General features: G+C 38.2%; 2 protein-coding genes and 1 pseudogene across 2 annotated transcripts; 2 read left to right on the top strand and 1 right to left on the bottom strand.

The window, feature by feature from the left end:
* Positions 1-3619: 3619 nt before the first annotated feature.
* On the top strand, positions 3620-33515 carry LOC110802397 (cullin-associated NEDD8-dissociated protein 1). Its single transcript, XM_022007842.2, has 28 exons — positions 3620-3729; positions 4021-4076; positions 4353-4522; positions 6556-6766; positions 8744-8909; positions 9054-9183; positions 12417-12531; positions 15663-15820; positions 15909-16032; positions 16146-16196; positions 16281-16363; positions 17386-17470; positions 17573-17674; positions 17757-17855; positions 19977-20087; positions 20188-20412; positions 22324-22416; positions 22554-22675; positions 22763-22925; positions 23003-23242; positions 24040-24288; positions 24360-24536; positions 24647-24793; positions 26465-26581; positions 31070-31238; positions 31431-31508; positions 31791-31929; positions 32967-33515. The coding sequence occupies exons 2-28, from the start codon at positions 4041-4043 to the stop codon at positions 33061-33063; spliced, it is 3657 nt and encodes a 1218-aa protein (XP_021863534.1). The 5' UTR covers positions 3620-3729; positions 4021-4040; the 3' UTR covers positions 33064-33515.
* Positions 33516-67866: 34351 nt separating this feature from the next.
* LOC130469700 (uncharacterized) lies at positions 67867-68373 on the bottom strand. The gene has a single exon (XM_056839131.1). It carries the CDS (start codon positions 68371-68373, stop codon positions 67867-67869), a length of 507 nt encoding a protein of 168 aa, XP_056695109.1.
* A 1700-nt stretch (positions 68374-70073) lies between these two features.
* Positions 70074-70174, top strand: LOC130471114 (uncharacterized; annotated as a pseudogene).
* Positions 70175-72089: the final 1915 nt, after the last annotated feature.

Raw genomic sequence — 72089 nt, forward strand, 5'->3', positions numbered from 1 at the left:
AAATTTAACAACGATCAATATCAACAAAAATTTGAATTGGTTTGATAATCCAATCCAAAACATTAAATCGTTCTAAACATTTAAATTTCAGATTTTTATCAAATTTGGTTTAGGTGATCGATTAAAATTGACGAATCTAATCAAAATTTTAATCTATGAATTTTTAAATTTTCCATTTAAACATGAAATCATACTCCCTTTCCACCTAAATAAATTTCCAGATCTAAATAATAAACAAAATTAATTTACGATCTTAAGTCATTAAATTAGGGAAAAAATTAGGGTTCATACTTAACATTTATGGCCGAAAATTTTACCATAATTTTAAAATATACCCAAGAACAGTAGGGAAAAATTTCAATTAATTCCGAGTATTATATGTCGAGTAATTAATTGAATTTTTTCCAAATTTTTAATTTAATTCATTAATTAACAAAAACGCCCAAACACTCGAACTTCGAGGCCTGTTTTTGATTCTGTTCTCATGAATTGATTTTAAAACGCCGTTTCAATCAGATTAGGGTCAGAAAAATCGAATTTGCGACATTTTACGAATTCAGAACATTTTCTACGATCTATCCAATAATCCAGAAAAATTCAAAAAATTTAGAAAAATTCGACAATTTCACAAACATAATAACATGCCAAAGGGTACTTAAAATACATGTTTCTCATGATACCACTGTAGGGGAATACAGTTTAAATATATTAACGCAGTGGAATAATCCCCAAAGCCAGAAACCATGTATAAAGTACAAATCAAGCAGACTTACGTTTGTAGCGTGTTTTCCCTAGATTCAACGTATCACGAACACGAAAAAGAACTCCAGATGTCTTTCCTCTACTTGGTTCACTGACACATTCAGATCCGTCTTGAGATCGATGGCTTAGAAGTCACTCAAGATACTTTTGCTTTTAGGGAAGAACAGTTTGAACAGAGGCTCAAAAGAGATTAGGGTTTCTCTTTTGATTTAGATTATCTAAATTTTCTTGTTTAATTATTGTCGTAGTTTTAGTATCCAAATCAACCAAACTCTTGTTCGCAATAGTCTAGATTTTATTCTTAGTAGTAGAAAGAACGTTGGTTCCCTGTGGATTCGATCCTGACTTTCCTTGCTACCTAGCTAGTGATTTTAGGTTTATCTTTGATTAGGTGATACGACTTAAGCCTGTCAGTGGGCACTCCCTTTATAGAGCTTTGAACCTTTCCTAGACTTCAAACAAACTTTCATTTGCTGGCTGCGTAGTGGAGATATTTTGACTCTTTTAGCGGGCAGTCTTCTCAGGTTGGAAATATTTCACATAGAATGCAAGATCTAGAGATTCCCAATTGGTAATTTTCATAACCGCTTGATTGAGCCTATTAATACATAGATTTGATTTCTACTCAGAGAAAATGGGAAGAGCATCTCCATAGTCTGCTCCGCAATCACATTTTTCTGCTTGATGGTGGAGCAGTATTATATGAAAGACTGAATATGAAGATTGGGGTCTTCACCCTTTTCTCCACCAAACTGATGTCTCTCAATCATATTAATCAAAGCATGCTCAATTTTGAAACTATCAACTGCAATAGTAGGCATGATTGCCTTAGGTAGCATAGAAAGACTTGGCTTGGAGTAGTCCGTGAGCCTCGGCTCTGGTTGGTCACCCATCTCTGAATCTATAAAAGATTACCGAAAAAAGGATCAGATTCCGAGTTATTATAGTCCTCCAACTGTTTGATAAAATTGCGTTGTCTACGAAAAGTTCTTTCAGGTTTGGGATCAAATGGAGTAAAATCACTAGTACCTATGGTCATGGGCATAGACAACCAAAACTAACAAACAGTCGTGAGATCCTATCTCAAGGAACAGGAGTCCCTTGAGATGTAGAAAATAATCTAGAACAAAAATTAACAGTAGAAATGAAATCGTGTTCCCGGCAACGGTGCCAAAATTTGATAGCCTTAAGTCGTATCACCTAATAAAAAATAAACCTAAATTCAGTAACTGAATAGTAAGGGAAGTCAGGATCGAATCCACAGGGAAAAATTGTTCTTTCTACTATACTAAAATGGAAATCTAGATTATAAGTAACATGTAAAAAGGTTGGGGTTTTAGGATTAAGCTACGGCAATAATGTAATAACAAAAATATCAATATAAACGGAATCCAGGGCAACGGTTTACCACAAATGCAGACCAGGATTTGAGAACGGACAATAACTATCAATGAACAATCATAACTAGGAAAACATGCATCTCTCGTATCTTATGAATTCCTTAGGAAAAACAACTAGCAGACTCTCACAATTTTCTAGAAATAGACCTATCTAATAGCCACAGATCATAAACATCAGATTTATACATCTCGCTGCATAATCTAAGTTTAATCACAATCAATCAAAATAATCCGGCCTAAAAGAATTGACGAACAATTAAAACAAGCTATAGAAACTAAAGTCAATAATCAAATATTAAATCCAATTCAATCCCAATATATCATACATTTATGGATCCCGTAAACCCTAAAAAATAAACTACTCAGTCATATTGAGATTAAACAAAGCAATCATAATTAAAGAATACATAAACAAGATAAAATAATGAAAAAGGAAATAAATTAACACCGAATTGAAGAACGAAAGATGAACTGAAAGATTGAAACTTGAATTGAATAATTTAAAAGTGTTTGACAAAAGTTTGAGAGAAAAATAAACTAAGTAATAAACTAAAGTGCTAAAAATTAGATGATTATAAAATCCTTAAGCTTGAGTATTTATACTATTCCCAAAATTATAGCTAAAACCAGATCATTAAAGGGAAAACGCACGTCTGGGTTGTCGTCGCCCGATCGGGCAATGGGCCGCCCGATCGGGTGAACAACTCGACGAATATCGACTAGAGTACTGCGCAAGCACCCAATGGGCACCGGGCGACGGGCGCCCGAACGGGCGCGCGGATGAAAATTCTTCGCCCAACTGGCGATTTTCACCCTTGATAGGGTTGACGAGTCCACCGACCGATGGGCACCGGGCGAATGGCGCCTGATCGAGCGCGTGTAGAATGCAGTATTCCTCCTTTAAATCGCCTAGTTGTTCTCCATTCGCCCGTAGGTCGCCGGGTGACCTTCAATATAATTCTTGGGACGCCTTCCTCTCTTTTAATCACCGAGTCTAACTCTTAGGGCTCGATCATGCGCATCATAGGCTCCTTAGAGTTGACAAAGATCATCCCGAACTAGCTCGGGATAGTGTAGTGGCCCGTAAAACCATAAAACGAACCTAAAAATGCCAATTTCTTATCGAACAACCTGAAAATTCAAGGCACACTACACAACACATATTAGTACTAAAAATGGCTAGGAATAGCTCATTTGAGATAGAAAAATATTAAGGGGCGGAGGTAAAAAACACTATAGAATATGCATATATCACCCACATAACATTTTCATCTTATTTTCATTTTTCAGATGGTAAAATACAAATTTTAAGTTATTTTAGGTGTAAAATACTAGTTTTAGTTTTTTAAGGTGGTAAAAAATAATTTTTCGATTTTTTTAGGTGGTTAAAAATAATTTTTTTTTTTTGTTTTTTTGTTCTTTTTTACAATTTCCCTTTCCTTGTAGAAGCTTAACTCTATTTTACATTTACGGTATTTTCTGCATCTAAAAGCCATAATTCCCATAAAGGGCTCCCTCCTCCCCAACTTTTGCTGAAAATTGAATTCCAGAGTCACTCGCTGTCAAGGTATATCAATGGTTTCTTTCGAAAATTTCAGATTGAATGTTCATTTGTACTCATTTTTTCCCCAGATTTAGGGTTCAGTTAAACCCAATTAACCCCCTTCTATACGCCACTGGTTATTTGTGCGTGTATATTCCGAAAACCCTTATAACCGCAATGTAGTTAGGGTTTTTACTTTAATTTTTGATTTTGCATTTTAGGGTTTAATCTTTTTCCCCCTTACAGAGATTCTACTGAATTTCGGGTTGAGACTTTTGTTGAAGTATTTTAGTGTTTAATCGGGTTTTTCTGCAGAACCTCCCATCGTTGAAGACATGGCGAACATTGCTTTAACTGCGATACTGGAAAAGGTATGTTTTTTTTGCTTTTTTTTTTAATGGAAAAGCGCAAGTTATTACTGGGATCTCTTCAAGTAATACATAATTTTATTGGGTAATTTTTAGATCGAATTAACCTGTTTTCGTGCTCGATGTTGGATACATACCCTTGACTACCTTCACTGCTTATGTTGTTACGACATGGTTATGAATTACAGTTAATCCTATTCATATTGTTTGACATTACTTAGGAAACGTGTCTTTTACTTTGTCTTTTTACTTGTGTTTTCTTATTTTTCTTCGGCTCAGATGACTGGCAAAGATAAGGATTACCGCTATATGGCGACTTCTGATTTGTTGAATGAATTGAGCAAGGAGGGATTTAAGGTTGATTCTGATTTGGAGATAAAGTTGGCAAATACCATTCTACAGCAACTTGATGATTCAGCTGGGGATGTTTCTGGATTAGCTGTGAAGTGGTTTGTTCTTTTTATTGACATAATTTTTTACTTTTTTTCAGATGTTTTTCTGTGCATTTTGTCGCTTGATTCCAGACACATGCTATGGTCATGTAACTTTTCATTTTTTGCATGTTGGTGTGTGGCGACTCACTTCGATGTTTTAGTTGTGTTTTAATCATTTTTCAGTGTTTCTTTTATTTGTGTTAATAGGACATCATACTTCATTTGGTTTGTGGGTCACTTTACTACTTTGGGGAATATGGTTCATTTTAAAGTAAATTGAAGGGACCTAGAATCCCTGTTATGATATTTTGTCTAGATGGGGTAGGGCAGTGGATGGTCTTTGATTTTGAAAACGTGTATTTTACATCCAGTCAAAAGAGATTTTTCCATAGGCATCAAGTTGGGCAGTTTTAGAAACCGAATGCTTTAGTAGTACACATATGCCATACGTTGACAATGTATCTCCCCTTAAGACTGAAGTTGGATGAGGACAGTTAAGATTAAGGCTTTTCAGTCTATCACATATTCACATGACACATGTGTAACATATGTAAGGTAAAAGAAGAAATTTTAGAGAAGAGAATGTGATAGTGCTTGACAATGTTACTGCCTTAGATTTGGAACCAAAACTGGTTAGCGGTGACTGAACGATCTTTAGATTGATAAACATATTCTGTCTATTGGCTAGGATGCAAACAAGAGATATTCAATTTACAGAATCCCCCTCTTTTCTTGAAATCTAATGAATAGAGTTCCCCTTAAAAGCCCCCTCCCTCAAACAAAAGCCCAAAAAGATACCAGATGAAGTGTGGGAACTGGGAAGTGACTTTGAAAAATCTTTTAGTATTATGACAATTATGTTCAATAAAATATCACTTGGAAACCATAGTGCCAAAGGATCTTCCTCTCCTCATCCGTGCCAATCTGGTGGTCATAATCTGTCAAGCCTTAGCATTATCACCAATTAGTTCAGTAAAATATCACTTGAAAAGCATAGCCAAAGGATTTTACTCTCCTCATCCGCGCCAAACTGGTGGGCATGTTTGGATGGTGTCTGCTCTAGTCTCTTAAGTAGTGGAAGTCTTTGATTTGGAAGGCCAGAGCTCTTAAATGACAGGTGTTTGCAAGTAGAGTCAGAAGCTATACTATTTGTGCCAGAGATAGGAGATGTGCTTGTATGGCAAGATTACTGGGAGTTTGGAATACTTCTAAGCCATATTATTTGATAGCATGACCTGTTTATTTTTCTCCCTTTTGTTTGGATCTTGTTCATGATTTTCTTTAGTTGATAATTGTTATGAATGCTTGAAACAATTAAAGCGTTTGGCCAATTTTGGCAGCTTGTGAGAGTTAAAAAGTTGTAGCTTCTTTTATAGAAGATTTGTAGACCATATCAAGTATTTAGTGAAAATAATGCTTCTTGCTGGTTACCCTGGTTGCAAAGTTTATTCCTTTTCTTTTCTTTTTTAAAAAAACTTTTATTACGGGCAGGGTAGGAGTTCTGATGGTTCTGAATCAGCTGGCGCATGGGTGGTTTGTCTTTTCTTGGCAAAAGGTTGATGAGTACTCTTTTCTCATGTAGAGAATAGTCAGTTAGTTTAAATATTTCATTTTAATTTCACCTTCGGCATAGTGGGAAAGAACTTAAAAAGTTAAATTCTGCTTGGCCAACTTTCTTCCAAGTTGGTGTTGCAACTTGGATGTAAGGGTCTTCTATTTAGTAGAGATGAAAGCAACGTCATTTGAGCAGTCAAAAGTGTCAGACTTGAATCATTTCTCAAAAGTGTAATTTTATGAACAGTTATATGGTTCATACTTACTAGTAATATACTAATATTTCACCGATGTCTTGTCAGTGTCATTCTTTTGCATTATTAACTTAGTGTTGTGGCAAATGTAAGTATGATGCATGAGTTATGATTCTACGCTGAAGAATTCAGGGTTTCACCAAATAAAAGATGCTTGATTTGATTGGTGCCATGTCAGCTGGAAAAGCTTTACATTGTTTTGTAAAATGTGTTTTGACTCATTTCCATTCTCTCTTACAGTCTTTCTCCATTAGTGAAGAAGGTCAATGAGACAAGGGTACTGGATATGACAAACAAACTTTGTGAAAAGCTCCTGAATGTGAAAGAACAACACAGAGATGTTGCAAGCATTGCTTTGAAGACAATTGTTTCTGAAGTCAACAATTCATCAGCTGTACAAGCTCTACTTGATTCTCTTGTACCTCAATTGATAAGAGGAATAACCAGCAGCGTAAGTTTTAAACTCTTACCTTTTAGTTAGTTAAGAAGTTCTGTTTTCTAATCAGGAAGACTATGTATCACTATGTTATAGTTTCTTTTAATTTATCCTTGCATTTGGAAACCTGTTTGAGAAATAGGGGTTTCATTAATGTATAGCCTACTCCAAAAAAAATGTATTTTCCCCTCATAAAAAACCCTTATAAAAGAAACAGGTGTGCTCCAGAATTTTTGCCCAAAAAGTGGGGAGGGGTTCCCTGGATGAGTGGATTCTGTGTATAGCCGTTGAAAGGCAATTATACTGTGGCTGTTTTCTCTAGGTTGTGTTCAGAGTTGTTAGAGTTATATGCAATGGCCACTGGACTTTCTAGGCCTGCTATAGTTGACCAGAAGACTCTATATTATCAACTTCATTGATAATCACAGATCCAATAAACTTGACATAATAAATTCCCTTGGTGCGGCTGGTTTCCTCCCACGGTCCCACCTCATTATTGACCGGTCTTAAGTTTGAATCTTCTCATCCAATATTTTTTTTTGATGCAAATAAAAAATGACATGATTAGCTTTGTTGATAACCATAGGGTGATCAAAGCCATGCATCTCAACGGTCAACACAATCATCTTATAAATTATCTCCTTGATAACAGGGTTTTTTAGCATCAGCACGATATATAACCTTTTTAAGTAAAGACCTTGTGGCTCACACCAAGTTTTGTCCTTGACAATTTTGAACTTTAGATATGTCCCAATTTGATGGTGGATCGTAAAGAAAGAACTTATCCCCGATTGGAGAGTTCTATCATAGATTTTTTTTCTCCTTAACTAAGTGTTTTGAGTTATTCGATGCCATATACGCATGAAAAGTGTCTCGGAAATACACCTTAATTCTAACTACTTGTTGATTAACCACATTCCGGTGAATGTACTAGCAATCAAAATCAATTGACGAGCTGCTTTGTTTCTGTAACAATCTACCTTAATTCGAGACTCCATTTTAGAAGATAACGCAATTCTCATATCCTTCCCGTTTTTTGCATCACTAGAGAGAATTACCTCAAATTTCTTTGTTTTCAAAAACTATATTCATTATATTATCAATGATATCTAATTCTGTCAACACGTTCAGTTTTTCTGCTCAATTTTTTCGAGCCTTGAAATATCATTCATAGCAATGTTGTCTAGCTCCTTGAAAGTGAAGCCTTCCTATGAAAGGCTTTGACATTCTTTGGCCGAACTCCAGCACCAGAAAACAAAGGCTTTTAAACATGGACATTATTATGGAAGTTCATAGCAGTATAGTCTTATAGCACATTCAGCTAAATTCACAACCAAAGAAAGGGCTAATTACAAAATAAGTACTCCTCTTGTAATTGGCACAATTTAATGGCCTTAATGCCTTGTCATACTTCGTAAAAGCAACCAATTTGACTCATCTTAAAGAGGAAGTTTCCTTCACTCCCCGGATCTTTATTAAGCGAAAACACTTATCGGGTTCTCAATATTGGCTTTAAAATATCTATCTTCAAATCCTATGAATGCTGGAGATTTACAATAGGAAGTTGGAATCCGTGCTCAAAACACAGCTCATTAAGACCAATCTAATCTGGAAAACCCCAATTCAGATGAGAGGGGAAATGTACCTATTACTTTCAAGCCAATGGATTGTTGAAATTTAACTGTAGTAAGGCTCTGTGTGGTCCAGTCACTGGTGAGTCTTACTTGATTGATACATGAAGATGTCTGCGGCAGTAAACCAAAAGCTTACACATAGACAGTGTAAGCTAAGCTTAATTTTAACGCTGCCCTAATCCTCAAATTTGCTACTTTGATTTACTAAAATTGTAACTGTGTTTATAATTTCTCTTTTTGTCTGCCTTGTAGTTTTTCTATTAGTTCATTATAATTGATTATTACATTTGAAATACATTTGTTCCCTCTAATATTTGAATCTGGATAGTGTATCTTAATAACTTCTGCATGTGATCAGGGATCAAGTACGGAGGTCAAATGTGAGTGTCTTGATATCTTGTGCGATGTTCTTCATAGATATGGGAATCTTGTGGTTGCTTACCATGAGGAGCTGTTGCGTGCACTGCTATCTCAGTTGAATTTCACGCAAGCCACTATTAGAAAGAAGACAATTTCTTGCATAGGTAATATAGTATGAACAGTGTTCTATTGGTATGTAGTTTTGCCCCATCATTCTAGATCTCATGGTGTAGAGTCTTGCTATAGTACGAGGCTTCAAGAAACGGTGTTAAGATTTCTAAATAATTTTTCTCATTTGTTTGCTTCAGCATCACTTGCTTCTAGCTTGTCTGATGATTTTTTGACAAAGGCTACAGTTGAAGTTGTTGGACTTCTGAAACGCAAGGCTGCAAAGCCTGAAATGACAAGGACAAATATTCAAATGATTGGAGCTCTGAGGTCAGTAGATGTCATATTGTAACTGGCTGGATAATGTAATGAGTTACACAATGTTTGATGTGGTTTTATATTCCATGCTCCTGATTTTGCCTATACATCCTGTAGACCCCTAACAATTAAAAGAGTCCAACAAATTGCTTGTTCGTTTTCTCAATTGAAGAATACAGAGTACATGTTTTCCAGGAGAAAGATAATTATTTGGAATGAGGAGAAGAGTTAGTTAGTTCTTTAAGGAAGTGTATGGATGTTTTTTTTGGACCAAAAGTATATTGATGTTGACGCCTATATTACACTGACTTTTCATTTTTATCTCAAGTACCCCAGATTGGGAACTGTGACAACTTTACATGGACAATTTCAGTTTTACATGTCCTTTTTAGTCTGTAATCAACATATTCTTGTTTTGAACCATGTATTGGTAGATTTTTAAAAAAAAGTTAGTGAACAAAGGTTCTGGAATATAGGCTCATAGATGGGCTTTAGAAATTGAAGTATAAATTTTAACAAGAATTAGTTAACACTTCAACGGTTCAACCGGAAATATGTGTGTTGAAACATACGTCCTCTGTTTTATTATTGCACCATTTGCAATTTTACACTATTCACACTCTTCTATCATTATTTCGTGATATATACACAAGGAATTATAGTTATGTGAGATGTTAGATTCGTCTCGATATATATTTTCAAAATATCAACTTTTTATAATTTTAGCTAATGCACAATAAGAGATATTAATGGCTAAAGTTTGGCATTGACAAGCGTGAAACATCAAATGGTGCAATAATAAAAAAACGGAGGAAGTATAACATTAAAGACACATGTGAAATGCCTTTAAATATTTTATTTTATGTTACATGACAGTCGTGCCCCTACACTTGCGCCCAATTTTTTAAGAAAGTCTAGTTCAAATTCGAACCATAATGAATCATTTGGATGTGTACATGTACTGCTAACCCCGGCACTAATGCTTATGGTTGGTTAACATAGGTTATCTCTCAATGCAACTTTGCTGATGGATGAAACTCTTGTTGCATGATTTTTCTTATTTTTACCCATCGTTATGTGTCATAGGAAACTTAAATAGATTACCTATGGGCTAACAATGATTCTGATAAGGGTTTTCATTGGGTTAAGTGGGATGATGTGTTGCCCCAGGTATGCTGGAGGTCTTTGCATTAGGCCCATTTGTAAGAAGAAGTTGCCTTGATGGGTTGCAAATATAGATGGCGGGTAGTGAATTATATCATTAAGCTCAATGTGGTGTAAAGGCTAGGGTTTAGGATGATGAAGCAAGGTCTTTTTCTGGAGTTGGCATATGGGAATATATTATGAGAAGGCTGCATGTTTTGAAGGGTTTTGTTTTGGCATGCCATATGATGCGTGAATCAACTCCTAAAATCTTTTCCACTTTTTGTTTGTTTTTCGAAAAACCTTAGGTGACTACCACAGTACCACTAAATAAGGGTAGTGGGGAATGGTAATTGCATGCATTTTATTTTCTAAGACATGGTTATGACAAGGAAGAAGATCTGGTCCTAAGGATTTTTGAATGTCTTTCTGTTGAGGATTGTAGATATTAAGGGGAATGCCGGAATGGTGTGGCTCATTGGTTTTTGCAGTTTATTGGAAGCTTTACTCTCTATTCTTATCTCCTTACTAGATCTGGAAGACAAGAGCCTGAAAACCTGTTTTTTCTTTGGCATGTTACTAATAGATGGACTTTTTTCCTTGCAAACCTATGTAGTGTGTGTCTTAAGGGCAAATGCAGGAAGAGTCTTTCAATCATCTTTTAATATAATGTTCTTAGTTTCCGTGCATTAGCCAGTGACTCACCATTTTGTACTGTTAGTTCTCTCTCTCACTGGCCCCATTTTGATGCATACTTTATGTAACAATTAAAAAAAGTGACTCCCTACTTGTACCCCTCAAAAAGAAAATGGCCCGCAACTCACTAACTAGAATAACATACTACCACACTACCAACTTGTCCAACTATCACATACTACGTAGTAAACTAAGAAGTCAATTGATAACCCTTTGCCGGTCAAATTGTGTCAAGTAAATTGTGGCGGAGGTAGTAGAAGATGCGAGTATGACTAAGCAATTAAACTAACTGGAATTTGTAACCCAAATATCCAAGTAAGATGCATAAAATGTTAGAAATTTAAAGATGAAACTAGAGCAAAGACTGACCGTGTTTTTGTTCTACTCACTCGGTGCAGATACCTAGTTTGAGAAAATTGTGGAAACGGTGAGTGGGTGATATAAGATAAAGTAGGAGAGAGTGTAAAAATGTGGGATATGTAAGAAATAGGGTGTGGGTATAATTAAAAAGTACAAGAGTAATATTGAGGGGTAAGATGGTGCAGGCGTATGCCAAAAATGGAATAGAAAAACAAACAACCACAAACAGAAAGTGAGTAGGAAAAAAACAGAGGAAGTATTGAAATTAATATAGCAAATATACCTAGGAAGTATCCGGCTAGCCGTACCGTATGCGTATCTGGTACGAGTACTTCCACCCAATTGAAGTACCCATCCTTCACAGTACTTCACTGCTGCCTGCTCACACCAAGCTTTCAAGTTCCTTTATTTAGTATATTTTTTGGCTTTGTACTTTGTAGATAAATTGCCTTATGAGTTATGATAGCTTAAGGGCAGACCGGCTGAGCCTCCCCCTATTTTGCCTGACCTTATGATAAATTTGAAATAGCAGAATGGGGCGTTTTAGAGTCTGAGCACTGGATAGTTATTGCAACTTTGCAAATGGTAGGTTGAATCTTTATTGGTAAAATTCATCTTCAATCTAACTTGCCCATAAACATTCTCACTTTTTGGTTAAATATATCAAAGGATGTACCAGGGTCGGAAACTGATGTTTAGGGACAAAAATCACCATCCCATCAGGCAGGCAAGTGATGTAACAATTTATCATAGTGAATTCACAAGACTCACAACGAAACACTCAAACACTTGATTCCAATTGTAATGTCATGTATGATAAAGCTGTTGGAGATGGATTATAGATTTTTTATTATAGAATTCATGAGAAGTAAACCATACCATTCACTTGGTCGTTCTGTCAGTTTCTTGATACAAACTAACTCATTATGATTTCCATGTCCTCTTTTGTGTTGGTGAAGTCATTTTATTAATTTTCCTGCTTCTGTTTCTGATACCTTATGGTAGCACTTCTCTATTTAATGAATTTAAAACTTATTGTATTGTAGTCGTGCTGTTGGATATCGTTTTGGGCTTCATCTCCAAGACACTGTACCTCTGCTAATCAGTTACTGCAAAAATGCATCCGAGAATGATGAAGAACTCCGGGAGTATAGTTTGCAGGTATATAGTTATTGTTTATTTCTAAGTTGTTACATATTTGCTCAATTCATTTTTTCTTGATCTGTATTTGTTTTTGGGAAGTTTTTTTTTATTTGACCTGTTTCCTTATTTAGCAAATTTTACATCACACATTTCCATTTTCTCGTACTTCTACGACCTAATAATAGTATAATACCCTCACCTTCCCTTTTCATTTCCTGCCTCTGTCTTCCTCTTTCTCTCACCCTCACCCTCACCCTCAACTCCCTCTTCCTCTTCATCAGTTCATCGCCATTTCCACCCTCCCTCTTCCCCTTCCTCTTGACTTCCACCTTGACCTCCACTTCCAACTCCCCGTCTTCCACTTCCATCCATCACTCAACACCACCAGCTCCAACCCTCACCCTCACCCACCAACACCACCGCCACCAATGAGAGAGAATCAAATAGTAGGGCTTAGTGGTTGGAATTCTCCATGAAGGTTATAGATCTGATATCTGTGGTCAATTCCAACCACCAAGTCCTCAAATTTGGCTCATTATTTCACTCCGGAAACAGTAATGAAGAAGCTTAATGTGGTTGATCCGCCGGAGCCAAGGCGAAAGGTGTAGCCATTTCCATTCTCTCCTCTTGCCGCTTCCAAGAGCAATGACAATGTCATTGCTCTTCTGATGCTTTCTGAAATAGAGTACTATGATTTCATTTACTTTTTCGTTTTCAGTTTTACCTAGCAGACTTGCAAGAGTTGCAACCTTAGTTTTGCGCGAAGCGCACAAGGGCCCTGGAGCTTAAGCGCAAAGCGAAAGCGCACGCTTTTCGTAGGCGAAGCGCACCTTAAGTGCCAAAAACCTTTAAACTCATTTCTACAATATATTTGGTTCTTAAAACAACATGATATTTATATTATAAATGCATAAATGAACAAAGGGAAGCATAATTCATTACTAGACACCAAACCGGAATACGTCTTAGAGGCTAAAGCTACTGTCTAGTGCCTAACTGACTACTGATTAATTTTTTTTTTTTAAAAAAAGCAGAGAGAGAAAGTATAAAAATATGAATTCAAAAAATAATTAAAAAACAGAATTAAAAAATGAATGAAAAAGGTGAGAAAAAAGTGTAAAAACCGAATAAAAATAATAAAAAACAGAATTAAAAAAGACAAAAAAAAGAAGAAGAAACCCATAACCCCTCAAACGCATAACCATAAACGCACAACTCTTATTTTCTTCTTCTTCCAGAAACGCACAACCCTGCACAGCCAGAAAGTAATAAAAATAAAAACAAACGCACAAAAACAGAGTAAAGAGAAGAAGATCAGAGATGAGAAATCGAAAAAAAAAGATGAGAAATCGAAAAAACAGAGAAGAAGAATGAAAAATCGAAAAAGAGGGGAAAAAAATCAAAAGAACAATTTAACTAAGGCCCTGTTCTTTAGAGCTGAGATGAGCTGAACTGAACTGAACTAAATACTCCTGAACTGAACTGAACTGAATGCTCCTGAACTGAACTGAATATATTACCAAAATAAATAATAAATAATAAATAATAAATAATAATTAATAAATAATAATTAATAATTAATAAATAATAAATAATAATAAAAATGTTAACTAATAATTAAAGAATAATTATTAATTAATAACTAAATAGCTATATAATAAATAATAATAATCTGTAATTGATTACTAAATAATTACAATAAATGATAAATATTAATAATAATAATAATTCATAGTTAATAACTAATAACTAAATAATTAATAACTAATAATCCGTAACTAATTAATAATAATAATAAATTATATTAATTATTAATAAATAATTAGTTATAAATAATGATAATAAGTAATATAATAATATAAATGTAATAAGTAATATAATAATATAATAATGTAAATAAAAATAATAAGTAATACAATAATATAAATAATAATATAAGTAATATTAATAATAATAATAATACTATTATTATTGTAATTATTATTATTATTATTATATTATTTTTATTATTATTATTATTATTATTATTATTAAGTTAATTTGAATTGAATTGAATTAAACTGAATTAAACTGAATGAACTTTATGCTCCTGAACTGAACTGAATGCTCCTGAACTGAACTGAACTGCCAAATAAGTCCTGAAACTGAAATTAAGCCAAAAAGAACATGGCCTAACCTGAAGATGCGGGAAGTTCCGGCGAGACGATGACTGGTGGCTGGAGGAAATCCGGCAGCAGCAAGGTAGGTGGATAGCTCCAAAATCGCAGCTAGGGTTTTGGAAAAAACCCCCCAAATTGCAGCAAACTGACTTTCTCTCTCCTAAACTTAGTTTCTGCCCGTTATTCCCAGCAAAAAACCCATTTAAAATGGGTCACGTGAGTCTCATGTGATCATTTATTTATGTTAAAACAACAACTTTTCTTTCCCTGCGCTAAGTATACAAGGAGCGTGCGCTTCTGAAAGAGCGCGCTTCTAAAGAAAGCGCCAAAGGCGGCGCACCCTGTAGATTGCTACGCCCTTCTTACCTGGCGCGATCCTGGCTGCGCTTCTGGTCGCCCCGCGCTTTAAGAGCGCTTAAGCGCGCTTTTTAAAACTAAGGTTGCAACGTCCCATTTAAAAAGAAAATGAAAGACTGGAAGCACCGATTTACTACTCATCAAAAACATACGGAGTATAATGGTTCAAGGGAGAACAACCTTAATTTCTTAATGTAGATCTACTTATAATTTTAAGGTTTTTGAGGAGAGAGAAAATGGTGTATGTTGAATTTTGGTATCCTTGAAAATAGGGTATTGTTGTCGGTGGTGGTGTACAGTGTACTTGCGTGGTTCTCTGTTTGTGAAGGAGGATGATAGGTAGTTAGTGGGTAGGGGTATTATAGTCTTTTACCTTCTTTTGCCACACCTCCTTAATATGTGTGACAAAATAGGTTCAAGTAAAAAATCCTGGAGGAAGTAGGAACTTGATTCTTTTTTTATTGTTTATTTTGTAAATATTTCGTTTTAATTCTTAATTGTGGATTTTAACATTACCAAGTTATTTTCTTGTGTCTATTTCTGCTGATTGTTACTTCGTATAATTTAATTGTTAGTTGCTTTTGCTGTTACTGTCTTCAATTTTGTTTGAATGCCACGTTCTACATTTTACAGGCTCTTGAGAGTTTTCTACTCAGATGTCCAAGAGATATTTCTGCCTATTGTGACGAAATTCTTCACCTCACTTTAGAATTTCTTAGTTATGATCCTAATTTCACTGATAACATGGAGGAAGATACTGATGACGAAAATAATGAGGAAGATGAAGATGGGTATGCCACTTATAGCTAATGAGCACTTAAAATTTCATTCCTGATTGGGTTATCTGTGTTTTATAATCTTGATGTAACCCCTTTGCAGTGAAAGTGCCAATGAATATACAGACGACGAAGATGCTAGCTGGAAAGTGAGAAGAGCTGCAGCAAAATGTCTAGCTGGACTTATTGTATCCCGGCCTGAGATGCTCACAAATCTGTATGAAGAGGTAATATGTTATATAGAATACAAGTTATCAGATTTTTCAGAATAAGCTTGTTACTTTTTATTTTTTTAAGTAGGGCTTATAATTGATGAGTCGGTTGATTTTTCATTTTACAGGCTTGTCCAAAGCTTATTGATAGGTTTAAAGAAAGAGAAGAAAATGTTAAGGTGAAGAAAACTTGCTCCATTTCTTGCCTTCCAGCTTTTTTAAGCCTTCCTTGTTCTAATCATTAGTTTTTTTTGTGGCTTCAGATGGATGTATTTAACACATTCATTGAGCTCTTGAGGCAGACTGGAAATGTTACCGGAGGGCAGATGGATACAGACGAGATGAGGTAGGCTGTTTTATGCTGTTCTTTTGGCTCCTTAGTTATCTGTAAGTTGTCCACCAGCTAAATTGAACTGTCTACCTTTGGCTGGAAATTTGATGTATATGGACGTTTCTTTTTGCTGTTCTCTGATTGTTGCTGTTATGTTGCTGAAAAATTTGGATTTTGAGTTTAGTGCTTTTACGTGAACTATTCTTTCACATAACACTGTTGTGTGTAACGTACAACCAAAAGGCTGACAATATGACCCAGTGTTACCTAATCCTCCAATCAGCCCACGAACAGCGAACCGAAAAAGCGAATTATAACATCAAAATGGTATAATTTTGGTCTAATTTAGCAAATTAGGTAGCGAATTGCGTAACCGTACCCAATCTCATACTAGCGAACCAGGTAACAGTGAGATTTTTACCTGTCTGTTTCTTCCCTATGATTTTTCGGGTACAACCTGAAGCAAAGGTCTGATGTATTATTAGACAGAAGAAGTCTTTTATTTGGAGCATATGTGTGTTCCAGTTTGAGTTTAACATGTAAACTTTAAATCCTCCGTTCAGCTTTTAGGTTCCTCTGAAATAACTCTTTAGGAACGCCTTTATACTTATAGAAATTGTTGTTTACTTGTGTTGGTGTTGAAATAATGTTTACTCTTGAATGTTGGCTATGAGTTGTAGAAAAGATTAAAGGGTTGATCTCTGATTCATCGATGCCTATGTATAATGATGTTTTAATTTTCATAATGTTAGGAAGGATATAATTGCTGCTAAATCGTGACAAGCTCTTAGCCGTGGCCTCTCCTAGAGTGTACCTTTAGCTTAACCTTAGCAGGTCCCTTATCAACTTGAACATATTTGATGACCCTTTTTTTGTTTCCTTATGTATGCAATTAGATGGGCATTGTTATGTATCAGAACTAATAAAGGACCAACTCTGCGTTTCTCTATCTTCTATTAGAAATCATGATAACTGTAGAAGTGATACAAGTATTTTGCATGTTCGAAACTGATGGTAAATTCTCATCCTTTGTACAGTCCAAGGTGGTTACTAAAGCAAGAAGTACCAAAAATAGTGAAATCTATAAATAGGCTGCTGCGTGACAAGTCTATCAAAACTAAGGTTGGAATTCTATTTTGTACTTGTGAAGATTAATGCACCTCTGACTATATTTAATATTTTTTCTGTATTAAGGTTTCTTGATCTTGTTCCTGATCTTGGCAGGTTGGTGCCTTTTCTGTGTTAAAAGAACTCGTCGTTGTTCTGCCAGACAGCTTAGCTGACCAAATTGGATCTCTAATTCCAGGAATAGAGAAGGCATTACTTGTAAGTGCCTTATCCATTTCATTCTAAGCTGGTCTTTTTGTTCGTTCCAGGATTCTCATCTCTTCTGCACTAATGCTGGCAGGACAACTCATCTACATCAAATTTGAAAATTGAAGCTCTTGTTTTTACAAGATTAGTTTTGGCTTCACATTCACCTGTTGTCTTCCATCCGCATATTAAGGTAATGATTACTTTCTATGTTCATCTTACCAATATTTTCATGATGAATGCTAATTCAGCTTTTAGGAGAGCTTTGCTGATTGTTAAAATTGTGGAATTCTACCTTTGATGACTGTTCATTGAATTTTTCTCACCTTTCCTCCTTTCTTTGGTTGTTTTCAACAATTTGTCACCTGAATGTGGCTAATAACATGTAAGATTACCAAATTATATGTTGATTTTGGAGCCATCAACTGTCTTGGCATACATGAGCTTATCTTTTGAACTTTTATGTGACTTTCAACTTTTAAGGATACTGTGGGATCATTCATGTGTTTCTCTACTTCTTTCTAAATCGATATGTCTTTGCAATGTGTTCATCTATGTAGATTCTAGTAATAATGAATTAATGGCATTTCTCAGCTGTGTACCTGTGTACCCTGTCCTTTGTAATGTTTGTCCTCATTTCTGATTTGGATGTTCCAAGTTCACTGTCTTGGAGAGTATTTAAGGGGCTTCTGTTGATCCAGTAAAATACTGTTTCAAAAAATGTTTTTAGAAAAATAAAATTGAAAAGGTAGTTACTGACAATAATGACCATTAGAAGATTCCTTATATTATATGTGACTCTGTATGTGGGCAGTAGTTACTAAATTGTAAAATGTATCTTGGACAATGATTAAAAGGAGGGAGCATTGGTAGGAAATATAAAATTGAGAATTATAATGATATTATCTGTGGAAGGAGAATTTACGACTTGAAATGCTTGTATGTGTTGAAATTAGAATAGAAGAGACGAGAGAGGGGAAAGAGTAACATACTTGTGTTCGATCCAAACTTATGTAGGCCAAATGCATTACTGACTAACTAAAACTTAGGAACCTACATGATCGATATTCCACTAACAGCCCACTAACCCAACTAAACAAATAAACTGACTTCCTCATAACTTGCCACTAACTACTTTACTTGACAACAAACATATATCCCTAAACTTTAGAAACATTTTGAAGGACCAATTCCAACACACCCCTTCCTTCAAAGTTGGTGTCTTCAACAACGTCAACTTTCATATTGCCATGAACTATACTGCTGTTACAAACTATTGACTATGAACTTTTGGTTTTTGACCGAAGCATCAATTCTCGAACACAATGAAGAGCTTGCTCACTTCTTCTAAATTTGAAGCAAAAGTTGTTTTGTTTGCTACAACATAACATGTCATGTCCACGGAAATTTCTCCTTCCATGACCACAATTTCCTCCATAATAAGTATTTGACGTATTTCTCTTTCAATATCACAGCATCTTGCCAACACTTCAAATTGTGATGCATATCCATCACCAAAACAATTTTCTTGATGCATATTATCTTCAACGCAATATTTTCTGAGCATGTCTCCCCTCTCGACCTTGCGAACACTTTTCTTTCACCACGATGCACATAACCGTCAACAATTTTTTTTTTTGGAACCACTCTTTCCATGGTGGTTTGCCCTTCATTTTTTTCACTCATCAAACGGAAGATGGCCTGCAATGACTTACTTCCTATACTCTCTCTCTCCCCCTCCCAACTAAAAAAATAAACTGACATCTTAACAAGGAGCCACTAACTATTTACTTGACAATAATTTATGTCCCTGAACTTTAGGAACACCTTGATGGACCAATTCCAACAGGATGTCGACATGTTTTGTATGTTTGTGTTGTGGAATTTGATTTCGAACTGGTGAAAAGGCTTATGTGTAAATATAAATTACACTCCAAAAGGCGAATCTAGAAGCATTTGGAAAATAAGGCCATTGTTCATGAGTGTTGGTTAAAGCGAACCTAGAAGCATTAGGAAACTGGCCTTGGCCACTATCTCATATTCATTGTATCTTGCATTCTGACTGCGATATAGGTGAGGATTATAATCTCTTGGTACATCGCGATTATTGGGTAATTGTGAATTTACTTTTGAGAAGGTTAGAACTCTATCTAGATGAACAAAAAATCTTTAACAAAGGCACTGGTATACTGGTAGTGGTTGGGAAAAAAAGAACCTTTTCAGTCTTGAAAAGGTTGGCTGGTGTTATGCTCATCAAGGGATATAAATTTGTGATATATTTTTTTTTTAATAATCTGTATTTTCCGTTGAACAGGCTCTTTCTGGTCCTGTAATATCCGCTGTTGGTGAGCGGTACTACAAGGTCACTGCTGAGGCATTGAGAGTTTGCGGAGAACTTGTTCGAGTTCTGCGTCCATGTATTGAGGTATGATGATTGGTTTGATTATGTTAATCACAGTCAGTGTTATCATGACTACATACTGGTGGATCAAGACGACTTCATTCAAATGCCTGTGTTTGTGTAGGTTTCTGGATTTCACTTTAAGCCATTTGTTCGTCCTATATATAATGCTATCATGACACGCTTAACGAATCAAGATCAAGATCAGGAGGTTAAGGAGTGTGCTATCACCTGCACGGGACTTGTTATTTCAACATTTGGTGACTATCTTACTGGAGAAGTACCAGCTTGTCTTCCTGTGCTTGTTGATCGAATGGGAAATGAGATTACAAGGCTTACTGCAGTTAAGGTTGGTTTCTGCTTGTAACTTAAATATATCAGTTGTTCTATATATTTTCTGTTGTTTAGTTAATACTGAAAGAATGAATGGCTGTAGGAGATTAATTAGCACAAATGGAATGCATTAAGGGAAGTTGGGGCTGGAGGTTGGAAATATGAGAAGTGACTATAGGTGTTCCAAACTTTTAATGCTCTTTTAACTGAAAAAGTTGAAATAAAATGGGGAACTGAGTCTCTGTTTTCATGTTGTATTTTTGTATGGTGCAAGCCTTTCACGTTTGATATCAGCCTTTATTCTGGCTATTGCAAAATTCTTTTGTATTTCATCTTTCTTTCCTTCTGTTAATAAGTTTTGGGGACGGGACTGTTAAATTTCTTATATGAAGTATGGATCTAGTTTCTTGTCCTAAAATGTCTATACTGTCATGTGACAATTTTGGTAGAGGCAGTCTCTCTTCAGAGAGGTTTCATTTTTCTGTATTTACCATGACATTACACGTCCTTGTACTACGTTATGGTTTTGAACTTTTAGGGCCTGCCTGGAATGTCAACAATCATTAAGGGGGTAATTTTAATGGGTTAGATTCTTCTAGAATATTATTTAGGGTGTAAACTTTCATTTTCTAAGGTTTGTCAATACTCTAGGGGTAAAAAACAAACTCCTTTTTCTCGTCTTCAACCTCTGTAGCAAGACTACAACTTTCCTGCCATCGACGACATCCACCATGACGAGGATAAAATTGATACCACCATGAGCATCACCTCACTAGAAGAATCAAAAGCCCTGATTTTGCATTCAAGTGTCTTCTCAATTAATGTCTCCAATTCGAGATCTAGGGTTTTCAAAGGTAATTCACTTGCTGACAAACAACTGCTGTTATTGGCATGAATCAGTGGGGATTCTCAACTCTGTCGATTGGAAAGGGCTGCTTTGCGGGCGGCTTTGACGGTGGCTTATTGCTATGCTTATTTTAGGCAGATATCTATCGAGGTAAGGAAAAAGAGAATCAGAGGAGAGTGAATAGAGAGTTTGGCAGAGGAGAGTGTTACTTTTATGGGGGTAATTATTACTCTAGGGGGGGGAGGGGGAGGGGGAGGCGGGTTACAATTAACCCCCATTTTAGGGAAATAAATTACCCCACTAACTAATTTCCCAAATCCAAACTTAAAAGAAACACAGAATTTTTATTGCCTTATCTTTTCCCCCGCCATTACTCCCATACCAGGCGTGCCCTTAGGGAGTTTACCAGAAATGGGGACTACTCTTTCAAATAGAGGCTGAATGACTGATAGTTCAGAAGCTATGTTGGACATACTGATGAGTATAACGGCAAATTGGCAAAAGGCTAATCCTGGCATTCATCTGTATGTTTTGACTTGAGAGTTATGCAATGTGGAAATAAGGTTATTAGCAAGCTATTTATGGACCAGATTGATAATAGATGTGTTTTTTATGGGATTTGGTTGGTTCTTTAATGGAACATGCTCCTTCAAAGTTTTGTATTTATTTTTTGGCATGGACAAGATGTTACTTCAATGTTCATATTTGGCCATATTTCTTGCCTGTGGCTAGAGAAGATTGTTAGAATCTTCAATGACTTGATGTGATAAGTTGGATTTTATGACTTTCACGTGGGAAGGCAGCTGTTACTTTAGTATTCTCTCCTTAGTGAATGTCTTATGTGCCACTTCTTCTCCAGAGAGAGATTATTTTTGTCTATGTTAAAATAAAAAAAATCCTGTGTGTCAATAATTGTGCATAAATTAAATGGAGATTTCCAACTATGCACCTGCTATCATGTTTCTTAGATGCAATGGTTACCATGAGGTCCTTATAGGTAGAGTTCAACTGCGTTAGACTAGGTAATATTTGTGTCGTAAAGTAGTACTTATTAATGATGTTTTGATATGTTCCACCCAGGCATTTGCGGTCATTGCTGCTTCTCCACTTCGTATCAATGTGTCATGTGTCTTGGAGAACGTTATTGCCGAGTTAACAGCATTTTTACGGAAGGTATGCTGATCCCTTTAATTCTGCTTATCTTAAAGATCTATACTTTTGGTTTTGCAACAATCTTATTAGCCAAGTTCTAAATCTAAAGATGGGCACAAATTGTTTACTGATACGCTGTTGCCGTGATTTGGATATAGGCTAATAGAGCGCTCAGACAGGCAACTCTGGGGACACTGAATTCTTTAATAGTTGCATATGGCGACAATATAACTTCATCAGCTTACGAAGTCATTATTGTAGAATTATCAACTCTCATCAGGTGCTTGTTTAACTTGTTTCAACGTATGTGTATACATACATTTCTTGTGGAGTTTACTTAATTTTCACATAAATGCTCGTTTACCAGTGACTCCGACTTGCATATGACTGCCCTTGCTCTGGAGCTGTGCTGCACCTTAATGACCGATAGAAGGTCAAGCCCAAATGTTGGCTTGACTGTGAGAGACAAAGTTCTTCCTCAGGCATTAACATTAGTCAGGAGCTCTTTGCTCCAGGGGCAAGCGCTTACGGTAATATTTTGGTCAATGGATGCTACTTTTTCTTACCTATCTTCCTGATAACTGAAGATAATTTCTGGATACTGCAGGCATTGCAGAACTTTTTTGCTGGGTTGGTCTATTCTGCAAATACAAGTTTTGAAACTTTGCTGGACTCTCTGCTTTCAAGTGCTAAACCATCTCCTCAGTCTGGTGGTGTTGCTAAACAAGCAATGTTTTCAATTGCTCAGTGTGTGGCTGTTCTTTGCCTTGCTGCGGGTGATGACAAATGCTCATCCACAGTAGACATGCTGACAGATATTCTCAAGGGCGACAGCACAATCAATTCGGTAAGCTCAAATCCTTGATTGATGTGAGAGATATATTTCATGCCCTTGTTCCTGGAGTGATTCTTTTGCTAACGCGTTATCTTTTGATGTCATGTTTTTGTTAAGTTTAATTTGTGATGTGCATCTAAATTAGTATTGGTGTAAGGGGTTGCTTATAAACAAGTTATATTGTTAATCCTCCTCAAACTTTATTTTTATAATGTCTTGTTTTCACTGTTTGAACATGTACGAGGAGGAACCTCTCTATTTTGGCTAATGGTAGATCTTCTATCTCATTCCACTTTCTGAAGCTCCCTTTCCCCAATTTGTTCATCCTTCGGAAATCTTATTTCACTTCACTGCATACAATCGATCATCTTTCAAATTTTCTTTTCCCTTTTTCGTTCTTAGTACAGTTGCACAATGCAATTTGGATATTGTAAAAATATAGATTGTTGGTCGTTAAGATAAAGCATGATGATAACAGTGACTTGACTTTATTGCTTTCAAGTTAACAGAACTAAGTAGTTGTCTTCACCATTTAGGTGGGAATACATTTTTGGTCTTTAAATACATGACAGTTGCCAAATGAAAAAGATCGGGGAATATTTTTGTTTTTCTGCCACATAATTTGTTTGATGACTGTGATGCACGGACTTGCTGTCTCTTGATTTTTATGGGAATAGGTTGCTTTGTTAGGTCCAAAATCTCCGTTCTTTTTCTGACACGGCATAGTAACGTTTCTCATCTCTTTCTGCGTTGATTTCTCCACTCGGTTTATTGAACCTCTTCCAACAATTTCTGTTTACAAATTCCAGGCAAAGCAACACTTAGCCCTGCTCAGTTTAGGAGAGATAGGAAGAAGAAAAGACCTGAGCTCACATGCTCATATTGAGAATATTGTTATCGAGTCTTTCCAATCTCCTTTTGAAGAGATAAAATCTGCTGCCTCCTATGCCCTTGGAAACATTGCTGTTGGGAATCTGTCAAAGTATTTGCCTTTTATTCTGGACCAGATTGATCATCAGCAAAAGAAACAGTATCTGTTGCTTCATTCCTTGAAAGAGGTATATTCTTGAACTCTTGTCTTCCTAACATTCTTTTGAGTGCTTTAATTTATGTCTCCGTGTTTGTGCAGGTTATTGTTAGACAATCAACGGACAAAGCTGAGTTCCAGGCCTCTAGTGTTGACAAGATTCTGAACCTATTGTTTAATCACTGTGAAAGTGAGGAGGAAGGAGTACGGAACGTAGTTGCTGAATGTCTTGGTAAAGTTGCTCTCATCGAGCCCACAAAACTTGTCCCTGCACTAAAGGTATCCATGAGATAATTCCCTTTCATATTTTCTTTGCAATGATGGGTAATATACTTTCTTATTTTTTGCGGTTGTACTAAAATTTTGTTCCTATGTTTGGGATTGTATAGATGAGAATTACGAGTCCTGCTGGATTCACTAGGGCTACTGCCATCATTGCCATTAAATATTCTCTGGTGGAGAGGCCTGAAAAAATAGATGAGATACTGCATCCTGAGATCCCATCATTTCTGATGCTGATTCAAGATCAGGATCGGGTAATTCTTTGCTATCTTTTGTTCCGCAATGATGTTTCGATGACGATGGATACAAAGTGTTTCATGTTGAGCATTATCATATTGTTCTTTTCTATTTATCTTTGATTTTATGGGTTTAATTTGTATTAAGAGTCTTAAAACCACTGGAATTTTGAATTTCTGGTTCTTGTGCTTAATGGAACTAGATCACTTGCTATTTTGTACCGTGTGGCTAAAATTAGATGTTTGGTTGGATGGAGAGTTGTCATCCACGGTTCACCTACGTTATTACGGAATTCCAGTTTTTGATCCCATATCACAGGTTCAGTGACTCGGTCAGGCTATGATGATAAGCAGAACAATAATAAAAAACAGAAGCAGAAGATGCAAAGAATTGAAATGTTAGTAGTTTAGTACATAAGATGAGGCTTCAAATGAAGCATCCAAGAGGAGAAAGTAAATAATTCGTCTACTGAGATATCAGAATATGGAAATCAAAATAGATGGTCAATGAAAATTTTAGTTTGTGTTGGCAATTTTTCTTCCCTTGTATCACATTTTACCTTATTTGACTTACTATTAATGAAAATTTGTGTAGTTTAGAAGGCATTGATCCTATAATCAGATAGTATATAACACACCATTTTATCAAAGAGGTTGTTGAGTGTTGATATTTTGTCATAATGACTATTTTTGTCGAGTTGGGGTATAAGTATAACAGAACACATTACACCGAGTCTTCAGCTAAGGGAAGGCACCATGAGGCGATGTTTTGTACTACCTCCGTTTCAAAATGATCTTTACACTTCTGTTTTAGTCCGTTTAATAATGTACTTTACACTTTGTGTTATTCTATTTTTGGATATGAAAATTTACTTCCTTAGCTTTCTTACTTACCTCCACAATATTTACAATTTCCACTCACTTTCTCTTACTTCATTCATTTTTTTTCTTACACTCACCCACTTTTTTACACATTTATCTTACTTTATCCATATTTTATTGTATTCAACCAACTTTCCCATTTTTGTCATAATATTTGTGCAAATAATAACCATAAAGATCTTTATAAACGGAGGTAGTAGAAGATAATGCCTTTCATGATAGAAATATATGAAGAATTACTACTGCTTTCGTGTCTCATTATCAAGGACATTGCAACAGTAAAATATTTGAAATTGATTAACTACTACTCCCTCCATTCCTTATTACTTTTCTTGTTTGGAGAAAAACACGGGTATTAAGAAAATGCATTTGTGTAATCATTGTTATTGGGAATGGCAGAAGATAAATGATTGTTTAATGTAGAAGTACAAAAAAGATGATGTGTGGGGATGGTTGGGTGGGGCAAAACAAATTTGTGTAAGAAAAAACAATGATGATATAGGGAAAAGTGTATGGCTAAAAATAGAAATAGTAAAAGTATTATAGGAAAACAGGAAAAGTAATAAGGAACGGAGGGAGTACCATTCTTAGACTCGAATTTAGGGGTTTTCTCAAGATTTTGATTGGTTTATGCAACGGTATATGATAGCAAGTGCAAGTACTAGGATTTAGTTGGTTGCTTCTCTGCAGTCTGCAATGATGACATTGCCTCTCAACTCATTGTCAGATTTACTGTTTCTAAGCATCTGTACATCCTTTTGCTGTTCTGCATTTAGATTGCTTGTCTGAGCTCTGATTGTTCTGCAGCATGTTAGACGTGCAGCTGTCTTGGCTCTGAGTACTGCTGCACATAATAAGCCAAATCTCATCAAGGGGCTTTTGCCGGAATTGCTGCCTCTTCTGTATGATCAGACTGTGGTTAAGGTAATACAAGTTCATGAATATTATGTCCTAGTCCCATTTCTTAAACAATATGGCAATTCTTGGAGAAGAAAATCTCTCACCAGAAAGTATTTTTTTTGGTGTGTGTGTCGGTTTTTAGTGTTAACTTTTCTACTACAGAATGGAAAACTGTGTTGCTCAGACCACGTATTTAAGTGTCATGGCAGACAACGGTGTCGGATCCGACACTGTGATCCAAAATTTTGCAGACACGGCTACACGGTCAAAGGAGTGGCTTGACTAGTTCTTTAGACACGGCTATCATATTGGAAAATTTCTCACCTTATGTTATTTTAATATACTAAGTATAAAAATAAATAAGAAGCAGAAGAGGGCACTAGTTTAACATAAATTTTCAATTTTTCTTATTTTACTTTATTTCTCCTCTACCTTTGCCATTTCACTCTCCCTGTCTTCACCCTCCTATCTCCGGTGGTTCCATCAAACAAGTATCAATATCCAGCTTTTTGATCCGTGTAAGACTAATTTATTTTCATCTTCATCTTGGATACCAAAAATTGAACTTTTTTATTCTCTTTTTCTCTTCTCCTCCGATCCTAACCCTTGATTTCGGATCCTTTTTCAACACGGGTGTCGACACTTCCTCGGACACGCGTAGAGTGTCATGTGTCGTGTCGACACCTGACACCCCCGGTCAAACAAGGTATCGAAGTAACATACATGGAAAATGTATATTTAAGTCCCCTTGTCCTAGCTATATTCGGGGAATGAGATGGGGTTTGTAGACACGCTTCAAGTTGATGATCTAATTGTATCAAAATTGCAATCAATTATCCATTTCCCCCCAAAGTCCCTTCTTCCTCATTTTACAATTTTCATTTTATCCAGCTCATCACACCTTTTCTTGTTTCGATCATTCAAACAGTACTTGATCCCACATGATCTGAAGGGCTGTTGTTTTGAAGCAAAATTATTGTGTTCAGCCAGATTTCACGTGACCAAACTTTGATGTTCAGATCACCAGGAGCCCAGGGTGCAATTTCTTTCCCACTAGTGATGGAGTTGCAAAGGATAGGATTCTTTCGGTAAGGTAAACCTTACTTTGTAGCAAAAAGTTATTCCAGTGAGGGAGTGAGTTTCCTGGGAGAAACAGGTGTAAGCAATGAGACAGTCAACGCTACCCGTGTATCAATTTGAAATTCACACCTATGCATAAAGGTTAGTAATAGAAGTTGAGATAGAGACTCACACCGGAGCCAAACTTAATAGACAAGGAGACATTTGTTCTCCCTGTCCAAAGCTTCTTTGAACAGGCATATGTGACCCAATGCATTACGCCCAATTTGAGCCCGGAATGCTGGGCAGTGAAACATTGTCACGTGCACAAGATGAATGTGGCGGAGATGCGCATGTTACGTTGGATGTGTGGGCATACAAGAAAGGATCGTTTGAGGAATGAGATTATTAGGAAGAAAGTAGGGGTTGCACCGATTGAGTTTAAGATGATGGAAAATCGTTTAAGATGGTTTGGACATGTAACCAGAAGATCAAGTGATGCCCTGGAATAGAAGGGTCGCAAAGTGATACAATTGCAAGGGGTAGGGGAAGACCTAAGAAAACTTGGAGGAAGGTGATTGAGCACGATATGAGCTTTCTTGGGATTGAGGAAAATATGGCGTTGGATAGGACTGAGTGGAGGGAGAGAATGTACATTGATGACTTCATTTGACTTATATAGCTTCCATGTTTCTGTTTCTTTCCATATTTTTTTTTTTTTAAAATTTCATTTTTAATTTTTTTTTTAATTTTACATGTTATTTTGAAATGTACTTATTTTACTTACATTTATTTTAAACTTTACTTATTTTTTATTATCTCTTACAATATTTCTTCTATAATGTATATATACATTTTTCTGTTATCTTACTTTCATTAATTCCACTTTCTCTTCCTTGTTTTTTCTTTTTTACTTCCTGCTCCTTTCTGGTTTGATTGGTGACAATGACGATCTCATACGACGATTTATGTTAGCTGACCCCAAATCATTTTGGGACTAAGGCTTTGTTGTTGTAAAGTAGAAAGTTTCAACCATATGCCCCTTTAGTAATTACAGAAAAAAGGTCAAAGGTGTAGTGTCACCCACAACCTACAGTGTCTAAAGAAACCTGGAAAGGCCTAACTACAACGAGTCTTATTTTCTAAAAACCCATCATTCCGTTTGTAGCTATATTTTTTAACAAAATTGCAAATAAGCTTTTTCTTATACCTCTTACTCCCTCTGTTTTTTTTTTTGTGTTACACTTGCCAAAAGCGGCAGTATTTTTAAAGGTGTTACGCTTCTACATTTCAATAATATACTTTGTATCTCTCCTCTCATAGTCCCCACTTTCAATTATATTAATCCCCCCCCCCCCCTTCGGGGTCCTCACACTTAATCACACCATTTTTTTCTCCCTGTAAAATAATTGACTCACTATTAATTTCTTACAATAAATAATTAACCCACTACCCCATTTGCATATTAGTTTATTAAATTCAACTCAAACTCCTAAATGCGGTGAAGTGATATCCATTCATTCATTCATTCATTATCATAACCCCATTGCCTCAAAGAGGCTCCTGCGGGGTAAGGGGGGTCGGACGTACGCAACCTTACCCCTGCAATTGCAGAGAGGTTGTTTCCAATTGACCCAAAAGCAATAACGGGACGACCATCTTCTACTTCATGGAAAGGAAGTGAAGAAGTTTTAAGAGCCATTTTGATTTAGTCCATTACATCCCACAACCAAAAGAACAAAAGAACCTTTGGCTCAATTAGAAATGGATATACTTACAGAAAAATGGAGGGAGTAGGTGACTGCTCCAGCGAACATTAACAAACTCAAACCACCCATTCCACATAAATTTAGTCTCTTGACAATGCAGACATAGATGATATGCCATTTGTCGACTCCACATTGGGGTATCCAAATCTGCGTCATGTCATTGGGGTTCTGAGCATTTCCAGAGAGACTGTCCAACTTTATTTGGAGTCTTAGTTTTCTACATATAGGTGGTCTATGGAAAAGAATATGCACCTGGGAACTTTTGCAAATGGTTATAGATGAGTTACTAGCAAGGATCTGAAGAGCCCCCCTTACCTTACCCCGAGGAAATAGGAATAGAACAAACACAAGACTCCTTACATTACCCAGCTAGGAACTCGATGATTGAGAACCATGTAAAGTGGAAAGGTCTGCTGGATTTAGTATACAATCTAGTCTGTTCCTGATTGCTCGAAAAGTCGAAAGAACAAAGGTAGTTAGGAGATCAATTAGCAGAAAATGAAAGTAGGAAGTCTAAATCTCTAGAAGTTTCTCAATCCCGCCTTTATAACAGTGCGTGGACCCTCGGAGAGATACTTTTATTGTACCTATACTTACTCATTAGTAGAAGTTTCTCAATCCCGCCTTTATAACACTGCGTGGACCCTCGGGGAGATACTTTTATTGTACCTCTTCACTTACTCGTTAGTAATATATAATTGTCCATTTATCCCTTTTGTTTCTTAATAATTTAATAAATTCACATTGAGGTTTCCTCCACACCGATAGCAGCCCCTTACAGCCTAGCAGTCTAAATATTGGCAACAATCAGTTAATTACATGCACGGAAAGGTTAGTTACCTTGTCCTGGGTTACCTCTTCTAATGCTCTCATATCTGAACAAATTTGAGGATTACAAATTTAAAGTTTAAAAGTCTCCATTATATAGGAGTATTGACTAATTTGAAGATTACAAATAAAATAAAACACTGAAAGATAGTACTACTGCTAAATAAATTGAAACAAAATTGTGGAAGATACTAAAATCTGGCTACACATCAGTTTATTAAAAAAATATCCTGAAGGATAAACTTAACAGCTACTGTAACAAAATCCTAACCAATGAATAACATGGCCGATAAAACACGTAAAGATGTGTCATTACCGCTTCGCTGTTTTGCTCGTCCAACTCCAACTCTTTCAGATTGCTGATGCACACTTTCTGCTCACTACAGGGAAAACATCTCCTTCTTGACCAATTATTAACTCAATTCTAAGAGATCTTGCGGTAGCATCATTTTTTTTTTAATACGAGGTAGCTTCAGGTTTAACCCAAACAACTCATTCGGCTAATTAAATAACTAATCAAACAATACTAAAATGCCAGTTACTGTAATCTATAAAATTAACCAAACCCAGCAATTATGAAGACTAAAATAATTGATCTGTGTTAGTCGCTGTTCTCCCTCCGTCCCTTAAAGATTGCCCCAATTTTTTTTTTTCACTCAAGTATATAGAAACAAAAGCATGTGGCGTGGCAAACTCGAAGGGAGAAATCAGTAAGGAAATTGCGGCAACCTTCTTTTTGTTTCTGATGGATTTCTTTGTTCTTGAATATATTCAATATATCAGTTTGCATTTCAGTTAAACTGCTGTTTCTATTTTCACTCTTATTTATAGCATTTTTTCTTATCTTGTGATGCAGCAAGAGTTGATACGGACAGTTGATCTGGGTCCTTTTAAGCATGTCATAGATGATGGTCTTGAACTCAGAAAAGCAGCTTTCGAATGTGTTGACACTTTGTTGGACCATTGCCTTGATCAAGTCAATCCGGCATCCTTCGTTATCCCCTATCTAAAGTCTGGTCTGGATGGTATGTTGCTACAAGTCATAGAACTTTATTCTGAAGTTATTTAGTACTTGCACATTTCTCCTCGAGGCTCAAAAAGACAATCCGCACGACACTAAATGTGGTTTTAATCCCCTCTATATCTATCCTGAGAAGTTAAGAAGCTGCATTTGAATTTCTTAACCTCCGTTGAATAGTTTCGTTTGCTTTTGACAGATCATTATGATGTTAAAATGCCGTGCCACCTTATCCTTTCTAAACTGGCAGACAAGTGCCCGTCTCCTGTTTTGGCAGGTTAGAATCCGCAAATCTTGAATGGATATTTTCTTTTTACTCCCTCCATCTGATAGTGTTTGCAAGGTGCCCCATTATGGATTTCCAAAATGTTCCATCCTTAATTTTAAAGATTTTCAAATATTTATGACTTTTCACAATTTTATTATAGTGTGAACAATGCTAGATTCATACAAGCATTTTCAAACTATTGCATTTGGCTATAGGGAGTTGTGTTTTTCTAGTTTTTGTGGTGCTACAATGCTTATGATGTATGCTTCTTTCCATTTTTTGAATTTCCAGTCTTGGATTCCCTGGTGGACCCTCTTCAGAAGACAATTAATTTCAAGCCAAAACAAGACGCTGTCAAGCAAGAAGTTGATCGTAATGAGGACATGATAAGAAGTGCTCTTAGAGCGATTGCATCTTTGAATCGAATTAGGTATGTGTCTAACTGCTAAATACTTTTTAACTTCAAGTTAGATTTTAAGGGTGCACAGCTGCTTTTTTTTGGTTCTTTGGTTTGTTCAGTGGAAGAATATGTTATTGCATAGTGATGTACAAAATCAGGACATAGTTGCCACTATTTGTGGCTAGCTCACATCACATGGTGCTGTAGGTTTCCTAATACTTCATGCAATCTCTTTATCAAATTGTCCCACTTTATCGCTACTCCGGAAATGCAACTGCATAATTGTCTGACATTTCTGGTTTTGATGGTGGTGTATCTCCGGAAATGCAACTGCATAATCTTCTGACATTTTTGGTGGTGTATCTGGTTAAGTATTCCATTTTCCCCTGGGTGACACTTGTGTGATCTTGTGATGCATCTTGTACTTTTAATACTCATGCCCCATGATGGCAGTCTTGTGATTACAGTTTTGCATTGTCAGCTATACTCTGGTGTTATATAAAACATGGAGTTCTCTAATATGATGATGGATCCTAGAAATTGGGTGTAAGACGAGAGAGGTGCTCCTCCATTAGAGTGACGCACTCATTTTTAATTCAAATAGTCATTTGGATCAAATAAACATTTGAATAATATTTCTTAAATAAAGAGCATAATATACCACATTATGCCTAACAACTCTAGTGTTTGTGATTCTTTTATTATTTTAACTTAACAATAAGTTACCTGGGCTCCTGAGGTGCCCTGCTTCTTTCTCTCTCCATTACATTCTTCTCACCAAGGCACTAATGTTGATGTGTCCCTCCAAGCATCTCAAAGGGTATCTAGACTCTAGAGTATATTATTGCCTTAGTTCTTGAGGTAATTAATTTTTGGTGAACTGGTACTAAAAATAACCATTGCCCTTTTGTCACTAGATTGAAACTAAACTTTATGGCAGTATCTTTGCATACAATTATTTTGCACATGAATCATTTGCTGTTTATGTTGTGAGGCTGCTCAAGAAAATACAGAGTGCCCAACGAGTCAAGTGAAAATTAACGATTGTAATTGGTCTTTTGTTGCAGTGGTGGAGATTGTAGCATCAGGTTCAAGAACCTCATGAATGAAATAGCGAAATCTCCTGCACTATGCGAAAAATATCATTCCATCCGCAATGAGTGACGGACTGTGTAGTATTTTGGCCACATACAATCGAGATGCATGTTAAAACACTCAACATGATGGTGCTGCACTAAACTTGCTGTTAAAGAGGGCAAGAGGTGTGATGCAACTGAGAACACATGATATTTTGGTGACAATATGCGAATTAATTTTGAAGAATCACAAAGCTAACTGCCATATTTTGTACAGACAGGCATAGTCCTTGGAGACTTTGTTGATAGTTTGTTGATGTAGGGTTATTGTTTTTATGAATTGCATTGGACGCCATATACATTTTCTGTCCGTTTGCATATATAGAGCATTATTCAATCTAGTGCTATTAGTTTTCCTATTTGTATTCTGCGTACCTTGTTCATGAGATAAATTATATATCTTTGATTATGTTGTAACAGCGGTTGAAATCTTTTGTCTTCTTCTGAAGTCACATCTTAAGTAGGGCTTTTGTTTTTTGAGGGAAATCTTAATTCTGGCTTCTATACAGGTTGTAGACTCATTATTTGACGTTGAATTTTGTCGATAAACTAAACTTACCAATATTGGCTGTATCATTCCCGGTCGGGGTAATTTGTCCCGTTGCACTTTTTTTTTTTTTTTGAGAGATTTGTCCCGTTGCACTTGATCTTTAACAGTAAGCAACACTGGCGGTTCAATTTAACATCCAGTGTTGCTTACTGTTATAAACCAACCTGGTCCACGTTAACAAGACAGAGGAGTAATAACCTATGGTGGGAGTGTCACGTGCTTTTATTCAAGTATATAGAAACCATTAAAAAAAATCTTTAGTTTTTGTGGTTTCATTTTCTGCAATTTCTCTTTCAACTTCTCTCTCCTTTTTCAACTGCTCTCTCAACTTTTCTCTCCTCTGCTCTCTCAACTGCTCTCTTAATTACACTCTTCGTTTCAGTTTCAACAATAATTTTTAGGTTTTGCATTGAAATCAAGTCAACAAATTACTCGAAATTGACTGTGTAGTTCGAATTCATGTTACAATGGTGAAAAATGGTAATTATCGGTCCTAAAAAACGACGATGTTGTCGGTGCGACGATAGATCCGACGACAATCAGTCCTCCACCCGGCTTTGAAGGTATTTTAAGATCTCATTTACATTGTCTGGTCTATTGTTTTACAACAATTTAGTTGTTGTGCCTACTTCTTGTATGTTTTAGAACTTATTTTATTATTTATTTGTTGAGTGATTTGAAATGTTTGTTGTTTTGTTGAAGTTAGGGTTAGTGTTTCACATAGTTAGTATATAAATGATATAATTACCTTTAATTTATGTTGCGAAATAGTGTTTTTAATAGTCACTGGAATGTTCGTTGTGTTTATGTTAGTAGTAGATTTAGAGTAACTATATTTTTTAAAAAGTTACTATAACTTTAAAACAGTAACTATGTGTTTAAAATAGTTACTATATTATTTAGAAAGTTATTATAAGTTCAAAACAGTAACTATGTGTTTAAGATAGTTATTATGTTATGAACAGTTTATAATAACTTTTTGATAAATAATAGTTACTATACAATTACATTATGTACTATGTTATTTAGAGTATGTTTTGTCCGCTTCTTAGATAGTGACTATATGATTATAATGGTTACTATATGTGAATAATAGTTACTATATTATAATAATAGTCACTATATGTTTTATATAGTTACTATATATTTGAAATAGGTACTATGTTTATTTTATCATGATTTGTTACTATATGTTTATTTTCTTCAATAGTTAATATATTATTTATATAGTTATTATATGCTTGAAATAAGTACTATGTTAGTTTATTATGTTATGTGCATGTTTTTTATGTTTATTCTATATTTTTAGTGATATAGTTACTATTATGGATTGAGATACTATATTATTATCACACCAACTATGTCTGCAACTCTGTGACTAAATAACCATCAATAATATTTATAGGTAATATGTCTTGTATTATAGTAACTATATGTTTGGTATAGTTTTATGTATATTATAATGTTATTTTTATGTTCTTTGTTGTACTATATGTTATTAGTAATAAGAGTTACTATATTATGATCACAATAACTATATCTGCAACCTTGCTCGTATAGGACTATCATTAATATTAAGAGATAATATATCATGTATAATAATAACTATATGTTTTTAATAGTTATTATGTTATCATTATGTTCTTTTATATGTTCTTTCTTTGTACTATATGTTATTAGTAATAAAAGTGACTATATTATTATGACATTAACTATATGACTAACAATAACTATATCTGCAATTCTGCGAGTATCTTACCATCGTTAATTCTAAGAGTTACTATATGATGAATAATAGAACTATATGTTTTACATAGTTACTATGTTATTTTTTCATATTTAAATGTCAAATTATTAACTTAGTTTAAATATTATTGATTTAGAAATACAAAGATGACGCACCCAGAATTGAAGTCGTGCAAAGAATAAATTCTGCAAGGAAAATAAAAGCAGGAAAAGAAGAAAATCATGACAACAACGGAAACCAAGGACGTGGTAGACGAAAGCGAGGACGTGCTGGTGGAAAAAAGAGACGTGGACGTGTCGATTAGTATTTTTTAGTTCAAAAATTAGTTGAGTTTAACATGGTTTATTAAATAGATGCAAATTATTAGAATGTCGTAGCTAAAGCAACTAACCAAGTAGTCAATGTTATCTTTGTTACTGTTCAAGAGTTATAATTACTATTACTTTTGATATAGTTACTCTTTTTTATTTAAGTAATTATGTGATATACAATAGTAACAATATAATAGAAAAAGTTACTATATGACCTCTAAAGCATCTATATCATACTGTTTATTTTATAATATAGTAATTGTTCTACAACTAAAGTTACTTTTCTATACGATATAGTTACTCTTTGGATAGAATAATTTATCTTATCGAAATGACAATATTATTATTATTATTTTCATAGTTACTATTTTGAAGATATAGTTACTTTGCAGAACCTATAGTTTCTATAGTTTCTATAATTTACTCTTTTTGTCTTTAGGAATGAATATATAATTATTCTTATTTTTATAGTAATTGTTTTACAGTTAAAATTACTTTTCTATATGATATAGTTACTCTTTGGATAGAATAATTATTCTTATTATCCAAATGACTATATTATTATTACTATTTTTTCATAGTTACTATTCTGAAGATATAGTTACTTTACAGAAACTATAGTTTCTATAATATACTCTTTTTGTCTGCAAAAATGAATATATAATTATTCTTATTTTTATAGTAATTGTTTTACAGTTAAAATTACTTTTCTATATGATATAGTTACTCTTTGAATAGAATAATTGTTCTTATCGAAATGACTATATTATTATTATTTTTTCATAGTTACTATTATGAAGATGTAGTTACTTTACATAACCTATAGTTTCTATAATATAAGACGTCGATTACCCAATTCACGTTAATTTACAAAAACACCCTGGTCCACGCTAATTATAGCGTGGACCGGGTCCATGCAAGTGGAATTGTTTTACCTAAATACTTCGCTTGACATAATATTTTATGATGTTTATCGATGTAATATTTTAATAACTAATATTTTTAATTATTAATGGTCAATTACAAAAGGTAGCAAATAGTTGTTAAAAGGGTATTTTATAAAGGTGTCATAAGAACACCGAACACATTGTTTTTTGTTTTTTGTTTTTTTTTGTGTGACCGGAACACATAGGTTAAAGGTACTCCAAAAGACCTTATGGTAGTACAAAAAGCTCTGGATAACCCAACGGAAAAGGAAAATAATCGATTTTGCTACCATAGTCATCCTAAAAATGACCACCACTATGAAATATTGTGGCCACAAAAATGATTTATATTATCTATAAATTTAAATTAAATAATATATTTTAATGATTTTAGTTGTTTTTATCTTTAAATGTATATGCCTATTTTTTTTATAAAAATAAGTTTTGTATTTTCTGAAAATTTCCAAAATTAATTATTTGTATTTTCTAAAAATGTAAAAATTAATAATTAGGATAATTAAGATATTTTGTAGTCTCCCCTAGTGTCCAATGACGGTACCGCCAATAGATTTGGGCAAGTGATTTCTAAATGCAAGCGACCGGTTGCAAATGACATAATTCAATTCAATTCAATTTCGAACTTTCGTTCAAAACTCAAGTACAAATTCCTAAGCAAACACAATTCCAATACTTCACTTCAGTTCCCAAGTTCGATTTCCAATCCAAACTCCAAATTTAAAGATACAATCCTCGAGTCTAAATCCTAATATCGGACCTCGATTCAAGTTCAAACACATTTCCAAAATACAATTTCAAAATCCAAGTACAATCTTGCGAAACGGATGCCACGATCAGTCTCCGAGACACGTTTTCACTCAAAGTCATATAAACTAAAGTCAGCAAAACCCGAGGAGCGCCTAAAAAATGTCGCTTCCGGAGTCGCAAACCCATTCCTTAACCTCCAAGCCAAAAGGATGGAACAATACAAATCATCTTTAGAAGCCGCCAAAACGCACATGGACGATCGCAATTTTCTTGTTGCATGCAGGATGGGCGCCTGGCGCAGGGCTAAGATTGGCGCTTGGGGAAGCTCCTCTTGGCGCCAGACGCAGATCCAGCTTACCCCCAACAATTTATCCTATAAATACCCCCCTATTTTCCATGCATCAAAGGAGGCAGCAACATACAATTTCGAGCAGCGAAGCTCTGCCTATTTCGAAATACAAAATCTCTTCAATATTCAATCTTCAAACTCCTTCAACATCAAACCTTCAAATCTCTTCAAAATCCAATCATACAAACACTTCAAAATACAAGTTCAATGTTCTAAACAATTTGGGAGTCCAAGCTTGGAAATTAATCAACACCCAAGTCTAGGTAAATTTATGAGGACTCTTCCAAATCTAAATCTTCTACCTTTCTTCGCATTTACAATCATAAATATTGCAAAGAATCTAAGGATGTTCATATGAGTTATGAACTCATATGAACTATGAAAATGCCATAAAAGAGTAATCTTTGAAGGGATTTCACTCTTAAAATTCCCTTCAAATGATCTTCCCTACTCTTATTTAAAGTTCAAGTTTCAATATTTACAAGTTATTTTAAAAAATATGATTAGTAAATGAGATTTCACTCTTGAAAATACTCTTTACAACAATCATCATACAATTTAACAAAGCCATAACTTTTGCAAATGTTCAAGTATGTTTGAAGAAGTGCAACCACTTCTTCAAACTAGAACTCATGAAATTCAAGTTTCATGTTCAAGTATTCAATTTTCAAGGATGTTTAAATGAGAGTAACTCTCTTTAAACTAGAACCTTTTCAAGATTTGGAGCACATCAAAGTTGGGATTTTTCTAGCTTGAATCATACTTCCTTTTGAATATTTAGCCTCCTACTTTCAAGTTCAATATTCAAGTTCAATATTCAAATCGAATATTCAAGTTCAATCTTTTATTTCAAGTCCAAAATCGATGATACTTTTTAATGAACAACCTCATTTCAATGTTAGGCTCAAGCAAATCGGGTTCAGGGTAAAATATGTCACACTTGAACAAAGTTTTCCTCTTTGAATTCCAAGACATAACCTTTCAATTCTTTATTGCAATTTTTATTATTTATGCTCTAGCTTGCTTATTTAATCGCTTATTTCAATTTCCGCACCTTTACAATTCATTCATGTTTTGCACCTAGTCCATTCTAGGTGGTGTATAATTTTACTTTATGCACCCTTTACGATGTAATTGTAATAATTTTCTTTACTTGTTTATTTCTTTCATCAACGAACATGCTAAATACAACAATTTACAAAGTTCGATCATGCTTAAACAATATAGTTTTTGGATAAACCGGCCAAGGCTCCTTAAATTTGACTAAAGCGAAGCGATCACCAATTTCTAGCAATTCGATGTTCTAAAATGCATGCCCACCCGCCTAAATAGTACCATGCTAGGATTTTCTATACGAAAATGATCCTTGTATTGAATCAACCAAGCTTGAAAATTTTCTAAATGAGTGTCTTGTTCCCGAATCCAGATCTTTATTCGGTTTCGATTCCAATTCCTTATCCGAGAGTCATGGTATTTCCAAAGCGACCCTTAAAAGGTTTGGTGGCGACTCCATCGAAATTCAATGTTCAAAGCCGTAGGGGCCATACACTTTTGGATTTAAATTTTCAATCTTCAAAAACCAATTAACGTCACTAGCATGATTCTTGAAGTTGGCTCCCCTTGGGAGTTGGAATGTCAGAAATCAAGTCAACTCTCGTAATCATGCTTTTAGGTAAATTGGTCAAATTTTGGTGTGTTTGGAAATTTTCAATCGATTTTTTTTAAGACTCCAAACTCGCATTCAAAAATAGCAAATATACAAAAATTAGCCCCCTACAACGAGCCTATACATTTATGAACTACTCGCGAAGAAGCTCAGTAAAAGATTGGCTAAACTCGTCTTTGAAGTTAATAAACAAGCTTGAATAAAAAAACTTAAGCTCGTTAAGTAAACGAGCCAAGTTCGATCAACTTCATGCTCGACTCGTTCACATTCGTGAACAATTCGTTTAAATTCGTTTGTAAGCGTTCCGTCTTTATGTCTTTAAATTGAAACTAAAGTTCGTGTTACTATTAAAATTTAGCCATAGTTTTTATGTTGAAATATTGAAAAACCTTAAATTAAATTAAATGAATATATCAATTTTGGTATAAAGGTAATTTAAGGATCGTTTATTTTAACAAGGTCGATTAAAACTAAGTAATTGTTTTAAACTTGTTCTAAAGCCTTGAAAACCCATATTTACAATATTTTAAGAATATGATATGAAATGTGCATTGATAAACATGAATTAGATATTGAAACATCATTATTGAACGGAGAAAGTATGTCATAAGTCAAAACAAGCTTAAAATCGGTTAAATTTGGCTAAAACTCCTTTCTTTTATCCTTTAAATTCATATGAAATGTACAATGGCAAACGTGAAATATATATTAAAACATCATAATGGAACAGAGAAACTATGTCACAAGTCAAAACAAGTCTGGAAAATCGAGCTCACTTGGCTGAAAAACCATATTATTTATCCTTTAAATTCATTTGGTATAAATTATAATACATTTTCTATATATGTCAACACATAGATCTAAAAATTGTATAAGACAGTTACCAACAATATAGATGGACATTACCATCACAAAACCCAATAATAATGTCCATTTGTTTTGTATTTTGGTAATATCCATCAACAATGTGGGTAGCTATCTCAAGCAATATATATTTAAATCTAAGTATTTTTATTCTTTTTATTTTTATATGCTTAGCTAACTATAGTTTGGGTTGAAATTCGAATATGTGATTTGGATTCCGAACACATACTTTACAAAAAGGTAAATCCGATGAGAGAATTGAGAAAATTGAAAACAAAATAATAAAACACGAGTTAATCAAAGGAAGTTAAATTAAGAAAAATAAAACAATTCACCTACGAGGATATAATAAAGGTCATTATTCAAAACAAAAATTCCCAGCACGTACTTTACAAAAGATAAACACGTTGGGAGAATCGCGAAATTGTAAACAAAATAATATAACACGAGTTAATCATAGGAAATTAAATTTTATTAAATTAAGATAAATAAAATAATTCAACTATTGTAATAAAGGCCAAAGTTAAAAAATAAAATAAAAATAAAGGCCAAAATTCAAAAAAATAAATAAATTATTTCATTAGGGCTCAAAACTTGTACCTCAATGTCATAGAGGAGACTTATGGCATGTTGGCTAACCACCAGGGCATAATGTATTTCATGTACTTTGTTTCAGGTTTATTTTAAATACATACTTTTTAATGTAAGACTTTTTAAAAAATCTTTTTGGGCCAAGAATTGCCCGATCCGTTCCTGCGAATGGCCATAACTCCTCCGACCAAGCACCGACTCGTTCCTGCAACGACCACCAAGCTCCTGCGAACGACTGTTCCGACCAAGCATCCATCGCGAATATCTGCTCCGATTGAGCATCCACCGCCTGGGGAAGACCATGCTTCCACCGCCGGGGGACGAACAAGCCTCCATCCCCTCTCTTTACGCGAACAACCGCGACGAACAAGCACTGCAAATCACTGCTCCAACCAAGCTTCAACGACCGCGTGCGTTTGGGGAGAGGAGAGAGGAAGAAGGTTGGTGTGGAGGAGATAAAAAATTAATAAAAACTAAATCTTAAATTAACATATTTTTGGAAATTAGTTTTTGATTTTCAGAAAAATAAAAAAATGATTTTTCATATTTTATAAAATGGTTTAATTAATTTTAGGATAATAAAAATAAAGATAAAATAAAAAGAAAAATTAAAATAATTTATGTGGCTAGAATTAATTGTGCTATGGTGGTCATGTTTAGAATGACTATCTTAGAATTTTCACGAAAATCATAACCAAAACGCAGTTTTCTAAATAAGAGCTATTCAAATGAAGTGGAGCGAGTATTCGTATTCCTGATGGTAGTACTCTTTTAGATTCTTATGGTTAACTTGCATCGCGGTAGTACTGTTATCAAGTAGTTTCCAAACATCTTGGAATTCAATGTACATCGGTTTAGTGTAAGACTGTGGGATACGTGATTTAACAGTGCACATTTGAAACAAATTTAATTTAATTTAATTTGAAAAATAGACATTGAGACTAATCCAACCATTTTTGTATATGATAACATTTAAATTTTTATATATGAATAAAAAAAGAGTTAAAGTTAATATATGAGTAGCGCATAATGTGAAAGTGGTGCAATTATTTCTTAACGGAGGAAGTATTTGCTACTTGCTACTTACTACTTACTACTTACTACTTGTTTTTTTGAGAAATACTACTTACTACTTATTGTTAATTGTTTATTATTTATACTTATTATTTACGAAGTATTACTTATTACTTATTATTTATCTAGGTAAATTATTTGGGTGAGAGAGGGAAAAAGAATAGGGAAATCAAACACCATTTTTTAACAAAGAGTTTTCTTCCCTTTCCCCTATTTCCCTTTCTTTTTCCCTTTCCCTTTCCCCCTCAAAAAATAAACGACCCTTAAATTAATGGATAGTTTATGGACCAAGGACAACAAATACATGATGAATACTCAAAAGTAAAAATAAAAAAGAAGAGAAGAAATACCAGATGATAAATTAACATTCCTCCCCTACGCTTGAGCAAAGTAATTTGTTTTAAGAATTTAAGCAAATAGAACTGAAAGTCAATGGTGTTGTCTCCCAATTTGCTACTTATATTTCAACCTTAAAAGTCAAGTCATAAATCAAGCTAACAAACAACACGAAAAACTCAATAGAACAAGATCCTGAAACATTGGATACAAGTATAAGAACAGAACAGAAACGAGAATGTTCCAAATTCCAATGAACATAAGTCACCGGCTTTTTGGGAATATCAAACTTGTTAGATATTGTGAAACTCCGTGGATTGGAGTGTTGTCATTGATCAAATACATATAGTGGGTTACAACATTAGTCCTAATTGTATTAGGAAACCTAATGCGACTAGAAGTCTATTGTACATAAAATATCCTAAGATATTGTATCTCTATCACACCCCCGCAGTGATAGCGGGAGGAGGTCGTACGCTAAAACTGTTCCGAAAATTAAAAAATAATTGTCACGGGAGGCCTTTCGTGAAGATGTCAGCAAACTGATATTGGGAAGGAACATGAAGCACCCGTACATGACCTAACGCCACCTTTTCTCGAACAAATTGGATGTCCATCTCGACGTGCTTGGCCCGTTGGTGTTGTACTGGGTTGCGAGTAAGATAGATTGCACAGACATTATCACAATAAAAAATACTGGCCTTTGGAAGAGGACAATGCAGTTCAAGTAAGAGATTACGTAACCAACATGCCTCTGCAACAACATTTTATGCTTCTGCACTAGATCTGGACAATGTATGCTGACGCACAAAGGACCAAGAAATTAAATGATCAGCTAGAAAGCAACAATAACCCGAAGTCGAACGGTGGGTGTCTGGGCACCCGCCCCAATCTGCATCAGTATAAGTAATCAACTGCAAGGAAGCAGTAGGATATAAATGTAACGTGTGATCAATGGTGCCCTGAACATATCGCAAAATGCGCTTTAATGCATCAAAATGAGGCTCCCGGGGATTATGCATAAAAAGACACACTTGTTGTACCGCATAAGCTATATTAGGGTGAGTGAAAGTGAGGTACTGAAGAGCACCTGCCAAGCTTCGATACTTTGAAGGATCCAAGACCTGTAGGCCCGAATCCGCACCCAATTTAGATTGAGTGTCCACAAGAGTGGCTGCAGGGTTACAAGTCCCCATACCTGCACGCTTCAAATTTTCCTGAGCATACTTTTGTTGAGATAAAAGCATAAAACAAGGAGTACGAGTAACATAAATGCCCAAACAATAATTAAGTGGTCCCAAATCAGACATAAGGAACTTGGTCTGCAAATGAGAGATCATGCGATCTCGCAAATTATTTGAAGAAGTGACCAGAATAATATCATCAACATATAGTAGGAGATAGGCCATGTCATCACCATGCTTGAAAGTGAAAACAGAAGTATCGCTCATGGAAATAACAAATCCTATCTGCAATAAAAAAAATTAGCAAACCTTTGGTACCAAGCACGAGGTGCTTGTTTGAGACCATATAATGCCTTTCGAAGTAGGCAAACATGATTGGGATCCCTACAATCAACAAATCCTGGGGGTTGATGCATATAAAATGTCTCTTTTAAATCACCATGAAGGAAAGAATTTTTAACATCAAGTTGATGAATAGACCATCCTCGAGCCATAGCGAGGCTCAACACTGTGTGAATAGTAGCCGGTTTAATAACCAGGCTAAAAGTGTCATCACAATCAACACTGACCTATTGCGACATGCCATCACAAACTAAACGACCTTTGTGTCTTATGAAATCACCTTTGTCATTTTCTTTATGAGTAAAAATCCACATACAATTGACAATGTTCACCCACGTAGGTCTAGGCACCAAATCCCATGTACTTATTTTAATTAAAGCACCATATTTCTCTTGCATCGCCGCATTCCAGTTATGGTCGGTCAATGCTTGTTTGTGATTTTTGGGCAAAGGGGAACGAGTTAAGGTAGGTCCAGTAGGTTGTACGGTGAGGGCGTACTTGGGGTTAGGCTTGACAATGCCGTGGTGGGACCGGGTTACCCGCGAGGAGGTAGGGGGCGGTCTGGTTGGGTGGATTGGCCGGGATCCGTGAAGGGGAGGGGGGGGGGGTGCCTGGTCTGGTCCATTGGAGGTAAAAGAAATGAAACTGGGCTGATTGTACTATTGGTTGGCTTGTTCACTGGCTGGGCCGAAATTGGAGTTTGGGCCTCAGTGAGATGTTGGGATGTGGGGGTGGGGGGGATTGAGGTTGTTGTTGGGTAATTGGTGGAGCACGTGTTTGGGTCGGTTGGGGAAGATGGCCAGGGACTGCATGGGTAGCGGCCAATGGAGTTATGGCGGTCTGACCGGGCCCATTTCTCAACTGGTAGTTATTCTTCCCATTTGCAATTTGGTTTGGGCCACGCAAGGGTACTGAGCCACGAGCAGAATGGTAATGCCACATTGGGGTGAAGTAAAGGACTAGGTGATGGAGAGTCCAAAAACGAATAAGTTGTTGGATTTAGAGAATTCATATTTCTTAATGGAAAAGTATTTTCGTAAAAAGTCACATGTCGGGAAATAATAATTTTCCTGGAGGATTTGTCTAAGCACTTGTAACCCCTATGGTTAGTTGGGTAGCCCAAGAAAACACATGGGGTGAAACGGGGGGGGGGGGGGGGGGGCAATTTATGTGGGGCCGTAGTCGAAAGATTAGGAAAACAAAGACCAAAAAAAAAAAAATACTAATATGATCATATGATGGGATTTTTAGAAAAAAAACCTCAGCAGGAGTTAAGTTATTTAGCGCCTTAGTAGGTAATATGTTTATTAAGTATGTTGTCGTTTCAAGAGAGTCTACCCAATAAGATGGTGGAATGGAAACATGAAAAAGGAGGGTGCGGGACATGTTATTTATAGTTTTAATCATGCGTTCAGTCTTTCCATATTGAGAGGATGTGTGGGGACAAGAAAATCGAAAAACCATACCATTCGTGACACAAAATAATTTAAACGGGTCATTGTCAAATTCCCTCCCATGGTCACATTGAAAGGACTTAACAGGGCGTTCAAATTGAGTAAGGACATATTGCCGAAAGTTCAAGAAAGATTGAAAAGCCTGAGATTTGTATTGTAGGGGTATGGTCCACACAAAGTGAGTATAGTCATCTAATAGTACTAGGTAATATTTGTGACCTTTACTGCTACGAATAGGGGTGGTCCACAAATCAGCATGAAGATGATGTAGTACTAATTTAAGTGTAAAACGACAAACGTAAATGTTTTCCTAATTCGCACGAGTTGCAAAAATTGGAATCATGTACTTTATTACGAGCAATAAAATCTTTAGACTTAAAAAAGCTTAAAATTTGATGTCCCGGGTGCCCAAGAAGACTATGCCAGGCTGTTGGGGAGGAGGCGGTGAGTTTAGTTGCAAGACAAGTGGATGGTGTGGATGTGGTAATGTAGACACCTACTTTTGTCCCCATTCCCGAAAGGGAAAGGTTCGATGATGAAAACATAAATATCCACTTGACAACGCGTCTCCTATAAAAATAACGAATCTCAATTCCCCTTTTCATTTCACCCGAAACCTGCTATTTGTAGAAACCTGCTATTTATGGAAACCTGCTAAAAATAGTAACTGCCGTAAAGGGTAGCTTCTAAAAGTGGCAAGTCATAAAAGATAGAAACCTGTCAGAATTAGGTGTTGCATTCCAACATAAATCCTAAACGAGATAGAAAACTGCGAGAATCCTATTCCTAATATGATTCGGAAATAAGAGTTACGTATTAATTAAAATCCTAACGAGCCTAGAGTTCGTAACGGGCCCATACGCATTCCGTCATAAAATTGATACGCGCTAAAAGACTCGATTAAGTCTCAAACTCTACGGATTTCAGGAATCCGAATCTGACTAAAGAAAACAGCCCAGACCCTATTTTAAACGCCTGGCTCTGGGCGCCGAAATCTTCAGGGCCCAGGCCTGGGCGCTGAAAATACATGGGTACGTGTTTTTTCCTAATTTTGGATTAGAACTCTGCAATTCTATCCTTCCACGAACTCTTCCCTATAAATAGACCCCTAAATTCGACGTAAAAAGGACACACAGACACAATTCATATTATGAGTATTGACTCCAACCCATATGCCTAAGCCTCACGCTGCGAAATTGTTCACGCGTTCTGTCGCAATCGATCCATAAATCGAACAGAACGTATCCTGTCCCATAATTGAGATTCGTTAAATAAAAAGGAGAAATAGCAAAGTCAAAGTGGTTAGTTTTCTGAGAACCGTGACGCACCTCTCAAGGGTGCGTCGTAATGTGCCCCTTCTCGATGATTTAATTGCTTTCCTCGCCCTTTTTATGAACGGTTAAACTAACTAAATCTGATTGTTCTACCACGCCTAACAAATATAATATTTTTGGGAAATTGGATTATCATGCTAGGTCCCTTAATACTATTTAAATCAGATAATCACGATCGATCTAGTATTATATGTTGCATATTGCTAAAATCAATTCAGATTAGTTTAATAGTTAACGCATGTCCCTTCAATAATTTATGCTGAGCTAGTAAGGATATCCTGCCTCTGGAGTTATCGATGAGCGAGTACTCCTCTCGGTAGTTACAGTCCCCCGAACCCTCAATCTCTACCTTGCGGGTGTATGTTGAGAGATCCCCACACCAGGGATCACATGGGAACCTACGGCCGTCGTGGTCAAACATAATTGCACTCCCTTTATGTCACGATAACCGGGTTTTGTCAGTTTTTCTCATTGTCGTTAAAAACTGAATGGCGACTCCTATATTACTAGTCAATTGGGTGTATACTCACAGGAAATCCAATTACACTTGATTGAATAAAAAAGAATCGTCACACCCACGAGGGACGAGGTCACGCATTAGCCTCGTGCTTTTTCGACCCCCTCACAGTGGCGACTCCACTGGGGATAGTGAAGGAAATACTCGTGCTTGTAGGTAATCAAAATAGCCGAAGGGTGAAACGATCCTACCCCGCGTTTATTTCCCCTTCAAGTTGGGACGACCTGAAAATCAGCATATTAATGTGAACGGGCAGAACCGCATAACGAATCTCGGCTCCCTCGGGAGTTGGGACTAAGGATACCTTTTTCCGCCAATAGAGGGGTGCATACGCCGCGCATGTTTCCCACTCGGTACTTGTGCAGGTAGTACACCTATCCCGAACCCAATCGCTCGCTCATTAGGTCCCTCTCGCCTGCATGCCCCCTTGGCTTGCACTTGCGGGTTGGCCTCTTGAGCGAAATTCGTCTGTTGAAGACACTACCTCGACCGGGGCATGTGTTGGATCTACGATAGAAGCGGTACCAAGCCAGGCGCAAATAAACTACCCATAGAAGCCTATCATAAACTACGTGGCATATTTAATTTTCAAATCCATGTTTGTAATGTAGTTATGTGTAGCGAAATATGTGATTGTGTGCGACAAGCTATCCTAGAAAACCAACGACCTTAAAAATTGCCCAAATATTCATAGACTAATTTGCCAAAGAGTTATACCGAAACACGTGTTCCGCAAACCCGAATGATCGCCAAAAAGCGACGCTCGGGATGGCCTGTAACGAATCCCACAAACGCTGCTACGCGTGAAGGACGTTATTAGGCAAGCACGCAAATCGAAGTCGCATAAACAGAAGACAGAAAACGAGAACCAGCCAGGGACGCATTTTCAACGCCCCTGGCTGGGCGCCAGAATTTCTCACGCCCCTCGCTGGGCGCTGAAGTTGCTGCGTGGCGTTCTGGTCAAGCGCAGCAGCCTCGGTACCCGCGCGAAAGGAAAATACGTAGCACAAAAATGTTCGTAAAATGAATTGCTACGAGGGCGTAAGAAAAGCACTCGATTTCAAAAGAGACTCGTGAAAAAATTAATAACTCTTTGTGTCATTGTTAGGCCTCCTACGACGACAATGCTCGGCACCAAAACCGAACGTGCTAATAACTATGAATGTCACACGGGCAAGTGTTTCGAAAATCCAAAGAATGACCAAAATAAAAAAAAACTAAAAAGTGTACCGACAAAAGAATGAGTGAAAAACCAATTTAGAGATTCGAAGTCTAGACTAAGTAATGCTTGAAACTTTGGGAACCTAAACTTTAGCTTATCTTATGCCTAGGACTGGTCCTGCCTACTTGGTGCCGATCAGGGAATCAACGGTTAGTGCGTCTCGAAGATACATCGCCAACACCAAGTTTAGTGACTCCAAGCTCCGTCCGTCATCCCTCATTTCAAGGATCTCCGCTTCCCCAACCTCGATTCGCACCTTCAAACATGTCCATCGAAGATTTGCAACAGCAGATGGCTCAAATGACCCGACTCATGGGCCAACTAAAAATGGAAAATGAAGCTTTAGCGGCTGCGCAAGACAAAAATGACCTCTATAACGAGAAGAGGATTGAAAAAATGGTCCTACAGCAAACCATGGGGAGCAAATACTTCTCCCTCGATCCTGAACCTTTTCCTGGCAAACTACCAGAAAAGTTCATTTCGTCTGACTTACCAAAGTTCAAGGCCACGGACAACCCCCGTGATCATCTACTGAGCTTTGTGAATGCCATGAACTTAAAAGGTGTGGACAAGTCCATGTACTTACCTGCCTTTCCTTTGTCCTTGGAACCTGTGCCGCTCAAATGGTACTATCACCAGGACCCTAAGCTCTTCCCCACTTGGGAAGACTTTGTCAATGTCTTCATCAAGCAATACTCGTCGAACATGGATTTCCAAGTCACCATGCGCGAGCTGGAAGTTCTCTTCCAAAAGAAAAACGAGGGTTTCACGACCTACTTTACTAGATGGAGGGACCAGGCGGCCCAGCTAATCAATAGGCCTCCCGAAACAGAATTGGTCCAAAAATTCATTGACAACCTGGACCCGGCTTACAGACAACACCTTAGGTACCTGGGACTTGACACTTTCAAAAGAGTTTATGATGTGGGAATAAAGATCGAGGACGACCTCGCCAAAACCATACAAAGCAAACCCACATATAAGAACAACACGTATAATCGGGGTAACACATCCCAAACCCAAGAAGTCCATGCTGTAGAAGAGACTCCCGCCCGAAGAAACCCTGGAAGATGGGTCCGAGACCGAAAGTTTGCCCCACTCGGGTCGACTTTGGTACAAGCCTTTGAAAGACTAACCAATCAAGGAAAGTTGAGACCTATAGGCCCCACCCGTGACCCTCCTGTCAAAAGCAAATATTGGGTCGAAGGTACTTACTGCAAATTCCATCAAGGAAATGGGCATGACACTGAAAACTGCTGGAATCTAAAACATACGATCCAGGACATGATAGAGGATGAAGTGATACCTCTCCCTAACGTTGGCAAACCCAACAACAACAAGAGCCCACTCGGCTCTTGTCACATCTCTCTCGACCAACCAGAGAATTTCGACCCCACGGTGTATATTACACCTCAAGGTGCACCACTCGCTGTGGTCCCTATGGATCGAATCGAGAGGGAAGTGTGCGGTGTGTGGAATGATGATGCTGAAGATATTTACCTATCTCAAGTGTCGGGCCAGGACCTCTTCACTAAAACTTGGCCCGGGTATGCTCTCATTAACACCACCCCTCAGGAGCCCGAGATCGACAACCTCACCCGATCCGGAAGATTATACCAACCGGATATTCACCCACCTCCTATGGACGACATCCCTGTTAGGAAAACTCCTGAGAATGGATGGCACGCCACCGTCGCAGAAGTCATTGAAAATCCTCTCCTGAAACAACTAAAAAGAACCAAGGCCGAGATTACCATCTGGGATCTTATGTGTACTTCAAAAGAACATCGCGAAAAGCTTATTCGCTCACTTGACCTCATCTCAATACCTACAGATATCACACCTGACTCATTGGTTAGCCATGTCACGAGAGATGCCGGAGAAAAGGCCATAGTTTTCACCGATAAGGACTTACCCAAAGAGGGGGGTGCTCACAATAAAGCCCTTTACCTAGTGGTTGGATGCAAAGGACAAAACATCCCCCTAGCGCTCGTAGATAATGGTTCGGCGGTTAACGTCTGCCCATTGCGAACCGCCCATTGCTTGGGGCTAGGAAACGATGACTTCCAAACCTCCACGCAAGGGGTACGAGCTTATGATAACTCCCGAAGGCCTGTATTGGGAAAAATCAACCTTAGCATACAAACCGGGCCTGTGGCACGCACCACGGAGTTTCAAATAATCGACATCAAGCTCGCTTTCAACCTCCTCTTGGGGCGACCTTAACTCCATGACTTAGGAGGTGTGGCTTCTACCTTGCACCAAATGGTTAAACTTAACCATAACGGGGTAATACTAGAAATCCGCGCCCCTCCTCTCGACGTCAGTTGCACTATGGTTGGAACGGCCGAAACTGCAGACGACCTTTACGGGTTTCAAATGGAAGAAACAATCCAGTTCATCGAAGATTATGACCCAGCATTCCTAGACCCGCATGCATCCCGAGTCATCCCTAGAATGCTGTTAGCTCAAGGTTATTTCCCAGGAACCCCATTGGGCATAAGGAAGAAGGAATACACATTCCATCCTTTTCCCGACAAATCTACTCCCTTTGGCTTAGGTTATGAACCAACGGAGGAAGATATTGCTGACCGCCTATCTAGGCTACGCCTTAACAAAGCCAAACAAACCACCCTCCTTCCCCCCATATCAAAGGACCCTTAACGGGATGTTCGTTCGGGAAGGAGAAGAACACCCATGCTGTGATTTACCTGAACCCTTCGTTCAGGATGGCTTGCTAAAACCCGGATTTGAAATTTTCCATGACTGCCACACCTTGGATGAGGCACCCCACCTCACCAAGACTAAAACAGCTGAAATATTGGACAACCAGGCTCTATGGACATTGTTTAACGAATTGAGGCCTATGGAGAACGAGACTGTGATGACTACCCTAGCTTTACAAGATGAAGGTTTCGATCCAACCCGGTTAATCTCTCCTGCATCAACACTAGAAGAAGTCGAGAACGGATGGGTGAAGACATATCAGTGGGTCAATGCAAAAGGAATGGAATTCAAGATGAGTACCGGTGAAGGACCGAAGTTTTATGAGACTAAACCCCAGGCTTGAGTCTCATAGAGCACCATTAGTAAAAAGCGCCTAGTAGTTCTTTAGATTGATAGAAAAAATAATAGAGACTTTAGATGGTCCTAAGGCCCCTTAGAATATGGGTCAGTTTTATTTCAGTGTGTTTTCCTTACTTTCCGAATCAATAAAGGCGTAATATTTCTCCTAAAATTTTTATTCTAACACTAAATAAACACCAAATGTACTTGCAAAATACAAAAATAAAGAGGCGGCCCACTCCAGGCCCAACAAACAAAGCCCACTCGGTTTTGAAATAGTGCCATGGGAACCAATTCCCGAAATCCACAAAATAAACCACACCATCCCATTCATATCCCCAAAACCTAAAAAGCCAAACCAATGTCATCATAAGAGTCAATCCATGCAACCTAGAGTCAAAGGAAATCAAAATCCAAAACAATACAAATGTTACCAAAAAAAACAAAACATAGATTCCATCATACCCTTCACTAACAACACCTCAAAAACCTACACAAAGATCTTCATAACTTCCGCACCCTAACCCCATTTTCAAAACTGTTTCGAGTCACGAATAGGAAAAAAATTGATTCGGACAAAAACGCGTTTCACGCTAACAGTCAAAAAGCCTCCAAAGTAGCCTCAAAATTGGCCTTTAAATACGAGCAAAATATCAAGGCACAAAAAAAGATAAAGAGAAAGAAATGCAAGAACATGTGAAGCAAAAAAAATTGACCGCCCAAGTAATTTTCAGCGCCCAGGGCTGGGCGCCGAAATTTCTGACGCCCCAGCTTGGGCGTTGAAACTCTCTGCCTGACAAATTTTTTTTTCAGAAGTGCTCGTCATTTTATCCGCACACAACGGAAAAATAACGAACACTTGGGGGGTACAATACGTATCCAAATAGGCTTACCAACCAAGAACATAGCCATACAAATTAGTCGAATTTCGAATTTCATATTTTACACGACTTATGGCAAAAAAAATGGCAGATGAAAATAATGATAATACTTCACTCATTTGACCGACTAAGTAATATGTTTCCACCTCAGGGCATATCTACCGAAATCCGGCATACTAGAACTAATTCAAAAGCTAGAACTACGCGCGACCTGATTCTGACAAGATACGTAGGCAATCCTTACCAAGGATTCGGTCCAAATAAAAACAAAGTGATATATCTTGTGCAAAAAGTGTTAGACATATAAAATACATAAAAAAGAGGAGAAACAAAAATAAATGAAAATGAAAACTAAAAATACGCCTTTATTAAAATATAATAAGAAGGAAAACAGAGTGCTAAAAATAAAAACAAACACGACTGAATTAAATGGAGGGCACCTACACCCTAGCAAGGACTACACTACTCTAGTTCTTCTGGATCATCAAATAAAGTCTTGTAGAGGGCAATATTCGCAGGATCCACCCCCACAGTCTTCTGCGCTGCCCCAATGTCAATCTCCATAAGAACCGGCTCCTGGACACTAACTTCCAAAGATGTCAAGGCTTCAGAAACATTCTCAGTTATAGCCCGCTCAGCCTCGAGGGCACAGGCAATGGTGGGAGAAGAATTATTATCATCAGCTAGACTAGCCACTGTTTCTACAGGCGGCTGAGCCTTCCTGACCCATACATTGTTCCGGCGACAATCTCCGCGAGAGCTTGCATTTCTTTTAACAACAGCATGCCCCTTCATGTTAGGCATCTTTTTAGGCTTAAAACTGGAACGGGGAGGAACTTCCTTTCGCTTTCGATCAGGACGAGCTTTCACAGTCTTAATACTATAGGTACGAGGTCTGGCAGAATCAGGACCCTCATACTTAACACGAATACGAGGTATCAAAAGCTCAGCCGGCTCCCCATTTCGAGCCTCGGTCCTCACATCTTTATCATCGGAGCTCATCCACAACTTGTAGTTTTTAGAAAGACCCACAAATCCATTTGTAGCTACGGCCCAACGCGGGAGACCATCATAATACTTAGCCCACGCTAGAACCCGTGTTTGTGAAAAGGCCGCTACCTTAGGCGGTACCGTATCAGAAAAGGGGATAGTCTGCCTTAAACCATATTGACGCATGACTCGGTAAGGGAAAATATAAATGGGACGAGATAGCCCCAACAAAGAAACATAAACCGATACATCAGAACCCCCTGTCATAGCAGTGAAACCCCACCATGGTACCACCCACTTAATAGAACAAACGCCATAAGTAAAAAAGAAGGTCCATTCGGCCTCGTCCTGGCCTTGGTGCAAGTATTTTCGGTTACCCAAAGCTATAGGGAGATAATGTTTAGGATCGGCAGGAGCTTCCAAGAGTCTAAGCCGTTCCGCAAGCCAAATCTGCGAAAACAGGTACAATCGAATCAAAAGAATGAAAAAAAACGGTCCCTGGGTCGCAGTTTCAACGCCCAGGACCAGGCGCCGCAAACTCCAGCGCCCAGCCCTGGGCGCTGAAACTCAGCCCCAGGCAAAAAAAAAAAATATATATGCAAAAGTGGCGTATGCGTGCGCAAAGTAGAAAATTGATTACCTGCAGTAATAGGGGGCTTCCCTTAAAATGTTCAGATTTGGCATCCTTCTTCAGCTCATCCGCACTCAGCAAAGTCTCGGCAACAACCAACGGCATAATAGAATAACAACTTTCCATCTGGCTAATCAAGGGGATCAACCTTATGTCACCGAACTCACCATTATTATTCGACAGCAAATAATGATTCAACAAGAAAAATACAAGGGCTCGGATATTCAATTTCTGTTCGGTCATATTCTTACTAGGCCTAAAGTGATGTTTTACAAGTTTTGCCAAGTTAACCTTATCATCTACAACAATTTCAGCAAACATGTTATCATCTAGTCCTAGGAAAGCCCTTATGGTTGTTCTACCCTCTTCAATAGTGCCAGGGGTAACAGGAGTAGCATTAGTAGGATAACCAAGGATCGCAGCAAATTCATCGGGCAAAGGACATATTTCGTTGCCCCGAGAGGCAAAAACATGATGATCGGAGTCCCAAAAGCTTAGGGCAGCATGCATAAAGTTATAATCAATATTAATTTGTTGTAAGCCTAAAAGTGCCTCTAAGTGGTATTCTTTTAACAAAGCTTTTTCTGTGGGAGTAAGGGCCCGTAGCCAACGCCTAACAGTCCGTTGGAGTGAGAAAGTAGGGATCGACATGGTAAAAACAATGAATAATTAAAGCACAGCAAAAGGAGAGAAAGAATTTGAAAGTGGTGGAAAATAGGGACGTATCTAGCCCCTATATATAGCTGAACGCACCTAATGACATCCTGATCCCATTCGGAAACGTGTTAGGAAATCCGAAAGTCAAATGTCACCAGGAAAAGACTTTCAGCGCCCATGGCTGGGCGCCGAAATGTTTAATGCCTGGCCTTGGGCGTTGAAAATGCAGCCCAAGGCCCAGATTTCACAAAACACGGAACAGGAAAGGACTTAAGACCGTGTTGCTAAACACGAGGCCCTATTGCAAGTAGGATCAAGCCCAAAGCACCTTTAGCTCCCAAATAAGCAAAAAATAAACATTAAAACTTGTTCGAAACTTAGACTCGTCTCAGAAAATGCTTATGTACACTTTTCAAAAAAAAAACAAATTAAATATCATGGTCATTCTTCGAAACACCAAAAATGTGTATCGTTAAGTCGTTGGTTTTCCAAATAAAAATGTTTGTCTGTCAAGGGATTAATCCGGGCCAAGCTAAAACCGGATGTCGCCTGAAAACTAAAGTCGCACTCCACGGCTTCGCTAAAGTAGCACACTACTATAAAAGATCACTCACACATATGAGCATGACCCCAAACATGATTACAAGATGCGAAAAACGACCGACGAGCCCCAATGCTTGGGGGCTCGCGAAAAAATATACTCCAACGAGGAGCGCACGATCAAAATCACATTCCCCGACTGCGCCATACACCATATCATGTTTGGATATCTCAAAAAACAGGTTCGACCTCAGGGAAATGTCGTCATTGACACTTGTGCACAGTCCTCTGATCGAAGACCAAGTCGAGCCGTAAAGACTAGCTCAAAATCACGAAAGCGGACGGTCGCAAGACAAAGGTCCGTCTGAGCACGTTGTCAGCCTACGTTCAGGTTACAACTAAATTCGAGCATCCCTCGAAAGAATTCTCTCCTGCAAGAATGAATAAAAAGAAATTCTCGAAAGAAATCACAAAGAACCAAAGAAATAGGAACTTGCCCATCCTCAGTTGGCAAGATCGCGTCACAAACCGCGCGAGTTCCCAAAATCGAAAAAACGAATTCAGGGATGTCCACCCTTAGCGGACAGGGCTCGCCCACCTTCAGCGGGCGGGGTCTGCGTCACTAGCCGCGCAGGTCCTCAGTTTTCGAAAAATATAATCTTCAAAAATTTCCTCAAAACAACAGGCAGGTTCGCCATCTTTAGCCAGCGGGGTTTATGTAGGTCCTTATTTTCAAATTTAAAAAAAAACAGATTCGTCCACTTCTATCGGACGGGGTGTCCACCCTAAGCGGACAGGCTCGCCACTTTAGCCGGCGGGGTCTGCGCCATTAAACCGCGCAGGTCCTTAGTCGCTGCAGCGATAACTTTTGCTGGATTTTCCTTCGTTTTACGTCCTATAAAAACAAGGGTGCTGGATTTTCCTTCGTTTTACGTCCTATAAAAACAAGGGTGCTGGATTTTCCTTCGTTTTACGTCCTATAAAAACAAAGGTGCTGGATTTTCCTTCGTTTTACGTCCTATAAAAACAAGGGTGCTGGATTTTCCTTCGTTTTACGTCCCATAAAAACAAGGGGGGTTTTCTCGTTTAGCTAGCCCTGAAAATGAGAATTTTAAAAAAAAACATTTTTACCTCGTGGTTGGGCTTGGCCAGGCCCAATTACACTTTATAGCTTTGATTTCGAAAAACTCTGTAGCTACTCCCAATGACAAAGTGAGGGAGTTTCTATGCACCTTTAGATCCTTCCAATGACAAAGTGAGGAAGTTTCTATACTATCAGTTGACAAATCCCAATGACACGTGAGGGATATGTCGACACTTCAAGTGATGACCCTTAAGTCAAATGTTATCACTCGGGGGCTCGTGAGACCCTCGCAAAACAGGTCACATACACCATGGCTTGTGTGACGCACTCCGTCTAATACTTTGACCATCGTCTTACTCCAAGACTCAGTCAAAGTGGGGGCTAACTGTAGACACCTACTTTTGTCCCCATTCCCGAAAGGGAAAGGTTCGATGATGAAAACATAAATATCCACTTGACAACGCGTCTCCTATAAAAATAACGAATCTCAATCCCCCTTTTCATTTCACCCGAAACCTGCTATTTATAGAAACCTGCTATTTATGGAAACATGCTAAAAATAGTAACTGCCGTAAAGGGTAGCTTCTAAAAGTGGCAAGTCATAAAAGATAGGAACCTATCAGAATTAGGTGTTGCATTCCAACATAAATCCTAAACGAGATAGAAAACTGCGAGAATCCTATTCCTAATATGATTCAGAAATAAGAGTTACGTATTAATTAAAATCCTAACGAGCCTAGAGTTCGTAACGGGCCCAGACGCATTCCGTCATAAAATTGATACGCGCTAAAAGACTCGATTAAGTCTCAAACTCTACGGATTTCAGGAATCCGAATCTGACTAAAGAAAACAGCCCAGACCCTATTTTCAACGCCTGGCTCTGGGCGCCGAAATCTTCGGCGCCCAGGCCTGGGCGCTGAAAATACCTGGGTACGTGTTTTTTTCCTAATTCTTTGTGGATTAGAACTCTGCAATTCTATCCTTCCACAAACTCTTCCCTATAAATAGACCCCTAAATTCGACGTAAAAAGGACACACACAAACACAATTCATATTATGAGTATTGACTCCAACCCATAAGCCTAAGCCTCACGCTGCGAAATTGTTCACGCGTTCTGTCGCAATCGATCCATAAATCGAACAGAACGTATCCTGTCCCATAATTGAGATTCGTTAAATAAAAAGGAGAAATAGCAAAGTCAAAGTGGTTAGTTTTCTGAGAACCGTGACGCACCTCTCAAGGGTGCGTCGTAATGTGCCCCTTCTCGATGATTTAATTGCTTTCCTCGCCCTTTTTATGAACTGTTAAACTAACTAAATCTGATTGTTCTACCACGCCTAACAAATATAATATTTTTGGGAAATTGGATTATCATTCTAGGTCCCTTAATACTATTTAAATCAGATAATCACGATCGATGTAGTATTATATGTTGCATATTGCTAAAATCAACTCAGATTAGTTTAATAATTAACGCATGTCCCTTCAATTATTTATGCTGAGCTAGTAAGGATATCCTGCCTCTGGAGTTATCGACGAGCGAGTACTCCTCTCGGTAGTTACAGTCCCTCGAACCCTCAATCTCTACCTTGCGGGTGTATGTTGAGAGATCCCCACACCAGGGATCACAAGGGAACCTACGGCCGTCGTGGTCAAACATAATTGCACTCCCTTTATGTCACGATAACCGGGTTTTGTCAGTTTTTCTCATTGTCGTTAAAAACTGAATGGCGACTCCTATATTACTAGTCAATTGGGTGTATACTCACAGGAAATCCAATTACACTTGATTGAATAAAAAAGAATCGTCACACCCACGAGGGACGAGGTCACGCATTAGCCTCGTGCTTTTTCGACCCCCTCACAGGTAACTGGATATAGGTCCCCCGAACTATTGAATCTCGTGATTATATTCCCCGTGAGAAGATCCTTCACAGAAAAACCATTTCGGTCAAATTCAATGGAAACCTTATTATCAGTAGTGAATTTACTGACTGAAATCAGGTTCTTAATAATTTGGGGTGCTAATAAGACATCACGAAGAGCCAAGGGCGGTTTGTGGTGGGGAAGGGTAGCATGACCATAACCAGTAACCGGAATGCGATGACCATTACCAACTAAAATATGATTATTAGTGCTCAAACTAAATAACGACATAAGATTACCTCCATTATTGGTCATGTGAGATGTTGCTCCGGAATCCACATACCATGATTGATCTTGCAGAAGTGTCATTGTGGCAAAAGAGTTGCCCGATTTAGTGGGAGTCATAGGTGGCCCATGTTCTGCTGGATAGGCCTGATATTGTTGTTGGGTGGGCCGTGGAGTTGGGCGTGACTGGTATTGATATTGGGTTGGTAGCACTGCAGGCCTGTATTGGAATAGTTGTTGCTGTTGTGGGTAAATGAAGGGGGCAACAGCCCACTGCTGGTACTGGGCATGTGGTGCAGCAATGGTTGATGGGCCGACCCACTGCGCTTGATGTTGTATTGGCTGGGCTTGCGCAGTTTGTTGTTGCTGATTGTTTCCACTGCCACGACCCCATCCCCTTCCCCTCCCATTCCTTCCCCGTCAACGTCCTCGTCCACCCCCTCCGCTACGACCAGGTTGGCCAGCCGGTGGTTGTTGTGGTGGGGCCGTCGGTGGAGGTGGTGGTTGGTGGTGGAAGGCAAAGGCATGAGCTTGTCCACCTTGATCAACAACCCTTCGGTCTTGCTCAAGTAGGAGGCGAGACCCGGTATTCTCAAAAATAGGGAGATGCTCCATTTGTTGAATCATAGTAGCAACAGTATCATAATCTGTACCAACCAAAGTTGCAACAAGGCGTAATTCCAATTTTTTTTTCTGACACGGGTTGATCAATATTAGTCAATTGATCCACTTATATTTTTTAATTGCAAACAATAAGAATTGATGTCAGAAAATTATTCAAGTGAAGAGAATGAAATTGGTTTTCAAGATATGCAACCCTTGTATGTTTGTTATCTTGAAAAATTGCCTTCAGGTTATTCCAGATTTGTTGTGCCGAATCTCCCCTGCAAAGAATTGTCTGAAGAAGATCCATTGAAATTGTCCCATAGATCCATTGCTTCACAATTGAGTCAAGCCGCTTCCACATAGGCTTAGAGACATCCGTAGGACGGGGAGTTGTGGGATCTATATGATCAAGAACGTTGAAAGAAATAATTCGACCCAATTTGAATATTGTACCTTTTCCCGATCAAGAATTAAAGGGATAGCGTTCTTGATATTGTTTACCGAGAGAGCCGGGTGAAATTCGGTTGAGGGAGGTGTGGGTACATCATCGTCTTTTGTCATGATTCTGTATGTCGAATGTGAGTAACCAACAAAGGCTTAGCAATTAATTTATGGCTTAGCAATTAATTGGAAGAAGCAGTGTTACGCAAGAAAGGAGAAAAAATAATAATTTATGGCTTTGGAACCAAAAGTGGGCGGAAACGAGAGGTGATTGGCGTAACAATTGTTCCAGGATCTAAAAAAATATATTGGTGGAAGCTAGACCCAGAACCTAATTAAGCTCTGATACCATGTTAGATACTGTGAAACTCCGTGGATTAGAGTGTTGTCATTGATCAAATATATATAGTGAGTTACAACATTAGTCCTAATTGTATTAGGAAACCTAATGCGACTAGAAGTCTATTTTACATAAAATATCCTAAGAGATTCTATCTCTATCAAAACTCTATAACTCAACCACTTGATATTGTGAAAAAGGTACAAGTATTTTACTACTCCGTACTGTTAGGTTATGAATAATACAACAATATAATTCATGCAGAAAAATCATAAGCCAGAATCCAAATTAATTGCCACATAGTCAATTAACATAATTTAGGTGACATACAATGTGATGCGTGCCTTCCCTAGCTGCTCCCGAACCGAACAAGAACAAGTCTTTAGAGCCCCTCCGTAGAAAGTCCACAGCACGTTCTGATCCGCCTTAGGTTTAACCAACTAGGATTTTACTTAAGGTTTTATGTATTCGGTTAGGCTTGTATTATGTTCTCCCTTGAACACAATGGGAATAAAGAATATGATTTCAATTCAATTGATGTGTATAACTATGAGGGCATAGCCTCATATTTATAGTGTAGGAAATAAGGAGTTTGAGTCTTACTAGGAATAGAATTACCAACCCTACTAGGATTGAAATTCTTATTCAATTAGAATTGCAACATTAATTAAAATCTTAATTATTTGAATTCCAGTAAGACTAGGAATACTTAATCCAAGGTTACTTGGGAATTAAGCAATCGGATATTTCTTGGAGCCCAAGACGAAACAACCCAACGCAGCCACAACGGGCCATGTTGGTGTGTGTGCTTCCTCGGCCAATTGCGGTGTGGCCCTCACCTCGGCAGGGCCGCAGTCGTCACTCGCTAGTTTGCCGCAGGTTTGGCGCAGCCCATGGCTGCTGCCTTGCTCGCAGGGCGCGGCCCATGGTGCTGCCTTGCTTGTCAGCTATGGGCCGACTCGCTTGCCGACTTGTCGCTCGTCGAGCTTCCGATTCGTTTTCCGATTCCGGAATTCATTTCCGCTTCAATATTTACGTTTCTGATAAGGCGTTTTTCCGTCGTTGATAGATCAATGCCACAATCAAACAAAATTTATAGAACCGCTAGACTAACCAACCATATGAACTATAGTGGCAAGTATAGGGATCGTCCCAAAGAAACGATGGTTCTCGAGTTTAAATGTCAAGCTAGTTCAAACAAGAAGTTTGATTTGAATTATCACTATGAAGCTAAACTAACAATTAAACTAGATTGAATCAAGGAAGGGAAACGTTAGGGAGTTGGGGATAGTCTAGGGAAATCGGGGGAAATGAACTACCATCTAGTAATCATGAATGATGCAATGACATAGCACATAGGGGAATGAAACCAAATGACGTGCTCGCCACCTCTCGGATGGAGCACGCAAAGCAACCTAGCCTATAGAAGAGCTTTCGCCTAGTCCTAAGCTAGATAAGCTTGCATATAATAGGAACTATCATTCACTTGCATGAATTAGGCTCACAATGTCTTGCCAAATCTAAATCATACATTCCAATCCAATTCAATCAACTAGCATTTGCAACTACTACTCAATTGATCATGGAAAATCCTAGCACTAAATCAATTTAATCACATCAATCGTTCATCAATCAAATCATCAAGTTCCCCTAATTAGGCCCCTAGATTCTCCCCTTTCCCTAACCTAATTCTACTCACTAATCATACTAGAAATCAAGAAATCCATTAATTCTAGACTAGCAAGCATGGAATTGAAAGATTAGAAAGAGAGAATAAAAGTCTAGAACAATCAATTGAACAATCAACAAGAGAATTAAGGATCAAAGTAACTAAAGTAAAATCAAGAAGAATTCAAGAATTGAAGGAATTAAAGAACAATCAACAATGATAACAAAAGCAAGAATTAAGAAATTGAATTGAATTGCACAAACTTAGAAGAAGAGTTTAGAGAATTACAACTTTGATGCTTCAATGGGGGAGAGTTTCTCTCTCTAGAAATGCTGAAAAACTAACTTTGAGAATCTAAAAAAATGTCAACTAAAATTCTACCCTTAACAAAATAAACTAAAAATCTATTTATAAGTTTCCCCAAGTAGAAGCCGAAATTCGAATAAGAGCAGCCCGTGCAGCCATTCGGTCGCACAGACCCTCTGTGCGACCGAACGTAAAAGAACCATTCGAGAAAACACTGAGACCTGTGCGAGCGAAGGCAGCGAAGAACACTTCCTTCGTCCTGTGCGACCGAACGAGGAACCCTGTTCGGTCGAATGGGGTTTCTTTGGCTCATATCTCCTCTGCAGTATAATTCGCTCGAACAGAAGTGCTTGTGTGGCGCACAACTCTTGTGCGTGTGCGGTCGCATCCCAAATTTGAGACATTCTGCCTCCAAAAATCAACTATGTGCGACCGAACAACAGGGCACGTTCGATCGCACAGTGCCTGTGCTGTCGAACATAAAGACCGTGCGGTCGCTTTCCAATTTTGAGACATTCTGCCTCCAAAAATCCATTCTGTGCGACCGAATAACAAAGCACGTTCGATCGCACAGAACTGGATATTCCTTGATGCCTATTTGCACTCCTCTGTTTGGGTGCACAAATCATCACTCGATAGCACAAGCCCTGTTTTGGCTTGATTCTACTTGTTTTCCATCACTTTTCATCATAATCACCTATAAAGCACAAGATGGAACGAAACTTATAAAATTCACACAAAAAGCTATAAAAACTATAAAAAAGCATAAAAACTAACATAAAATCCTAAGCTAAGAGCGACATAAATGTCGCTCATCAAACTCCCCCAAGCTAAGCGTTTGCTAGTCTCTAGCAAACTAAACTCAATTAGGGAAGAATGAGCAACTATTAGAATCCTAAAAACTGACAAAAAAAAAACTAACAAATTTAATCAAGGCAAGACTAAAATGAAAAACACAAACCAAGAAAAGAAAGAAAGAAAAGAAGAAGAAAAGAAAAGAGAAGAAAAGAAATTAAACTACAAAATCCAAGATAGGGCCTTTATTATGCAACGAGTATAAAAGAACACTAATATTACCAATCAAATAAAATAGTACACGCTAACTAATGTCCTAAATCGAGTGAAAGATTTGAGCATCAAGCAAAGCAAACTAAGGGCAAGCACTAATCAATTCCCCTACAACCGAGCATACCACGTTAAATCTCTAGATCTTTCCACCCTTGAGAGTAGCCTCTCGAGACACCGCGAAGGCGCCGGAGAAAATAAGATAGGCTACCCGACATCTTAGCATGACAATCCCATTCCATAAACTTGACCAAATCCTCCCTCCACCGACAATGACTCAACTCTAAAGGGTCAAGAGGACTTTGTAGGGTGTAACGTAGGCTAGGGGTAAGGTGCGGAACAAATTTGAAAATTTGGTGCTCATACCTAAAGTGAAGCTCAATGATAGGACTCAACTCAAGCATATTGAACCAAAAACAAACTCGAACCACTTATTTGGGGTACCCCCAAGCTTATTCAACAACAATTCTAAACTACAACTCTTTTTGCACTTTTCTTGATTTGATTTTCTCTTTTTTTGTGTTTCAATTGAAACTTTTCTCATGCCTTGTTTTTCTCTATTTTTGGCTTTTTCACAACTTTCCTTTCTCTTTTTGCTTTTGCTTTGCTTTTTCTTATTCATCTACTATATACAACATAATTCCTAAACTTTGCCATTCACACCAATAACAATCATTCCTCAACATTGCATAATCAATCCAAAACCAACAAGCATCATAACTCTAAGCTTCACTATCACTTCTAAGGGTTAAAACAAAACAAAGGCTATTAGTCTTGTAATGTGCTCATAAGAAATGAAGAGTCAAGGCTCAAATGGCTAGCAAAGGGGCAAATGCAAACAAAAATATATGAAAAATAGAAAATAAAGTCCTAAATTAAAAAGAAAAATAGTCACCGAAAGAAATGCCTCTATCGTCCCCTAAAGTAGTTCGGTCGCGGTCTCGGGAAGGAAATAGTCAAATTCGGGAAGTACGAAAGTCCATGCCAAGGATCCATGCCACTCAATATATATGTATATGTGTATGGGCTGATTTGAACATGAACCTCACATGGGAGCAAATACCACTCTCTCCGGTTTCAAGTCACTAGAGAGATCGACACCATCTTACCACAAGCCAAGGGTTCAAGACGCATGCTACCCAAAGTTCTAACCAACTTCCTTAACACCAAATCCTAAATTCGACCCAAGACATTAAAAACCGTGTAAACATCTACCAATTGGGAATAAAAGCATTCTAGTCTACAAGTTCCAATTTTATTTTCCCAAATCAAGAATATTGCCTAAGAAAACCTAGAAAAACTTGCCTTGACAAAAGGAAAGGAAAAAGAAGAAAAAGAAAGAAAAAGGAAGAGAATAAGAAAACACACCAAAAAGGAAAACAAAAAGAAACAAACTAAGCAAACGAAAAGAAAAGAAACTAAAATCAAACCAAAATCAAACTAAAAACAAAGAAACTAACATATACAAGTGCACATAATGGTATGGTTTCCAAGACATGAGCATCGCAAATAGGCAACTACACAACAAAACTCCCCCCAAGCTATAATTAGGCCATGTCCTCAAGGCCTAAAACTAAGCAAGGAGGGGCACAACTACCCATCCAACCAAATGCCCCATATGCAAGATGCCCGTCCCAAAGAATGCATGTGAGATAGAAGGATATTACCGGAAATGTCGTTGGAGCAAGTCCCGCAAAGAACCGGTAAAAACCGAACAAACTCACCAAAATATCGACGAACAAGGCAAAGGGTGCAAGCATGAACCCACATCAACGAAACCAAACCACAAAGAACACTGAAAAAAAATCGAGAAAAATGTTAGTAGACAAGGCCAAATAGCCAAAACAAACTCAAAACAAGCAAAAACTCATCACCATATATACAACCACATGAAGTGGCAAGAAGATCACACCAACAAACATCAAACACTCCTCATAGCAAACCCCACGTCACACATCTCCCCCTCAAGCTAAATAAAAGCATACCATCACAATAAGATGGGGGCGAAGTGGAGGGAACCCTAAGAGGTGCTTGAGCCCTCCCCACGATGCTCAAGATCATAAATCCTCCAATATTCATCCATTTTAAGACGATGAGCTTGCGCCTCTTCGTCCGTAAAAGGGGTGAAAATGTAGGTGGGGTCCACATCGGGACCCGAAGCTTCGGTATATGGGGGCCAAATATACTCAGGCACAAGGGGGTACTTGCCTTGGGGAGGCTCTCCTCGGGGCCCATCCCAACCTCCAACATAATCCTTAGGCCACCCGGTGAAATCCTCGGGCCAATCATCGGGCCGATCAACCGGTGGGGGAGTGGGATACATTGGATCACCACGGTAGTCACTCCCTCCCATAATAGTATAGTCATTGGGAGGAAAGGAGGGGAGAGTGACACCGGGTTGGGAGGGGCCCTTCTAATACGGGTAAGTGGGTGTACGCTCCTCATTCCAACTAGGGATGGGCCCTTGTTGGGGAGGGTGGTAAGGGTAGTTGACATAGGGGGCAAAGTCCCCTTTGTCAACATGGTAGTCGTACACCCGCCTACCGTAGTAGCACGAGTCAAAATCAGGAAATGAATCCCCCGTGCGGCTCCCTTGAGGAGCAAGAGAAGCCAAGACACGTGCTTGGTCTTCTTGCCCTTGCAAGATAGTCGCAAGGGTGGATTGCAAACCCGTCATGTCAAAAGGAGAGGAGAGGTATATTGCCCACATTCGGGGGAGGAGGACTAGGAGACCGAGGAGGAGCTTGAGTAGAGGTACCGGTAGGCTCGGTAGTGGCGGCGGCGGCGGCGGCCTTGAAAAACCTTTGATGCCGCGAAAGCAAGAAACGGACATTAGGTGACCACGAAATGATGAGCGGGTGCGGAAGAAAGCACCAATCGTTCTTCCTCACAAGCCAAATCCATTGTGCCTCATTGGTGGTGTAGTGGAGCAAAGTGGCATGGTACATCGCCCGGATATTTAAGAACTCACCACCGACCACGGGAGGTAAAGCCTCCATCTCCTTGGCATGAGGGTTGTTCGGTAGAAGCCGAACAAGAAGAGTGAGTATGCCGCCAAGGAGGATGTCGAATTTATTCAAGTGGCTATCCCGAACCTCGATGATCCGAGAAATGAGCAATTGCCCGAAATAACGTACCCCTTGCTCCTCTTGTGTGGCCAACCATAAACCACCAAGTTCCGTGCCCGACATGGCACCGGTAGCACCCTTAGAGAAAAGGGCATAGATGTGGAGGCGGCTCATGATGCGGATGGCCGGATGATGGAAAGAAGAAGATTTGGCCGAGGCGGAGAAGAAATCCCCGTCGTCTCCGGTGAGCTCCCTCCACCAACTATTTTCATCATAGTTGTTAGCACATTCGGACCTTGGGTTCGTGACGAAACCATGCTCCGAGTCGATGGAGAAGAGGGCATTGATTTGGTTGTAATTCAACTTGTATTGGAGACCGAAGACTTGGAAGCTCAATTCATCACATTATCACCATCCTCATCTTCTACAAGGTTCTTCCGAGCCGAGGAGAGGAACTCCAATGTCAACCTTTTGTAGGTTGGGGCACTCATCTTTGCGAACTCTTCCCACCCTAGGCCTTTGATCAACTTGTCAACCTCGGCCTCGACCCCCAAGCTACTAACGCTCTCCCGATGGAAGAACTTGGTGGGCTTAATGGTCCTCTTGGAAAGGAGCTCAAAGAAATCCCAAGATCTTTGTTCGGAGAACTCAATGCCGTAGGTTTCCATGTTCGGCGGGGTTGGTGCCTTCCTCTTTGATGTAGAGGTGGTCGCAGTCGCGGTCGCGGTGGGGTTCTTCTTTGAGCGCTTTGGTGCCATTGAGATGAGTTGAAGCTAAGCAGAAATCTACAAAACAAAGAGAAACAAACCAAGACACACAAAGTAGATTAAACTAAGTTAGTGCACAATCTAGGACAAACAAAAAACTACAAGAGCTAAGGATAAACTATCTCCATCAATTCTTCAACAAGCTCCAAACATTACACCAACTTCACAACAAATATGATCTAACCACATTACTCTACACTAACAACCATAATCAATCAACCAACGCTTCCACAAACAAGTATAATCAAGGTAGCCCAAAATCTCACAAAATCATCTCAAAAAGTCTAGAGCTTAAATGGAACAAGGAATCAAACATGCATAGCTCATCTAGACAATTAAAGATTAATCACAATACAAACAAGCATCAACAAACACCCAAAAATTAAAAATTTCAGAAAAATAAAAAACAATATGAACATGGTGAAAATGTAATGAAATACAAGAATTAAGGGAAAGAAATCATCACCACAAGCAAAGTAAGTGGTCTAGGATCGATCCCAAGTAGCCTCAAGAGTTCCAATTCACCACACACACAATTATGACCAATTTCACAAAAACCCTAGAAATTGGGGATTTTGGGGGTTGGGATGAATGAGATTGAGTGTATTTGATGAATGGGAAGTGAAATTTGTGAAGGGAAGTAAGGGAGATTGATGGGGGGTAGTAGTAGTAAGTGAGAGAAGAGAGCAATGGAGAGGAGAGTATGAGAGGAGTCGCGCAAATGAAGAAAAAATGGGAAGGGGAGTCGCGTGTTTTCGAATTAAAGAGTTCAGAGGCAGCCCCGCCAGTCTGTGCGACCAAACAGAAAAAGTCATTCGATTGCACAGACCCGTGCGATAGAATTCTTAAACCTATGCGATCGTTTTCCAAAAACTGGTCATTCTGCCTCAAAAACTAGTTTTGTGCGATCGAACGAGGAATCCTGTTCGGTCGCACAAAACATGATTTTGCAAATTTTTCACAAGCTTCCCCTTTAAATAGAAAATTAAGCTAATTATTGGAAAATAATGCATAAAATAAAATAAAAACTAAAACTAGGAGTTAGACAACCGGGTTGCCTCCCTAGTAGCGCTCGTTTAACGTCATTAGCTTGACGCATCCCCCCAAAGCTCAAGGGGGGTCAAACACAACAAACCTCGAGTCAACACTAGTCAACAAACCTTTCTTGGCCTCCTTGGGCACAAACAACTTACCCAAACCACCACTTATTGAGTGGGGACCAAACCAAGTCTTACTAGGCATAGGATTGCTTTGCTTAGACTTCTTGCTCATACACCTCTTACCATTACATGCTGGAGTGAGTGATCTTACATCTTCAAGATCCATCCCGAATGTGTCAGGAATGGTGATTGACGTCATCATAGGGATCGCCTAGCACAAAGGAGATCTCGTGCATATCCTTCTTCACCTTCCTATCAATCTCAAAATCACAATTAAGAACACAAGGATTGTTAGAAGCAATAGCACAAGAGTGATTGTGCTCAACACAAGCAAGAGTGTCAACTTTCATACAACTTTTCATCTTAGAGCAACAATGTTCATCAATTGCAAGCTTGAAACTAGCCTTGACGTCTCCCGCTTTCAAGGTGATTAGTCCTCCTTGCACATCAATAAGAGCACCCGCGGTGGCCAAAAATGGCCTCCCCAAGATAATGGGGGTATGGGCATCCTCATTAATGTCCAAGACGACGAAATCCACAAGGAAAGTAAGCTCGCCAACAACTAGGGGGACATCCTCAACCTTGCCAATAGGGTACTTGACCGAACGGTCGGCAAGTTGCAAGGTGATGTTGGTTGGGAGAAGATCACCAACCTCAAGTTTGGCAAACACCGAATAAGGCATTATACTAACGCTAGCACCCAAATCATACAAGGCATTGCTTATTTCAAGCTCCTTAATAGCACAAGGGATAAAAAACTACCCGGGTCTTTGATTTTGGGTGGCGTTTTGTTAAGAATGATAGCACTATAATTTTCGGTGAGGTTCACCATCTCCTTTACGTCACAATCTCGTTTCCCACTCAAGATTTCCTTAAGAAATCTTGTGTAGGTTGGCATTTGTTTCAACGCATCCGTAAAGGGGATAGTGATATACATTTGTCGAAGAACCTCAAGAAATTTTGAGAATTGCACATCTAACTTGTGCCTATTAAATCTTTGGGGACAGGGGGAGGAGGAATTGGGAGAGGAGGAAGAGTAGTCTCCTTCGACTTATCACCATCACTCATGTCGTCGACATGAGACTTCTCTTCCGCAACATCACGGTCCGAGGACTCATTTCCCATAGAACTCTCACCCCTAAAGCAAGGAGCTTCAACATGCGTAGCACTATCATCTAAAGTCTTCCCACTCCTTGTCACAATTGCATTCATTTGCTTAGGAGGTTGACCTTGGGGTGGGAGACTTGTATGCACTTGTTGCTCTTTGATAGTGCTAGCAAGTTGTGCTAGTTGGGTCTCAATCATCTTCAAGTGAGTGTTGGATTGCTTGAATCCATCTTCAAACTCGACATTCTTCTTGGCTTGCGCCCCCACAAACGACTCCATGAGAGCCTCAAGATTAGACTTGAGAGGCGGGAGTGGTGGAGGTGCAATGCCATAACCACTAAGGTTTGATTGATATTGGTTGCCGAAGGTCCTCGGTCCATTGAATCCGGGAGGTGGGATTTGAGATGCACCATAAGGATCTCCCGAGTTCAAAGGATAACCCCCACTAGAGGCACCCCTAAATTGCCCATAAGAGTAGTTATAACCCCCGCCACCTTGATGGTTGGGGTTGTAACTACCTTGGTTGTATTGGCCTTGATTGCCCAAACCTTGAGGTTGACCATAGGGTGCTTGGCTTTGATAGCCTTGTGCTCTATAGCCACCTCGATTTTGGCTATCATACCCACTTCCTTGGCCATAGCCTTGGTGGGAACCATACATAGGGGGCCCTCTAGGTTGCCTAGCAAAATTTTGATTGTTAGGGTTATCATTCCTAGACCTCTCATTTAAGGCATGAGCATACTCCACATCAAAATCACCTTCATACGAAGGGCCATAATCCACAAAAGACACATTCTGAACTAAGGGGCATGCATTGGGGAAGTGACCATAGTCTTGGCAATTATCGCAAAAAGAGGTGCCCGGAGGCATTGTGTCATAGGAACTAACCTTGCTCTTCCCCTTAGTGAGAAGAGTGGCCGAAGGAGGTGGAATTGTAGATGGTGATGGTGGTTGGCTTGAAGCTCTTCCCGCAAATGGTGAAGGTGGTTGGCTTGGCGTGCTTTCAAGTTTCTCCAACCGCGAGCTAAGCTTCTCTATGATCCGAGCTTGTTCCATAGCATAGACCGATCCTTTCTCATCATCACTCCTTCCCTTGCCTTCATAATCCCTTGCACCAACATGCCATGCTTGATAATTTTGGACCACGTCCTCAATTATCTCCTCAATTTGATCTTGTGTCTTATTCATGATGGGACCTCCCGCACCCGCATCTAGACTTGTCTTTGAACTTGGACTCAACCCCAAGTAGAAGGTTTGAAGCAACAACCATTTAGGGATCCCATGGTGAGGGCATTCCCTTTGGTACTCCTTAAAACGATCCCAAGCTTCGAAGAGTGACTCGTCTCGCCTTTGCTCAAAGGATTGGATTTTGTGGCGCCGTCTTCCCATGCGAGTAAAACTTGGCCAAGAACGCACTAGTCACCTCGTTCCAAGTGTGAAGTGAGTTGGGCTTGACCGCCTTGTCAAGACAATCACTTGCTCGCCCAAGTAGAGAGAACCGAAACAATGTCAACCTCACGTAATCCGATGTAACACCATTGTGCTTGATTGTGTCACAAGAGTGCTCGAATTGTTTGAGATGTTCGTGAGGTGATTCATTGCTCTTCCCACAAAAGGGGTGGCTTTGGACCAAATTGATCAAGGCGGGCTTGATCTCAAAGTTGTTGGCACTTGTTGTGGGGGCTTGAATACCGCATGTAGCTTCGAATTCCCCCGGTATTCCCAAGTTCTTAACCGGGAGCGCCATATTCTCAAAAACTTGCTCACTCTCTTGTTGTTCCTCACCAATACTCAACTGTTCGAATCTGTTATGGCTTGATGAGCTAGACCGTACACGACTTAGTCTCCTAAGTGTCCTCTCCAATTCGAGGTCAAGAGGATGGAGGGTCCTTTGACGAGCACGCCCCCTAACAAGCATACAAACTCAAGAAACCGTGAGCAATGCCAAGGAAAACGAAAGCTAAGCTAAATTGCAATGTTTTTGTATTTTCTAATGATGAACTAGTCTCAACTTAAACACAAAAACAAAAACCGTTCCCCGACAACGGCGCCATTTTGATAAGGCGTTTTTCCGTCGTTGATAGATCAACGCCACAATCAAACAAAATTTATAGAACCTCTAGACTAACCAACTATATGAACTATAGTGGCAAGTATAGGGATCGTCCCAAAGAAACGATGGTTCTCGAGTTTAAATGTCAAGCTAGTTCGAACAAGAAGTTTGATTTGAATTATCACTATGAAGCTAAACTAACAATTAAACTAGATTGAATCAAGGAAGGGAAACGTTAGGGAGTTGGGGATAGTCTAGGGAAATCGGGGGAAATGAACTACCATCTAGTAATCATGAATGATGCAATGACATAGCACATAGGGGAATGAAACCAAATGACGTGCTTGCCACCTCTCGGATGGAGCACGCGAAGCAACGTAGCCTATAGAAGAGCTTTCGCCTAGTCCTAAGCTAGATAAGATTGCATATAATAGGAACTATCATTCACTTGCATGAATTAGGCTCACAATGTCTTGCCAAACCTAAATCAAACATTCCAATCTAATTCAATCAACTAGCATTTGCAACTACTACTCAATTGATCATGGAAAATCCTAGCACTAAATCAATTTAATCACATCAATCATTCATCAATCAAATCATCAAGTTCCCCTAATTAGGCCCCTAGATTCTCCCCTTTCCCTAACCTAATTCTACTCACTAATCATACAAGAAATCAAGAAATCCATTAATTCTAGACTAGCAAGCATGGAATTGAAAGATTAGAAAGAGTGAATAAAAGACTAGAACAATCAATTGAACAATCAACAAGAGAATTAAGGATCAAAGTAACTAAAGTAAAATCAAGAAGAATTCAAGAATTGAAGGAATTAAAGAACAATCAACAATGATAAAAAAACAAAGGCTATTAGGCTTGTAATGTGCTCATAAGAAATTAAGGGTCAAGGCTCAAATGGCTAGCAAAGGGGCAAATGCAAACAAAAATATGATTGGGTGCCTCACTTTTGCACTAACTGTAAAGGCATTGGCCACAAGGCCAGTGCAAAGAAGGAATAATTATCAGGTCTTGGAAGAGGAAGACACTGGTAACTCAGGAGGGGAAACAATTGCTTTGTGGTTAGTGCATTAGCTCAGGGGGTGAGATCCCCTGTGCCTAATGGATAATATCCTATTCTGGAATGTGTGGGGACTAAACAGGAAAGAGAAACAAAATGAGTTGAGGAAATTAATCCAGACTCACCAAATCAAACTTTTTAGTCTCCTTGAAACTAGGGTAAG

Source organism: Spinacia oleracea, chromosome 3, assembly GCF_020520425.1.
Source record: "Spinacia oleracea cultivar Varoflay chromosome 3, BTI_SOV_V1, whole genome shotgun sequence".
NCBI classification, from domain to species: domain Eukaryota; kingdom Viridiplantae; phylum Streptophyta; class Magnoliopsida; order Caryophyllales; family Amaranthaceae; genus Spinacia; species Spinacia oleracea.

What these genes read in the sequence shown, in the direction of transcription:
- LOC110802397 (XM_022007842.2), top strand. Translation starts at nt 4,041, where the DNA reads ATGGCGAACATTGCTTTAACTGCGATACTGGAAAAG. An exon ending in ACAAGTCTATCAAAACTAAG is followed by an intron (nt 17,471 to 17,572) that starts GTTGGAATTCTA and finishes TGATCTTGGCAG; the next exon opens with GTTGGTGCCTTTTCTGTGTT. An exon ending in GCATCTTTGAATCGAATTAG is followed by an intron (nt 31,930 to 32,966) that starts GTATGTGTCTAA and finishes CTTTTGTTGCAG; the next exon opens with TGGTGGAGATTGTAGCATCA.
- LOC130469700 (XM_056839131.1), bottom strand. Translation starts at nt 68,373, where the DNA reads ATGCCTTATTCGGTGTTTGCCAAACTTGAGGTTGGTGATCTTCTCCCA.